At 44.8% G+C, this 72,089-nt stretch overlaps 2 protein-coding genes across 3 annotated transcripts; both read left to right on the top strand.

The window, feature by feature from the left end:
• The first annotated feature begins 28,707 nt into the window (after window positions 1–28,707).
• On the top strand, window positions 28,708–33,957 carry LOC123119229 (protein downstream neighbor of Son). Of its 2 annotated transcripts, none has more exons than XM_044538946.1 (14): window positions 28,708–29,070; window positions 29,614–29,687; window positions 29,785–29,902; window positions 30,021–30,103; window positions 30,191–30,353; window positions 30,432–30,625; window positions 31,004–31,191; window positions 31,290–31,385; window positions 31,633–31,748; window positions 32,355–32,456; window positions 32,547–32,656; window positions 32,749–32,836; window positions 33,110–33,324; window positions 33,428–33,957. In XM_044538946.1, the coding sequence occupies exons 1-14, from the start codon at window positions 28,969–28,971 to the stop codon at window positions 33,630–33,632; spliced, it is 1,854 nt and encodes a 617-aa protein (XP_044394881.1). In that variant the 5' UTR covers window positions 28,708–28,968; the 3' UTR covers window positions 33,633–33,957. The 2 variants fall into 2 exon arrangements, with proteins under 2 accessions (XP_044394881.1, XP_044394880.1); XM_044538945.1 differs by having other exon boundaries at window positions 28,710–29,070; window positions 30,188–30,353.
• A 1,284-nt stretch (window positions 33,958–35,241) lies between these two features.
• On the top strand, window positions 35,242–39,877 carry LOC123124180 (protein AMEIOTIC 1 homolog). Its single transcript, XM_044544846.1, has 6 exons — window positions 35,242–37,062; window positions 37,462–37,558; window positions 38,350–38,412; window positions 38,593–38,655; window positions 38,746–38,829; window positions 39,009–39,877. Exons 1-6 carry the CDS (start codon window positions 35,330–35,332, stop codon window positions 39,573–39,575), a joined length of 2,607 nt encoding a protein of 868 aa, XP_044400781.1. The 5' UTR covers window positions 35,242–35,329; the 3' UTR covers window positions 39,576–39,877.
• Window positions 39,878–72,089: the final 32,212 nt, after the last annotated feature.

Raw genomic sequence — 72,089 nt, 5'->3', positions numbered from 1 at the left:
TGGGTGGAGGGGAAATCCCAGTCCGCGGACGAAGTGAGGGAGAAACACCACCCTCTCCTGAGGCTCCGGGGTAGGGATGATTTGCCCTTCGGTAGGGAGCCGGTGCGCGATGTCTGCGGCCAAGTATCCGGCCTCCCGGAGCTTCTTGATGTCCTCCTCCTTGACGGTGGAGGCCATCCACTTGCCTCCCGCTCCGAACATGTTTGAATGGCTTTGCGGAAAAGGAGAAGGCTTGGGCGCTAGAGCTCGAGCGAGGGAAGATGGATGAGCAGAGGAAGAAGAAAGCGTGGGTGGAAAAAGGGTGAATCCTTATCTCTTTATAGAGGCGGTAGAAATCATGCGCCTCCCCACTTGCCCCGTAAAACTCGCTTGTTCCCCCAAGCATCGTGTTAACGGCGCAGTTGGGTTACCCACGCCCGTATTGATGAGAATCCCGTGATAAGGGGACACGATCTCTTCTTCGACAAGACGTGCCAATGAAACCGCCTCGCAAAATGTGCAGCAGCTGGTTGAGAAAAATGGTTCGAATAATGACCGGGCCGCGGCGTGATGTCACGCAATGAAATGTTGTCAGCAGATTAGATTTGTGAAATATATTCTCTCTACGGTGTTATGTGGAATTTGTTTTGCAGAGCCGGACACGATCCTCGTGTTCACAATCTTCTATGGAGTATTCGGAGAAGGAACCCGCCTTGCAATGCTAAAGACAATCTGCGCGTTGGACTCATCGTCATTGAAGCCTGGTTCAGGGGCTACTGAGGGAGTCCTGGATTAGGGGGTATCCGGACAGCCGGACTATATACTTTGGCCGGACTGTTGGACTATGAAGATACAAGATTGAAGACTTCGTCCCGTGTCCGGATGGGACTCTCCTTTGCGTGGAAGGCAAGCTTGGGTATTCGGATATGTAGATTTCCTTCTCTGTAACCGACTCTGTGTAACCCTAGCCCCCTCCGGTGTCTATATAAACCGGAGGGTTTAGTCCGTAGAACAACATCATCATCAACAATCATACCATAGGCTAGCTTCTAGGGTTTAGCCTCTACGATCTCGTGGTAGATCAACTCTTGTAATACTCATATCATCAAGATCAATCAAGCAAGAAGTAGGGTATTACCTCCATCGAGAGGGCCCGAACCTGGGTAAACATTGTGTCCCCCGCCTCCTGTTACCATTAGCCTTAGACGCACAGTTCGGGACCCCCTACCCGAGATCCGCGGGTTTTGACACCGACAGAAGGTGTACCCAACAGTTTCCTTTGGGTATCCTATGAAGACGCACTTCTCCGATTTGGGTTCGAGCTTATCACGTTGAAGCTTTTTCACATAAGCATCGCAGCCCCAAACATTAAGAAACGACAACTTTGGTTTCTTGCTAAACCACAGTTCATAAGGCGTCATCTCAACGGATTTTGATGGTGCCCTATTTAAAGTGAATGCAGCTGTCTCTAATGCATAACCCCAAAATGATAGCGGTAAATCAGTAAGAGACATCATAGATCGCACCATATCTAATAAAGTACGGTTACGATGTTCGGACACACCATTTCGCTGTGGTGTTCCAGGTGGCGTTAATTGTGAAACTAGCCCATGTTGTTTCAAATGAAGACCAAACTCGTAACTCAAATATTCTCCTCCACGATCAGATCGTAGAAACTTTATTTTCTTGTTACGATGATTTTCCACTTCACTCTGAAATTCTTTGAATTTTTCAAATGTTTCAGACTTATGCTTCATTAAGTAGATATAACCATATCTGCTCAAATCATCTGTGAAGGTAAGAAAATAACGATACCCACCACGAGCATCAATACTCATTGGACCGCATACATCGGTATGTATTATTTCCAACAAGTCAGTAGCTCGTTCCATTGTTCCCGAGAACGGAGTTTTAGTCATCTTGCCCATAAGGCACGGTTCGCAAGCACCAAGTGATTCCAAAAGTCCATCAGCATGGAGTTTCTTCATGCGTTTTATACCGATATGACCCAAACGGCAGTGCCACAAGTAAGTTGCATTATCATTATTAAACTTCAATCTTTTGGCTTCAACACTATGAATATGTGTATCACTACTATCGAGATTCAACAAAAATAGACCACTCAGCAGGGGTGCATGACCATAAAAGATATTACTCATATAAATAGAACAACCATTATTCTCTAATTTAAATGAATAACTGTCTCGCATCAAACAAGATTCAGATATAATGTTCATGCTCAACGATGGCACCAAATAACAATTATTCAGGTCTAAAACTAATCCCGAAGGTAGATGTAGAGGTAGCATGCTGACCGCGATCACATCGACTTTGTAACCATTTCCCATGCGCATCGTCACCTCGTCCTTAGCCAATCTTCGCTTAATTCGTAGCCCCTGTTTCGAGTTGCAAATATGAGCAATAGAACCAGTATCAAATACCCAGGCGCTACTGCGAGCATTAGTTAAGTACACATCAATAACATGTACTCCCTCCGTCCGGAAATACTCGTCGGAGGAATGGATGTATCTAGATGTATTTTAGTTCTAGATACATTCATTTTTATGCATTTCTCCGACAAGTATTTCCGGACGGAGGGAGTATATCAAATATACCTTTCACTTTGCCATCCTTCTTGTCCACCAAATACTTAGGGCAGTTCCGCTCCAGTGACCAGTCCCTTTGCAGTAGAAGCACTCAGTTTCAGGCTTAGGTCCAGACTTGGGTTTCTTCTCTTGAGCAGCAACCTTTTTGCCGTTCTTCTTGAAGTCCCTTTCTTCCCTTTGCCCTTTTTCTTGAAACTAGTGGTCTTATTGACCATCAACACTTGATGATCCTTTTTGATTTCTACCACCGCGGCCTTTAGCATCACGAAGAGCTCGGGAATAGTCTTGTCCATCCCTTGAATATTATAGTTCATCACGAAGCCTTTATAGCTTGGTGGCAGTGATTGAAGAACTCTGTCAATGACACAATCAACTGGAAGATCAACTCCCAACTGAGTCAAGTGATTATGATACCCAGACATTTTGAGTATGTGTTCACTGACAGAACTATTCTCCTCCATTTTGCAGCTGTAGAACTTGTTGGAGACTTCATATCTCTCAACTCGGGCATTTGCTTGAAATATTAACTTCAACTCTTGGAACATCGCATATGCTCCATGACGTTCAAAATGTCGTTGAAGTCCCGATTCTAAGCCGTAAAGCATGGCACACTGAACTATCGAGTAGTCATCAGCTTTGCTCTGCCAGACGTTCATAACGTCACCAGTAGCATCAGCAGCAGGCCTGGCACCTAGCGGTGCTTCCAGGACGTAATTCTTCTATGCAGCAATGAGGATAATCCTCAAGTTACGGACCCAGTCCGTGTAGTTGCTGCCATCATCTTTCAACTTAGCTTTCTCTAGGAACGCATTAAAATTCAAAGGAACGATAGCATGGGCTATTGATCTACAACAACATAGACATGCAAAATACTATCAGGTACTAAGTTCATGATAAATTAAAGTTCAATTAATCATATTACTTAAGAACTCCCACTTAGATAGACATCCCTCTAATCATCTAAGTGATCACGTGATACAAATCAACTAAACCATGTCCGATCATCACGTGAGATGGAGTAGTTTTCGATGGTGAACATCACTATGTTGATCATATCTACTCTATGATTCATGCTCGACCTTTCGGTCTCAGTGTTCCGAGGCCATATCTGCATATGCTAGGCTCGTCAAGTTTAACCCAAGTATTCTGCGTGTGCAAAACTAGCTTGCACCCGTTGTATGTGAACGTAGAGCTTGTCACACCCGATCATCACGTGGTGTCTCGGCACGACGAACTGTAGCAACGGTGCATACTCAGGGAGAACACTTGTACCTTGAAATTTAGTAAGGGATCATCTTATAATGCTACCGACATTCTAAGCAAAATAAGATGCATAAAGGATAAAAATCACATGCAATCAAAATATGTGACATGATATGGCCATCATCATCTTGTGCTCATGATCTCCATCACCGAAGCATCGTCATGATCTCCAACATCACTGGCGCGACACCTTGATCTCCATCGTAGCATCATTGTCGTTTCGCCACCTATTGTTACTACGACTATCGCTACCGCTTAGTGATAAAGTAAAACAATTACATGGCGATTGCATTGCATACAATAAAGCGACAACCATATGGCTCCTGCCAGTTGCCAATAACTTTGTTACAAAACATGATCATCTCATACAACAATTTATATCACATCATGCTTGACCATATCACATCACAACATGCCCTACAAAAACAAGTTAGACGTCCTCTACTTTGTTGTTGCAAGTTTTACGTTGCTGCTATGGGCTTCTAGCAAGAACCGTTCTTACCTACGCATCAAAACCACAACAATTTTTCGTCAAGTGTGCTGTTTTAACCTTCAACAAGGACTGGGTGTAGCCACACTCGATTCAACTAAAGTTGGAGAAACAGATACTCACCAGCCACCTATGTGCAAAGCACGTCGGTAGAACCAGTCTCGCGTAAGCGTACGCATAATGTTGGTTTGAGCCGCTTCATCCAACAATACCGCCGAATCAAAGTATGACATGCTGGTAAGCAGTATGACTATTATCGCCCACAACTCTTTGTGTTTTACTCGTGCATATAACATCTACGCATAAACCTGGCTCGGATGCCACTGTTGGGGAACGTAGTAATTTCAAAAAAAATCCTACGCACACGCAAGATCATGGTGATGCATAGCAACGAGAAGGGAGGCTGTGTCCACGTACCCTCGTAGACCGAAAGCTGAAGCGTTATGACAATGCGGTTGATGTAGTCGTACGTCTTCACGATCCAACCGATCTTAGCACCGAACGTACGGCACCTCCACGATCAGCACATGTTCAGCTCGGGGACGTCCCTCGTACTCTTGATCCAGTTGAGGCCGAGGGAGAGTTTCGTCAGCACGACGGCGTGGTGACGGTGGTGATGAAGTTACCGGCGCAGGGCTTTGCCTAAGCACTACGACGATATGACCGAGGTGTGTAACTGTGGAGGGGGGCACCGCACACGGCTAAACAATGTCAACTTGTGTGTTCTAGGGTGACCCTGCCCCCGTATATAAAGGAGCAAGGGGGGATGGCCGGCCGGCCCTTGGGGCGCGCCAAGGAGAGGAGGAGTACTCCTCCTAGTAGGAGTAGGACTCCTCCTTTCCTAGTCCAACTAGGAGGGGGAAGGGGGAAGGAAGGAGAGGGAGAGGGAGAGGAAAAGAGGGGTCGCGCCCCCCTCCCCTTGTCCAATTCGGACTCCCCTGGGGGGCGCCACCTCCTGGGTTGCTGCCCTCTCTCTCCCCTAAGGCCCACTAAGGCCCAATACTTCCCCGGGGGGTTCCGGTAACCCTTCCGGCACTCTGGTTTTCTCCGAAATCACCCGGAACACTTCCGGTGTCCGAATATAGCCGTCCAATATATCAATATTTATGTCTCGACCATTTCGAGACTCCTCGTCATGTCCGTGATCATATCCGGGACTCCGAACTATCTTCGGTACATCAAAACACATAAACTCATAATACCGATCGTCACCGAACTTTAAGCGTGCGGACCCTACGGGTTCGAGAACTATGTAGACATGACTGAGACATGTCTCCGGTCAATAACCAATAGCGGAACCTGGATGCTCATATTGGTTCCTACATATTCTACGAAGATCTTTATCGGTCAAACCGCATAACAACATACGTTGTTCCCTTTGTCATTGGTATGTTACTTGCCCGAGATTTGATCGTCGGTATCTCAATACCTAGTTCAATCTCGTTACCAGCAAGTCTCTTTACTCGTTCCGTAATACTTCATCCCGCAACTAACTCATTAGTCACAATGCTTGCAAGGCTTATAGTGATGAGTATTACCGAGAGGGCCCAAAGATACCTCTCCGAAACACGGAGTGACAAATCCTAATCTCGATCTATGCCAACCCAACAAACACCTTCGGAGACACCTGTAGAGCACCTTTATAATCACCCTTTTACGTTGTGACGTTTGGTAGCACACAAAGTGTTCCTCTGGTATTCAGGAGTTGCATAATCTCACACTACTAGGAAAACCCTTACCAGTAGCGTTGGTTTTTTGGCTATTAGTAGCGCGGGCAGGCGCGCTACTGCTACGGTGCTACAGCTATTTTTTAGTAGTAGCGCTTGTTTTAACCAGCGCTACTACTACCTATGTCTAGTAGTAGCGCGCCTCTGTCCATCGCTACTGCTAATACTAGTAGCGTGGCTCTACAACCAACGCTACTGGTAAGGCCGCGCTGCTACTACTCCAAAACCCCACGCTATTGCTAGTATTTTCTTTTTTATTTTGCTATATTCGTATTTTTACAGGTTTTATACAATTACAACATACACATACACTGAAACTATATGAAAAATGAATGTCTCATCATCATCATCGAAGTGGTACAACATAGTCTCATCATATCATCATTATCGAACACAAATGATGTCGATCTCATCATCATCTCGAAATAGCGATACAAGTTAATGATCACATGTCTCTTACATTGTCATAGTAGACACATGTTTCATCATCTACCTAAACTATGACATACGAGATAAGAGCGATCACGATGATCAAAAGCGGTATTATGTAGTAGTTTTTGCAATGGCGCTGGTTTCTGAATCCCATGTTGTGCTATGAATCTCAAGTAACTAGCTTCGGCTTCCGCTCTGCTATCAAACCCTTTCTGGCTTCCGCCGGAGAATCCAGCGACTTGGGCCTGACACTCTAGCCACTCATCATACACACCCGGAACATGCCCTACATACACGGCATACCACTTCCTCGCCATCGTTGATCTATATACCTGCCAGAGATGCGCACACACACACACACACACACACATATATATATATATATATCATGAAGCGAATTGAACGAAACAGTTATGAAATAGAAGCAACATATATAGTAAACATAGTTAACAAATTTCATCGTACCAAAAGTAATTAACTAGAGCGCAGCACCATACATCTAATAGTTTCGTCGTACTGAGACATTCGAAGTTTCTTCATACAGAAAGTAACAAGTAACTAAATAGAGACATTGTTTTTAAGCAGTGCACTCTTCCCATCTGTCCATATCCGGGAGGACGGACCCAATCTTAGTGAAAGGCGTCATGTCCTGACGTTGTAGGGCAATGCGGGTTCGGACGTCAGCTCGCGATATTTGGCCACCGTAGAACATCCCATTCTCTTCGAGGACATCTTTCATGATGATGGACGCAATTTCCTGCTGGATCCGGTAGAAATCATTTCGAAGTCGATTATCTGGCATGGCTCCAAAGGATTCGGCCCATCTCTGGATATGGGTATCGGATGAAGATTTCATGCAAAGTGATTGCACATCCCTTCTGTACTCCATCATTAGATGGATGACGTAGAATCCATCGTTCTCACTTCTTGCCGGTTGTTGAATGCAACAGAAGTCAGTCTTGTAGCCGAAACAGAGCCCGACCTTATTTGTTTTTTTGGATTGGATGTAGCCACCCCGCATGCTGAAGCCCAGCATAGCTCTGTCCAGAACATACTTTATGTGTGTGTAATCTTTCTTCTGTATGTTCTTCGACGGGTCCAAATATAGAGCGCGGGAGTAATGAGGATAAAGAACGATGAGAACGGCACGACACCCCCCGCTGCGCAAAATACATGATCAAGTTAGCCTCCATGTGTGCAAAGTAATTATTAAAATGCATGAAAGGATGTATGTGTTATAGTGCTATCCGCAGATGACTTACCTGGGATGATAAGGTAGGAGAATCGTTTCTTTGTCCTTATTGCTAACCAAGAATTCTTCGATGTACTGACTCACATATTGACGGTTGGCATCGTTGATTGACAAGAAACCCTCATGCATGTAGTATGGGTCCGCGACCACAAGACCGGTGACTTGCTCTCTCCTGACGATGTAGTTCATGTGCAGCGCATACAGGCGGACGAACGTAAAATCGATTGTCCTCATTTGACACATATGGAAGATGTAATCAAACCTCAGGAAGAAGAGGTCCGCGGGGCATGTTTGGACATACATCTTGCAACTGCTCGGCACATGAACCGTATAAAGTGGGTATCCTGGATCATCCGAGGCGAGGAGGCTTCTCTCTGTCGAAAGCACATGGTCATGGAGTCTCCTGAGATCCCCTGATATGCCAGCTAGTGCATTCGCCGGTACCATTGGCTCTTCCGCGACATGGATTAATGGCGCATGTTTCATCGGTACACTGTCAACCTTGGTCGAAGGCAGCTGGCTGCTAGAACCAACATTGCCAGCTTTATTGGATTTTCTCGTCGTCGGTCTCTTCCTCTGCTTCTTCTTGGTGGGCTGAGGTGCTAGTGGGTCTGTCAGACTCTCCCTGAGCACCACCCCTAGTGTTGTCGGGCTCAGCATTGGACGACTCTGGCTAATTAGTTGAGCTTGGGTGGAACCGGCATCTGGAGGCGTGTCCTGCGAGGATTGCATGAACAAAGACTTCTTGAACTCCTGAGGACTTCCGGCTCTGGTACATGCATCTCATATTCATATGGTTGACTCAGTGTTACTTCGTTGTCATAGCCGGTATTGATATACTGGAGAGGGTCCTCGGCCACCTCCATGTCATCATCCATATCCTCTTCCATGGGGCAGATGGCATCATCTGCCGGAACGGTTGGCCCTCCTTCCTTGTGTCTCTCGACCTCAGCAAGCAGCACAGATGATGGTTGTACTTGTGTAGGAGGGGTTGTGGTCATACCTTCCTAAGGTCCCGTTGGTGTGCTCCCGGCCACCTCGACACGAAGAAGATTTTTGGGCCACATGATCGACCAATTTTTGCATTGGCCAAGCTGCGTGGGGGTCTCGTCATCCTCTCCATCGGTTTGTATCGGGCGGGAAGTACATCTCTATCCCATTCAGTATGACAATGATCTCTTCCTGTAGCCTATGGAGTTGCTTCACACTGATCGACTTTCGAGAGATAGCATCAAAAAAGTGGCATAGGTCAATAACCGTCTCACGCACTTGTGTGTCCATAATCCCTCTAAGTGCAACCGGGAGTAACTGTGTCATCATCACATGACAGTCGTGAGACTTCATCCCACTGAACCTTTTTTTCTTAGTGTCCAGATATCTGCTTATCTTCCCACAGTATCTGGAACTAACTTTGATTCCGACAAGGCACTTGAACAATTGATCAACCTCCTTCGGATCTAAGGTGAAGCAAGAGGGGGGGCAATATTGTTCTACCTTCTTGTTTACTTTTTTGCCCCTATCTTCCGTCTCCGTCTCCGTCTCGGTCTCCTCTGACGACCTTTTACCGGGCATTTGGAGATCTTTCCTGATATTCAAAAATTCCAAGTCTTTTCTTGCCTTCGGCCCATCCTTGGTCCTCCCCGGCATGTTTATCAATGTTCCAAACAAACTCTCAAGGATATTTTTGTGATATGCATTTGATCAAGGCTATGAGGCGTGTCGAGTATGGGCCAGTATTCCAAGTCCCAAAAAACAGATCACGTCTTCCATACCTTCAGCAGGGGCTCTGGTGCCTTTTTCTTCGTCTTTCCCGGCGAGGGGAACTCTTCCCAGTTCTTCAATAACTCATATATTTCTGCACCGCTACGCTTACGTGGAGGACCTCGATGCTCAGCCTTACCATTGAATAGATCTTCTTGCTTTCTCCACGGGTCATCCTTCTCGAGCCATCTTCGATGCCCCATGTACACGATTTTCGAAGACCCGCCATCTTTCGATAGCTGCAGAGAAGTTGTATCATCCATGCACCACGTGCATCCGCAATATCTGTGGCACACCTGGCCGGAGAGATAGCCGTAACCGAGATAGTCCTGCACCGTCGTGATCAGCGCGACTCTCATGTAGAAATACTCTCCTTTGCTTGCATCCCATGTCTTGGCCGGCGTTTTCCATAAGGTATGTAGCTCCTCTTTCAGTAACCCGAGATATAGATTTATATCATTTCCCGGTTGTCTCGGCCCTTGAATAAGCATAGCCATGTGTATGTATTTTCCTTCATGCACAACCAGGGGGAGGTTGTACATCCATACAAACACGGGCCATGTGCTATGATTGGTGTTCTGGTTGCCAAATGGATTCATGCCATCACTACTAGCGCCAAACATGATGTTCCTTGGATCATTTGCGAAAAAATCAAATTCAGCATTTAATGCTCTCCACTGGCTAGCATCTGCGAGGTGTCTCAGCTTCGGCTCATCTCCGTCATCTGGCTTCACCCTCTCCGCGTGCCAGCGCATAAGCTTTGCTTCCTTAGGATCTACGAAATACCACTGTACACGCGGAGTGATCGGAAATTATCATACAACTTTCTGTGGAGCTTTCTTTCTGGCCTTTTTATATCGTGAAGCATTGCACTTTGGACAGATGGTTTTTTCCGCGTGCTCGTTCCGGTATATGATGCAATCATTGATGCATGTGTGATATCTAATGTGTGGCAGATCAAGAGGGCACACGATTTTCTTTGCCTCCTCGACACTAGTAGGACAAAGGCTTCCCGCGGGAAGAACCTTCTTTAGATACTTCAGAAGCTCATCCAGGCTTGCATCTGTCCATTTGTTTTTTGCCTTCGTCTTTAGAAGTTCTAGTGTGAAACTCAAGGGTCACCTCGGGATTGCAACCATCATACAAAGGAGTCGTCGAGTCTACCTCCAGTTGCGCCAGTTTGGCCTCCTCTCTAGAAGCAGCTCTGTCGCTAGTCATCTTCCTATGAAGCAGGTCTCGAACATGCGGGTCCTGCATGGCTGAACTTAGTAGCGACGAAGACGGCGACGTGTCCGCGTCTTCTCCGCCTTGAACTGCCTCTTTGAAGGAAATATGCCCTAGAGGCAATAATAAAGTTATTATTTATTTCCTTATATCATGATAAATGTATATTATTCATGCTAGATTGTATTAACCGGAAACATAATACTTGTGTGAATACATAGACAAACAGAGTGTCACTAGTATGCATCTACTTGACTAGCTCGTTAATCAAAGATGGTTATGTTTCCTAGTCATAGACATGAGTTGTCATTTGATTAACGGGATCACATCATTAGGAGAATGATGTGATTGACTTGACCCATTCTGTTAGTTTAGCACTCGATCGTTTAGTATTCTGCTATTGCTTTCTTCATGACTTATACATGTTCCTATGACTATGAGATTATGCAACTCCCGTTTACCGGAGGAACACTTTGTGTGCTACCAAACATCACAACGTAACTGGGTGATTATAAAGGTGCTCTACAGGTGTCTCCGAAGGTACTTGTTGGGTTGGCGTATTTCGAGATTAGGATTTGTCACTCCGATTGTCGGAGAGGTATCTCTGGGCCCACTCGGTAATGCACATCACTATAAGCCTTGCAAGCATAGCAACTAATGAGTTAGTTGCGGGATGATGTATTACGGAACGAGTAAAGAGACTTACCGGTAACGAGATTGAACTAGGTATTGAGATACCGACGATCGAATCTCGAGCAAGTAACATACCGATGACAAAGGGAACAACGTATGTTGTTATGCGGTTTGACCGATAAAGATCTTCGTAGAATATGTGGGAGCCAATATGAGCATCCAGGTTCCGCTATTGGTTATTGACCGGAGACGTGTCTCGGTCATGTCTACATAGTTCTCGAACCCGTATGGTCCGCACGCTTAAAGTTAGATGACGGTTATATTATGAGTTTATATGTTTTGATGTACCGAAGATAGTTCGGAGTCCCGGATGTGATCACGGACATGACGAGGAGTCTTGAAATGGTCGAGACATGAAGATTGATATATTGGACGACTATATTCGGACACCGGAATGGTTCCGGGGGTTATCGGATGTATACCGGAGTACCGGGGGGTTACCGGAACCCCCCGGGGGGTTAATGGGCCTCATGGGCCCAAAGTGGAGCAGAGGAGGGGCGGCCAGGGCAGGCCGCGCGCCCCCTCCCCCTCTAGTCCGAATAGGACAAGGAGGGGGGCGGCGCCCCCCTTTCCTTCCTCTCCTCTCTCCCCTTCCTTCCCCCTCTCCTACTTGGACAAGGAAAGGAGGGAGTCCTACTTCCGGTGGGAGTAGGACTCCTCCCTGGCGCGCCTCCTCCTGGCAGGCCACCCCCTTCCCCTTGCTCCTTTATATACGGGGGCAGGGGGCACCTCTAGACACAACAATTGATCATTGATCTCTTAGCCGTGTGCGGTGCCCCCTCCACCATATTCCACCTCGATAATATCGTAGCGGTGCTTAGGCGAAGCCCTGCGTCGGTAGAACATCATCATCGTCACCATGCCGTCGTGCTGACGGAACTCTCCCTCAAAGCTCGGCTGGATCGGAGTTCGAGGGACGTCATCGAGCTGAACGTGTGCTGAACTCGGAGGTGCCGTATGTTCGGTACTTGGATCGGTCGGATCGTGAAGACGTATGACTACATCAACCGCGTTGTGATAACGCTTCCGCTTTCGGTCTACGAGGGTACGTGGACACACTCTCCCCTCTCGTTGCTGTGCATCACCATGATCTTGCGTGTGCGTAGGAATTTTTTTGAAATTACTACATTCCCCAACACTCTTCGCCATCGACATTTCCGAGGTCGTCTTCTTCTTCGGGCACATAATCGGTCATCTCTTCATCTGGTGGCCCCATGTCGTTATTTCCTGCCCCGTCGACGTCCTCATCATCATCTTCACTTATCCATCGAGTATGGCCATGCATGAAACCATGCATGAGTAGGTGCGCCTTGAATGTACCACCCTCAAAGCGGTCGAGCCTGACTATTCCTTTGCATTTTCGACACGGACATAAAACATCCTTCAGTCTTTTTTCAGACATGTCATCCACAATGGATTGCCAGTATCTTTCCACCATCGTTCCATTGACCTTCATGATCACCTGCGCGCGGAGCAAATATTATAACCACGTATATATGCATGCATGGATCAAATTCATACAAAAATTCGGCATGACCTTCCCTAAACATAGGACATATTGAGTTTGCCCGAAATTCGCCGAAACGGAATTGAATCGACATTTCGGCAAAACATAGGCAACTCATGTCACTCACATGCCACACACAATTCGGTATATTCATATCGCACATAGTTTCGGTCCTAATCGCAAACACACATATTTCCATTCTTGCACAACTCTTTTTTTGCTCACCTATTTGTCGAGAGGGATATCGAGCACCTTCTTATAATTAGCTAGTAGCTCTAGATAGTGAGGTACCTACATAAATATAGCTCCAACTAGCTAGGGAGAGAGAGAGAGCTATGAGAGGGAGGAGGGAGGGCACTAATGGAGGGGGTGGTGGAGGGGAAAAGAAGAGAAGGGGAGAAGGGGCCAAAGAAAGGAAGAGGAAGGAGGGAGGCTATTAATGGAGGGGGTGGTGGAGGGGCAAAGAAGAGAATGGGAGGAGGGGCAAAAGAAAGGAAGAGGAAGGAGGGAGGGCATTAATGGAGGGGGTAGGAGGGGCAAATAAGAGGGGAAGCATTGAAGAACAAGCAAGTGCAAGAGGGAGGGGGAGAAAGAAAGGGGGAGGAAGAAGAGGGGGAAAAGGTGGCAGATATTTTGGCTGGCGACCATAGCAGTAGCGCGGGGCACCAAAGCGCGCTACTGCTATGGGTGCCAGCCAAAATATCTATTGGTAAGTAAAACTAGCTATAGTGCTTGTCCAAAACCCACGCTACTGGTAAAAGCTTACACATAGAAGAAGTAGCAGTAGCGCGTCTAGGTGGACAGGCGCTACTGCTATTTTCTTAACAGTAGCGCTGGTTAGAGTGCCAACGCTGCTACTATTTTTTGGCCGGGGGGTGTGGTGATGCTAACTTACCAATAGCGTGCCCACAGGAAACCCACGATAAGTAGCGTGGGGTCCTAAACACGCGCTACTGGTAAACTTCTATGTATAAGCCTTTTCCTAGTAGTGTCATAGTCTGAGGAACTTGTATAAGTCATGAAGAAAGCAGTAGCAATGAAACTAACACGATCATAATGATCAGCTAACGGATGGGTCATGTCCATCACATCATTCTCTTAATGATGTGATCTCGTTCATCAAATGACAACACATGTCTATGGTTAGGAAACTTAACCATCTTTGATTAACGAGCTAGTCTAGTAGAGGCATACTAGGGAATATAGGTTTTGTCTATATATTCACACATGTACTAAGTTTCCGGTTAATACAATTCTAGCATGAATAATAAACATTTATCATGAATTAAGGAAATAAATAATAACTTTATTATTGCCTCTAGGGCATATTTCCTTCAGAGGACTGTGCAACCAACCCAAATCAAACCGACAGGCGACTCGGGCGGTCGATTCGGACCCCACAAGTGCCCACAAGCGAGGCCCAACGGGGCTGACAAGGCGCTGGTAACAGAGGAGTTCGAGAGCATACGCCGACGCGACTATTTAAGCCGGTCAGTGCGCCCTTCCGTTGACGAGGTGGGACTAAATAAGCGCCGGCTGTGCATGCGGTCGACGCAACGCTGACGAGGCTCCATTTCTCCACCGTCGCCGCCTGGCCTAGGTCGGCCCAATACGAAAGGCCCAGCCTCGCCGCTCCCCGGCCCAGTCACCGTCACCTCGCGCGCCCGACGCAGCTGTTTAGTCCCACCTCAGAAGCTGGCGGGGGCGAGGACCGGCTTAAATATGCCGGCATGGTAGAGAGGTCGAACTCCTCTGCTAATACTGCCTGACCTCGCCGCCCTGTTGGACCCGGCTTCTGGGCCCTTGTTGGGCCCTATAGACCTCCCGAGTCGCCTCGTCGGCTTGATTTGGGTGGAATATATCCCAACTTGCGGTCCAGCAGCTGCCGGTCGGGCATGTTTTTTTTACCACATGTACAGTAACAAAATGGCAGTATATAAAAACTGTGAACTCTTTCACATAGCATTACAAAAAAGATGGCAATTCATTCAACAAATATGATGTGTCATATCACATATGTTCACATAAGTATTTTCATCACACATAAACAAATCGAGACTTATCAAGTTTTCTGGCACACACGTACGAATAAGAAACAACATAGGTTATTCAGACTAGTCTCGTGCGACCACTTTTATTCTTCCAACAAACCAAGCTGCTTCTCTACGCCCAATTCCTGAACAAAACATCAAGAAATGGGTGAGAAAATATAGTGGGTGAAAACAAATTTGCAAGATAACAAAAATAAGAAGGTAGCAGCTCACTTCTCGTTCAGAGAACATGTAGCCTTGTTATGACCTGGGAGACTGCACAGACTGCACAAAGGACCACTTTTCTTCTCTCTAATATCTTTTGGCCTACCATTCTTCGTAACGTCCCCCCCCCCTTTGACCGCCCCTTCTTAGGTGCACCCTTCGTTGAAACTTTCTCGGGATCACCAATACCAGGTTCAACTTGTTGCGCCTGGCTTGCCTCCTTCATAAGCATAGCATACCTTCTACTTCCTAGAAGTTCCTCCTCTGAAATCTTTTTATGCGCTATTATATTGTCCAGACACTTCATCAACTCATCAAACAAGAAGGGATCATTTGCTGCAACATGAGCAGCTTCTACGGTTTTTATGGTTATTTGACTATACCGTTCTCTCTCTAATGGCCCTAACCAACCCCATCCAAACATAACACTCTTCCGCTGCACATGCAACCCATCTCTCGCATTTTTGGACAATCGATGAAAGACACAACACTTTGGTATTTCAGTTATGCTCAGATGATGGAGAACAAAGAGAATGTGTTTGCATGGCTGCCCTTTCTGAACCATCCTAAGACAACTGCATGTTATAGTTTCTTCTGAGTTACCTGATTCATAAACAACATTGTACCTAAACTTGTGGTTATCCGTCCATGTCACCATAAATGTCCGACGCTTAATTCCCACAAGCGTCTCAAATATCTCCAGCTGACCCATCTTATGCAGTGGCGGAGCCAGCCAACTCAAGAAGCCGGGGCAAAGCCTGTATACAGTGGCGTTGTCCAAAATTTGCCCCTGTAATTAGTGATACTAATCATGCTTTATGTGTACTACTTAGTGGAGAATGGCCGGAGCAGCCCGGGCAGCTGCCCGGGGTCGCCAGGAGGTAGCTCCGCCCCTGATCTTATGCAAATCACCTTGCAGGATGTAGAAATTAGCAGGTGTGAATACTTTGGCAGCATGCTCCTCAAGGGCCTTATATTCAGTGACCAACGGTGGTTCTTTCTTATGTGCCTCGCAGTCATCGTACGCCTCGTTCTCACGGAGGCGAACTATACAGTTTTCATAGCACTACCAAATCAACTATCGTCATACCGTAGTCCAGGTGAAGGTGAAGGCAGGAGTTGAGGCTTTCGCTCCTCTAGTTACTTCGCATACCAAGAAAAAAAACCATCAGAAAGATATGAAGCTGCCCAAAGACTCCTCTTCATGTACATCCTATTAAGCCACTCTTCAATTTTATCCGTCATCCATTTATTATAGAAAGCGGTCCATCTCTGCTCAAAGTTGGCTTGAGAGGTGGCATAGTACAGGAGCGATCTGAACTCATCTAGTGACTTGTAATGCAGGTGCTTCTGCATATTTTTCTCGATATGCCACGAGCAAAGACGATGGAACACATCTGAAAGGACAATCTGAATAGCCTGAATCATTGCAGCGTCACCGTCTGTGATTATTGACTTTGGCTTCACCTGACAGTTTGCCTTCATAAGTGTCTGCAGCAGCCACACGTATGTCCCTTCGGTCTCATCAGAAACTATGGCACAACCAAACACTGTGGTGCACCAGTGGTTGTTAACCCCGACAAAGGGGATGAAGGGCATACCATATCTGTTCATCTTATAGGTGTTGTCAAACACGACCACATCCCCGTAGTCCTGATAGTCCCTCCGCGACTGTGCATCGCACCAGAACATACTCTTCAATCACCCTTCCTTATCAAGCACATACTCAAAAAAACTCAGGGTCCTTCTCCTTCCTGCTCCTCATAATGCCAACTGCCGTCTCAGCATCACCCTTAGCAATGAGCTTCATTTTCTCCCGGCAGCACAAATTGTAAATGTCCCGCCTGATAAGCCCGCACTTATCGTACGAACTGTATCTGCTGATGAAGTTGTCCATTATTATATGCTTTCTTATCCCGGCCGCTTCCACCGCCAATATCTCTGCCCTCGTGCCATATCCAATCCGTCTGTGTGACCACAAAAAGCAAACCTCGTCGGGCTGAGCCATCGTGTGGTTGTGATCATCCACGAATGACACGACGAACCAAATGCCACGTTCTCTGTCCAGCTTCACCACCATATGTGCACCGCAGTCGCAACGAGTCTCTGGTCTAAGCCTGCGCTTGCGGCCCTCCATGGTTATGAACTTGCTCTACCTTCTCCCTGCCCTGGAGCAAAGAAACCGCCGGTACCGTATCATTCCTGCAGCACCTCGTTTGATCTTCTCTTTCCTGATGTAAACCCGTGCTCTTTGGCATGATTGTTGTAGAATATGTATGCATCCCCTTGCGACCGAAAGGTCATAGCCATGACCTTCCAATGTGTCTCCAGCATGTGCTACTGCCTTCGAACCTCCTCAATGTTCATCTCTCCCTCATTGTGATCGCCGCTAGGACCATCTGACTCCTCCTACAAAAATCATATGAAAATATATATGTCAATTACTATCATTTAATTCATACTATTGATCAATGTACAACATCTATAAACGAACCTGGCTCAAGTTATCTGCGAATGATTCCTGCAAACTATTTTACACATTGTCAACATCCACATCTTCGTGCAAATTTGTATACATACATAAATAGTTAGCCATACAATACTTTGCAAATTTATTAATGAAATCAAAATATACGCCACTTACATTTTCACTGTTTGCGCCATGTTCATTATTGTCAAAATCCTCCGGAGGTAAGATATCATATGACAAAATGGAATCATTGCCGCTGCTATCATCATCTTCGTTAAAAATAGCGCTGTCACTCCGAGTCACCTTATCAGCACCATTCTCATCCCTCGTGAATGTGGTTTGTTCGTCCATGACAACACATCTAACTCACGAAACTGCATAACATTGAAAGTGATTTTATTATGCGGTCGTCCGTGGAGGCGGCACTGCAACGGCATGTTTACATGAACCCGAAACCCTAGATCACTATATCAACTCATCACTTCCAGCGTCTAGCATGCTAGGTTTAGATGACGAGGTTAGATGGCAAACCTTGGGCCTCGGTGTAGACGTCGCCGGCGTAGGACGACGGGCCTTCAGGCAGGGGTCTAGCCGGCGCCGACGTGCAAGACGAGGGTGAGATGCAAGACGGCGGCGACGTGCAAGATGAGGGCGGCGGTGTAGACGTCGCCGACGTGGGCCGGATCCGCAGCGGGGGCCGACAGCGCGGTCAGTCGCAACAGAGGCGCCGTCGGACGACGACGATCAGATGCACCGTCGGATGGGGTTCAGGCGGCGGCGATCGCACAGTTGGAGAATGGAACGTGACAAGCGTGATCGTCGGGTGGGCGAGAAGATCTTTTTTTTTCATGCGTAGAGGTATACGTCCGTCGGTCTATACAATACGATAGGAGGTGGGGATACGTTTCTTCCGTATAACCATTATGCCCTTCTACGTTGTGTGTGTGTGGAGGGGGGGTGTGTCTACCGAAGCGCTTCTCGCGCGTATATCTAGGTTGACAAATAGACAAACATAATACAAGTTATATATCACAAAAAATATTAGAAACTTCGAATCATATACTTTCTAATGGTATAATTTTTAGACTATACAAGTATAACTCATCTAATGTTGGTCAAATTATAGATCTAGAGATGCACGCATGCCTTATAAACCGGAAAGGAGGAAAGTAAAATAAATTACATTCATGTCCGTAGACCACCTAGCAACGACTACAAGTACTGATGCGAGCCAATGGCGCGTCGCGGTCATACACCTTCCTCATCAGGGCTGGGCAAAGGTAGTGCGATAGTCCTAGATAGATAGACGGTAAAACAACAAGGCCCTGCGGCGAGTTCAGGCTGAGCAGAGCTCAGGCGGAGGATAGGAGCCATACATCTCAAAATATGCCTGCGTGTATGCGTTATCGTTGGCTCGGGTGATCCTTTCCTCGTGGTCGTCGGGGACCTCAACGTAGCCCTTGTCATCCAGCTCCTTCTGGAGCCTCTGCTGGAAATCGACAAGATCATCATGCAACTCGTCAGTGGTCGCACCCTTTCGGTTGGCGGTGGGAGGCTTCTTCCAGCGGAGGATGTGGTCAACCCACTCGCTCGGCATCGTGTTCTTCGCCGGAGCCACCTTCGACTTGACATGGGCACCACAAGCCGCTGAGTTGAGTTGTACCTCCTCGTCCTTCTTGCAGGACCCTTTCTTCCCATCAAGACGCGCGGGCGCAGTCGCCATCTCTCGATCTAAGCGATTTGGGGATTTTTCGACCGATTTGGAACCCTAGCTTCCGACTCGAGGCGATTCAGATTTGGGGAGGGAAGGCACCGCGTCTTCCTTCTTCTTATATAGGGGCGGCGGAGCCCAGCCCTAGTCGGTGTCGTCTTGGTTGGCCCAGGGCTCCAACTCGGCCTCGAACACGGCCTTCCGCGTTAAGAAGATGAACGCAGACGTGGACCGGCCCAACCCGCGTCGCCCTCCTCGTCTACGATTTTCCGACCAAGCCTGTTTTTTTTTTCTTTTCCTTTGAGCTAACCAAGCCTATTGAATTTCTTCTTTTTTGGATATAACCTGTTCCACGCAAGCTATGTCTTGCACTTTTAATTAAAAACAAAAGCATGAGCAAAAGGAGATCGCGCGGGTTTCAATCCCAGTACCTCCAGGGAGAAGTTCGACGTTGCTAGCCACTCCGCCCGCTTCTCGTTCGTGTCTAGTGGTAGGGGGTGTCCTTATTGAGGGCTTGTTTTAGTTAATTAATCTCTCCTATAAGGGGATTGGGGAGGACTGAAAGGGATTGAGGTGGATTTTGACTTGTAGGGGGTTCAATCACTCTCAATCCCTTTCAAACTCCTGCAAATCTCAAGGAACCGAACAAGGACTCACGCAATTTCAACCGGTTTTATCAGGGTTTTTCTTATTATTATTTTCTATTCTTTTTTTCTCCACTTTTTTATTCCTTTTTGCGTTTGTTTCTATGATTTTATTTTATATTTTATTTTTCTCTTTGGTTTATTTTCATTTTTTTTTCTTTCGGTTTCATTCTACATTTTTTGTATATGTCAACAACAGTTTTGTACTACACATTTAACATTTTTAAATACAAATTTAACATTTCTTTAACATATGGCCAATATTTTTTCTATACATATTTCTAATATTTTTAAATGTTTGATTAACATTTTTTGAATACTTTGTCAACATTTTTATATACATTTTTTAAATGCTGGAATAACAATTTTCAAATGAAAAGTTTAACTTTTTTTAATACATTGTCAACATTTTTTCTATACACATTTAACATTTTCTAAATGCTTGACTATTAACATTTTTCAGCACTTGTTCAATATTTCTTCAAATGCTTGATTAAAATTTTTATATACATGATAAAAAATCATCATTTTTTAATACATTGTCAATATTTTTTATACACATTTAACATTTCCCAAAATTTTGATTGACATTGTGCAAATAATTGCTCAACATTCTTTTTTCAAATGCTTGATCAACATTTTTATATACATGATAAAAAAATCATCATTCTTTCAATGCATAATCAACAATTTTTCTATACATGTTCAACATTTTTCAAATGTTTTTTGTAGAGTGCTTTTGTAATATATTTTGAATATTTAAAATTATAAACAGAAGTACAAAAATAAAGCAAAAAATGAAAACAAAAAACGTAAAAAAAAGACTAAGAGGTCGTGGCCTCCCGCGCGTGTGGGCCGGCCCATCTTGCTCGCTCCTTCAGCGAGTTGGAAGCTAGACTCGCTGAAGCCGAGATGTAGGGGTGCCTCCTATTCTACCCTATTTCATCAAGCCTTTCCGGATCAATCGAGTTTCACTTTTGTCAAGCCTTTCTTGATCGATCAATCGCTAGCACATCGGCCCGGCCCTAGCGTTCTATCTTCACACTCCACATGAAGGCATCATCGTCATCCTCGGTCGATGCAGCACTCCTTAGTGTGGCAGGAGAGAATGGCGGGAAAGAAAATGGCGGGAGAAAATGGCGGGAAAGAAAATGGAGGGAAAAAGATTACGGGAAAGTATATATTTTTTTGTGTATAAAACGGCAATGGTTGTACAGGTTTTATAAGGAACTTTCAAAGATAAACTCCAATGAAGGTCAAAACAAGTTTTCTAGTAGGATAAAAGAAATAAAATACAAAAAAATACTAAAATAAAATAGCTACTGATAACTTAACAGAAACTAAAAGAATATGTCAAAAAACTAAACAAAACAATTTAAAGCAATTAAAACTAAAAGAAATAGCACAAAACCTATAAAATGCTAAAACAGAACTGTTTTCATAAAAACCTAATTTTAAATAATTATAAAATTCGCCAAATAATTACTACGGATAAACAAAGTCACAAAGAACCAGTAGCAAAAAGAATCATCTAAAAAATACTCCTAGCTCAAATTATAGGCAATCTAGTGATTTGAGCAAATTCATGAAAATTCAAATTCAAACTTTCAAATCTAGTCAAACTTGATATCTACAGAAACTTCATAAAATTTCTAATCTAATGCAAAAAGAATCAAATTAAAATACTAAAAATCCTAATTGATATGAATTTTCTAAAACAGGAGAGCAGGTGTTGGCCGAAGAGCACTTTTCGGCCTACCGTTGGCCGAAGAGGGACTCTTTGGCCAACGGTTGGCCGAAAAGTCCCTCTTCGGCCAGCAGGAGGCCGACGGGGTGATACTTTTGATTTTCCTGCATTAGGGTGTATAGTTTGCGAATTTGCTATAAAAACCATCATAGTTTCAAAAAAATCGTCGTCCACTACGTCCGTCACCCCTCCCCCAACTACTCAAGGGTTCTGTTTTTTACGTGGCTGACTTTCTCCCTCCACAACTCTTTAATGTATGTGTTATAAACAAAAGGGGAACACTTAAAATCGGTCGGCCGGCGGAACTCTTGGCCGGTCACTCTTGAGTGTTGCGCATGATGAGTGGGTCCTAAGCGCCGCTCAACTCATCCTATTTTTTCACTGCGCAAAACCTTATCTCTTCACAAACCACACATCCGTGAGCAATCTATAGGCCACCCATCCAAAAGCTTGCTCCATGTGAGAGAGAAGAGAGCACGCACGTCGATGCTCGGATCCTCATGGCCATCAGTGTCAAAACCAGCTGATCTCGAGTAGGGGGTCCCGAACTGTGGATCTTAGATCGATGGGTAACAGGAAACACATAGACACAATTTACCCAGGTTCGGGCCCTCTCGAGGAGGTAAAACACTACGTCCTGCTTGGCTGTATTGATGTATGTGTATGACAATTACAGAGTTGATCTACCAGGAGAGCAGATGAACTAAACCGTAAGTAGGTATGGTAGTAATAGTTCTCCCCCCACGGGTTAAACCCTCTGGTTTATATAGATACCAGGGGTACCTAGGGTTACACATGGTCGGTCATCATCAGAGGATAAACATGCCGATTTCGCTAACAAGACATGGATGATACGCCAAGTCTTCGAAGATCTCCTTCCATAGTACGGGGTCACCTACAATTCGGCCCTCCTTTGATGAATCAAGAGGGGCCCACCAGTCCGGCCCATGAGAGATAGGCCGGCAGCCCGAGGACCCCTTAGTCCAGGACACCCTTAGTAGCCCCCAAACTTGCCTCCAACGCTGAGGTTGAAATCTCCTTCCGCTCCATGCTTCTTAAAGTCTTCGGCTTGAGGAGCGAGTTCCTTCCTTCACCTATATTCGGCTGATGATTGCTTGGCCACCTCCAACACTTCGGTCAGCGAGGCATTGCGGAGCTCGTCGTATCGTTTCCTTCATCTAGTCTTAATGACACCACTCGATTTTCATGCGTCAGAGGAAAGCAAACGGTCTGACAGTCTTTTACACAAATGCCCCTTATGAGCCAAGGGAAGACGCCTATTTAACAGGCTAAGGGCGTGAAAGTTGTTGCACCCTGCTCCCAAATCACCAGAAAGCCAGATTCAGCAAGCGTTGAACAATGGTGAGCGCCCCAGGCTCCTCTTCGCGCCCTCACGGCCCCCTTGAAGGTGACTGGACGAGCTGCTTCATTCCCCGAATGGGATTGAGCAGCCTTGAGGCGTAGGGGTATCTACCTGCATCAGATCTCACATCCACCCGCCCCGAATTGACTTCTGCGAACGGCGAGGCCTTCGCGGAAAACTTCCCCGCCCCATGGGGGAGAGAGGGTATGCTTTCGCCCTTTCACTTATGAGGTTTAGGCTTCCCCCATCCATCTATTAGAATTCTATGGGATCCAACTCCACCATCTCGCCCCGGAGACCATTCTGCATATCCCGGGCTACGTTGCCCTCTGTGAGATGTTCCTGGGTTGTGAGGCCCACTTCGAGTTATGGAGGAAGTACTTCTGTCTTGTCCCTTTGTACCCGAGAAGGGGCAATTTACGAAGTCGGTAGAGCCAAAGTGTGGTGCATAGCCGGGACGGGGTATCCGGTAGGAACTCCCAAGAAGGATGCCGAGGAGGTGGACCTTGGAGTGGTTCTATATTGAGGACGCCCCCTGCTCGATCCAACTAGGAGGGGGAGGCCTGAATTCTCTCTTGCCCCTCCAAAGAAACGGTTCAATTGGTGACCGAAGAGCCCTTCCCAAAAGGAAAGTGGCGAAGTGTCGATTTGGAACCCTAGCTTCCGACTCGAGGTGATTGAGATTGGGGGAGGGGACGACACCGCGTCTTCCTTCTTCTTATAGGGGCGGCGAAGGCCAGCCCTAGTCGGTGTCGTCTTGGTTGGCCCAGACCTCCAATTTGGCCTCGGGCACGGGGTTCCGTTAAGAAGATGAGCGCAGACGTGGCACGACCCAACCCGCATCGCCCTCCTCGTCTACCATTTTCCGACCAAGCCTGTTGTTTTTCTTTTCAATTGTTTGGACTGTTTTCCACATTTGTCACACGCTTCCAACCAAGTCTATTATTTAAACAAGGAAACGAAATCATCACTCGTCACCAGTAGTTATAGAGGTGCTTGATTCTCAAAAATATATTTAAAGGTGTGTTCCTTCAAAAAACTAACACAATGCTTATACATACACTCACTCATATAAGCACCTTCGGGAGACTGGGCCGGCACATCATCTTGAGATTAACGGAGTCACCACAGACTCCTTTGTAGTCAACGGGAATGCCTCCGACCACTAAACGCACATCACTGGAAGGCCGAAAATAAATTCAGGAAAATATGAACACCAATGTCAAGACTAGAAGTTGAACTCTGGTGGGTTGGGAGTACCATTGTGCTCCTAACATTCAACCACAGGTTGGTTCGCGATGTTTTAATGATTTTGTTATGGATAATTAGATTTATGCCCCTAGTTGTGTCCCACTCGTCTGTTTTACCCCTAATTCCCAAAAGTCACCCAAGTCAATTTGCTCCTCTTATGCTTTTGCCCTTTGACCTGACCGTCAGTTTGAAAACTTCATAACTAATTCATACTAAATCAGAAAAATGCAAATAAGATACAAAAATGTTCGGAAAAAGATCACCTATATGTGAGTGTCATTTGCATTCATGAAAAAAGTGTTGGAAAGTGCCCGTCCGAGTTTTAGCTCTTATGCTACCACCATGAATAGTAAAATCTAAAAAAGTTCAAAAAATTCAAAAAAATTTGGTGGCAAAGAATGGCAAATGTTTTAAGTGCCTGCCAAGTTTCATCAGGGAATAACATTTGTGGGTGTCGTGGCAAAAAAACAATCAGCACTCCAAAATAGATTATTTTTTTGCCACGACTTCCACCAATATTGTTCCCTGATGGAACTTGGCAAGCACTTAGAACATTTGTCGTTCTTTGCCACCATTTATTTTTTTATTTTTTTAGAGTTTACTATTCATGGTGGTATCAAAAGAGCTAAAACTCGGATCTGCACTTTCCAACACTTTTTTCATGAATGCAAATGACACTGACATATAGGTGATGTTTTTCGAACATTTTGGTATCTTATTTGCATTTTTCTGATTTAGTATGAATTAGTTAAGAAGGTGAACGCAGGCGTGGCCCGTCCCAACCCGCGTCGCCCACCTCCTCTACGATTTTCTGACCAAGCCTATTGATTTTCTTCTTCTTTTTCTTTGAGCTAACCAAGCCTATTGAATTTCTATTTTTTTGGATATAAAGGTATTGATGCCAGTACGTCCAGGGAGAAGTCCGGCGTTGCTAGCCACTCCGCCTGCTTCTCGTCCGTGTCTAGTGGTAGGGGGTGTCCTTATTGAGGGCTTGTTTGGTTAATCTCTCCTATAAGGGGGTTGGGGAGGACTGAAGGGGATTGAGGTGGATTTTGACTTGTAGGGGGTTTAATCACTCTCAATCCCTTTCAAACTCCTTCAAATCTCAAGGAACCGAACAAGGACGCACGCAATAGCAACCGGTTTTATTAGGGTTTTTCTTATTTATTTTTTCTGTTTTTTCTCCGCTTTTTAATTCTTTTTGCGTTTGTTTCTATGAATTTATTTTCTATTTGGTTTATTTTCATTTTTTGGTTTCTTTTGTTTCTTTCGGTTCCATTCTACATTTTTTGTATATGTAAACAACAGTTTTGTAATACACATTTAACATTTCTTTAACATATGGCCAATATTTTTTCTATACATATTTCTAAATTTTTTGAATGTTTGATTAACATTTTTTGAATACTTGATCAACATTTTTATATACATTTATTAAATGCTGGAATAACAATTTCCAAATGAAAAGTTTAACTTTTGTTAATACATTGTCAACATTTTTTCTATACATATTTAACATTTTCTAAATGCTTGACTATTAAATTTTTTTAGCACTTGTTTGGTATTTCTTCAAATGCATGATTAAAATTTTTATATACATGATAAAAAAAATCATCATTTTTAATACATTGTCAACATTTTTTATACACATTTAACATTTCCCAAAATTTTGATTCACATTCTGCAAATAATTGTTCAACATTTTTTTTCAAATGCTTGATCAACATTTTTATATACATGATAAAAAAAATCATCATTCTTTCAATGCATAATCAACAAATTTTCTATACATGTTCAACATTTTTCAAATGTTTTTGTAGAGTGCTTTTGTAATATATTTTGAATATTTCAAATTATAAACAGAAGTACAAAAATGAAGCAAAAAATGAAAACAAAGAACATAAAAAAAATAGACAAAGAGGTCATGGCCTCCCGCGCGTGTGGGCCGGCTCATCTTGCTCGCTCCTTCAGCGAGTCAGAAGCTGGACTCGCTGAAGCCGAGATATAGGGGTGCCCCCTGTTCTACCCTATTTCATCAAGCCTTTCCAGATCAATCGAGTTTCACTTTTGTCAAGCCTTTCTAGATCGATCAATCACTAGCACATGGGCCAGGCCCTAGCGTTTGATCTTTTTATTTTCTTCTCAAGCACATGGGTCGTCCACCGCGTCCGCCACCCCTCCCCCAACTACTCAAAGGTTCTGTTTTTTTTACGTGGTCGACTTTCTCCATCCACAACTCTTTAGTGTATGTGTTATAAAAAAGGGGAACACTTAAAATCGGTCGGCCGACGGAACGCTCGGCCGGTCGCTCTTGAGTGTTGCGCATGACGAGTCGGTCCTAAGCGCCGCTCAGCTCATCCTCTTTTTTACTGCGCAAGACCTTATCTCTTCACAAACCACACATCTGTGAGCAATCTATAGGCCACCCATCCAAAACGGCTTGCTCCATGTGAGAGAGAAGATAACACGCACGTCGATGCTCGGATCCTCATGGACATCAGTGTCAAAACCAGCTAATCTCGAGTAGGGGGTCCTGAACTGTGGATCTTGGATCGATGGGTAACAGGAAACACATAGACACAATTTACCCAGGTTTGGGCCCTCTCGAGGAGGTAAAACCCTACGTCCTGCTTTGTTGTATTGTTTTATGTGTATGAAAATTACAGAGTTGATCTACCACGAGATCGGATGAACTAAACTGTAGGTGGGTATGGTAGTAATAGTTCTTCCCGCACAGGTTAAATCCTCTGATTTATATAGACACCAGGGGTACCTAGGGTTACACATGGTCGGTCATCATTGGAGGATAAACATGCCGATTTCGCTAACAAGACTCTGATGATACGCCAAGTCTTCGGAGATCTCCTTCCATAGTCCGGGGCCGCCTACAATCCGGCCCTCCTTTGATGAATCAAGAGGGGCCCACCAGTCCGGCCCATGAGAGATAGGCCGGTAGCCCGAGGACCCCTTAGTCCAGGACACCCTCAGCAGCCCCCGAACTTGCCTCCAACGTCGAGGTTGAAATCTCCTTCCGCTCCATGCTTCTTAAAGTCTTCGGCTTGAGGGGCGAGTTCCTTCCTTCATCTATATTCGGCTGATGATTGCTCGGCCACCTCCAACACTTCGGTCAGCGAGACATTGCGGAGCTCATCGTATCGTTTCCTTCATCTAGTCTTAATGACACCGCCCGATTTTCGTGCGTAGGAGGAAAGCAAACGGTCCGACCGTCTTTTACAGAAATGCCCCTTATGAGCCAAGGGAAGACGCCTATTTAACAGGCTAAGGGCGTGAAAGTTGTTGCACCCCGCTCCCAAATCACTAAAAAGCCAGATTCAACAAGTGTTGAACAATGGTGAGCGCCCCAGGCTCCTCTTCGCGCCCTCACGCCCCCCTTGAAGGTGACTGGGCGAGTTGTTTCATTTCCCGAATGGGATTGAGCAGCCTTGAGGCGCAGGGGTATCTACCTGCATCAGATCTCACATCCACCCGCCCCGGATTGACTTCTGTGAATGGGAGGCCTTCGCGGAAAACTTCCCCGCACCACGGGAGGGGGGGGGGGGAAGAGAGGGTATGCTTTGCGCCCTTTCTCTTACGAGGTTTAGGCTTCCCCCATCCATCCCTTCCCGAGGGGTTTATTAGAATTCTATGGGATCCAACTCCACCATGTCACCCCGGGGGCCATTCTGCATATCCCGGGCTACGTTGCCCTCTGTGAGATGTTCCTGGGTTGTGAGGCTCACTTCAAGTTATGGAGGAAGTACTTCTGTCTTGTCCCTCGTACCCGAGAAGGGGCAATTTACAACACTTTTGATTTTTACAGGAGTAGTAGATAGATAGACCGTAGATTTTTGAGGTGTGTTTTAGTGAACTTGCTACTTGCTTGTTGGATGGGTCCCACAAAGAAGAGGAAATACGAACCAATATGTGGTTGGATGGTTAGGAGGACAGTGATATCCCAATCCCACCAGAGTTTAAGTCTTAAACTTGACATTGGTGCTCGCATTATTGCTGGATTTATTTCAGGCTTCCCGCTTTGTTCATTCAGTGTGAGGATACGATCCCGTCGACTGCAAGGCGCCTTTGGTGACTTGGTAAAATCTCAGGATGCTATGCCGGCTCAATCTCTGGGAGGTACTCACAGGGGTAGCGTGTGCGCGCGTGCGTCATAGGGGTAGTGTATGCTCGTGTATGTGAGTGGTTTCGATTGTACCGCGTTGAAAAAAGGAAATTGTTTTTTAGGGGTAGAAGAGGAATTTGTTTTTGAGACAATTGGTGCGGGCATGGGCGTGGGAGGGATGCAGCGCGGGCTGGGCCGAAATTCCCCCGAAACTTTCGGCTTCTCTCTACTCGTTTCTCCCTCCCGTCGCCCGGTGGGGAAAATCTTTCCCTCCCCTCTCCGCCGCCCGCCCGCTCCCGCTTCCGCTTCCGCTTCGCTCCGCCGTCTCCAATCAATCCCGCCTCCGCGGCCTACCCAAAAGAAACCCTCCTCCGCGTCCCCCGTCTCCCGCCTCCGCCGCCGCGTCCGGGACGGTGCGAAAGTGAGGCCGGGCCAGGCGTGGCCTGGGAGGGGTTTCGGATGCTGGCGGCAGTCTAATGGCGCAGGCTGCCGTCGAGCCCGCGGCGAGCGGCGGCGCGTTCATCGGGAGGCCGGCCGAGGCCCCGAGGATGAAGCGGAAGACCCCCTCCGAGCTGCGAGTAATGCCCCAATCCTCCCCACCCCACCCCCCCCCCCCCCCCCCCCCCGCCCTTTTTTTTACATAATACCTCCAATCCATGCTTAGTTCCTTGTCGCTACAATCCAGAGATGCAGCGCTGCAGTTATTTTGAAAGAAAGGGGTTTATTACCCATATCCAACCGTTTACGCCGCTTAGGTTTCAGCCAGAGAGTAGCTGCACTGCACCAGAATTTAGCCAAGCGTTTGATGCAGTGAAGCATTGTAATCTACTAATTGGTATACATACATATGTATAGTTAAGTGCGCTGCAAATTAACCGCACTGTCAGTTTTCCACTTATGAATCCGTTATGAAGAACCATAGGCTCCGTATTTCATCGATTTTAGGAGAGTGATTTGATCTTATGAAGGGGAAATATGAGGCCTGAGCCCTGCTAGAGCTTCGTCTCCACTTCACACTGCCACATTACACACTAAAAATGTAGCAAATCCTGCTGCAAGCATTATATTCTACAAGGTCGCAGATGAACACTGAAACTTGTTCCATTGATTGATTCCTGCAGGAAGAGCAGTTGAAGCGACGCATGTCTGAAAAGGTTGCCAATGATCAGTCACTCCCTTCCGCGGCGTTTGATAGGTATAAAGTGTTCTGTTGATCATGTATCGTGATGTTCCTCTCCCCTTGTGTTTGCTTTGTTGGGAAATTTGATGCCTGATTAATCTTGTGGGTATAGGCCAAGCAATGCGCCTCGGAACCCAGAGCAGCAGAAAATATCCAAATACATCAGCACTCGTGTCACAGAGGTGTTCCCAGTTAAAAAATCCAGAAACGCCGGGAAGGAAAATTGTAAGGTTAGACGTTGTTCATTTTGCCAGCCATAATGCTGCTCCTTGCTCTGCAAGTATTTGACAGCATCGTGTTGCACTTGTTTTGTTATATAAGCAACTTGTTATAATGTCTTGAAAGCAGGATGCTTTACTGAACAATGAGAAGGCTCCCAAGTCTGCTGATGCTGTAACGGCTTCACAGTCTGCAGAATCTCCGTTTTCACGGTAATTATTTTATCAGAGACAGTTGATCTTGTTTCATGCCATGTCCATGCTCTTATTTGGATTGTTTTTCCCCCCAAAATTCAGCAGCAATGGCGACTCTGCCCAGTTGGACTCTTCTGTTCCATCGCTCGCGGAAGCAGCAAAACCAGGTTTTAGGAAAGCTGAAAAATGCAGCAAGAATGCTTTGCGGAGTGTATCAGAGCTTCACATTGGCGATGAGAAGCAGGCTGGCTCTAGCAAATTTGACATGGTTAGGAGCATCCACCTAGTGCACTACAGTATATGTATTTATTAACTCATCCTCTAATATTTCTAGTGCTCTGTGTAGGACAAAGTGATGAAAGGGTTCGGAGCTCGTGGTGCTTCTGGAGCTTCCAGTGGCACTAACATACAGGCTGGTGATGTTCCTTTGAAGTCTTCAGAGGTGTGCCCTTCCAAGATCACAATACCAGGAAAAAGAGCTCCTTTGGATCTCACCTTGAAGACAACCCTGCAGTTTGTTTCATCATCTTCTGTGAAGTGGTGCGTATGCATTAGCTTCTTTCTTGTTTTCATTTAGAAAATGCACCGTTCCCAGAGAAAGTTCATGAGTATCTTGATTGACCCGGTGACATGTCTTAGATTGACACTCTGAAAATTAGATATGTAATGGTATGTGTCTCTTGGTTATTTAGTCTCATTGTATGGTTACTACACCTGTAAGTTTTAGCCAGAAATTTGAATGAAGTATTGGTGTCTGTATGATCCAGTGCTCCAAGTGATATCATGTCTAGTACAGCATGCGGTTGCTAGGGAAATTAATTGAAACGTACTTGCAAATTGAACCCTGTCGTTTTCGTTTAGTTTTGTTTAGATTTCTGCCTCAAAGGTCCAAAGTATAATAACTCTTGCCTGCAACAGGTGTCACAATTTGAGTACAAGTTGTAGGGGCACTGTTGCTGGAGGTAGGTCTCAAAGTTCAGGACGCACGAGGCAAGAGAGCAACAAGGAATTCTTGTTCTCGAAGGCACTGCAGTCATGGGTATACCCACAATCCATGTTACCTGCTCCCATTGTATCTGCTATGCTCTCATCAACTGCACGAGGAGGTAATTACTAGACCTGATCTATTGTGTGCTTTTCAAGATAAAATATCCCCGTACTTTTGTGGATGTATCTCTTTACCTTTTCTCCTTGTGGCATGTAGAAAAAGATTTCATTCACAAAAGGTATCAGGATTGGGAAGATTCTTTTCAGAATCTTTACTACATGTTCCGGAAGAATCTGCTGAATATCTTCTATGGTATCTTCTTGCTCCTCAGACCTCAATCCTTCATAATAATTTGATAAGTCATATATATGGAAAATTTAACTGTTTTTGTACATAATGAATTCTGAACATGTTAAGATTCCACATTTGTCTCAAGATCACCTTCACTTGCAGTTATATTTCATTTTCCTTGCAAGTATTGAATCTTTAGGTTCTACTAGACTGTTACTCTATGGCTCACCCTCATTCATCTTACTGAACATTACTTTTGCTATTGTAGTTTGTACGGCACAATTTGTTGCTCTATTTATCAGCGGAAACTGTTTGGAGAAGCAGTCCTGTAATGCCTACCTATCACAATCTACACGTGGCATGAGGTCACTACTACGAAAACAGGTCAGTCCTTCATTTTGTTTTTCCGACCTCACCATCGTTTCACATTTCTTTTTAAAATCCCTATTACAGTGCCATATTTCTGTTACAGACCTACCATTATGTACATTACTGCTTCCAACTTCTAAATGTTTCTTCACTCAAGTAGATCGACTTATTGGTTGGCAAGTCTATTCTAGATTTCTTCATTTCCACTTTCATTTTTTTTGGGGACTTGCGACATATGAGTTTCAACATGATACTAGTTCCACATGTGAATAAAGATTTAAGACTTTTGTGATTAAACCCAATGCTTCTTCTGTTTGCCCATTTTACTGAAAGAAACATCTTTTTGGTTGTTGAAGTCAATTTTCTACACTTATTTGGTATTTCTCTGTTAACTAATATAAGACGTTTTAGGTCACTACTTTAGTGATCTAAAATGTCTTATATTAGTTTAGAAGGGAGTACCATAATAGGAATAAAATATTAACTTGGTATGTTGGTCTCTAGGGCATCGAATTGCTCCAGGCCAATCTAGGACGTGTTGATTTCAAGCTTTGTACTGGGTTAAAACATCATTGTCACTTATGATCATAATTGTGTGACCATATGACTGCATTGTTGCAGGGTGTTTCCTTTTCTATGCCCCTTTGCAAGGCCGAAATGGAGCAGGCTACCGAAGACGACCTGATCGAATTCTCAAAAATCCGAACACTCAACCTGGGCCAGGTTCTATTTGATTCTTCAACTTGCCTTTATTTGCTCTGGTAAGGCTGCAGCTAGTAACTGACGGTGATTGTTTTCTTTTTGAATGGGCAGACACTTCATATAGATGCTTTATCCGAGGTGGACAACACCACGCAGTCACTCCTTTCATTTACTGGCAATAAGAGCGTTCATGGCTTATATGATGTCTTGTTGAACTACAAGTAGGGCGCTTAATCTGTAATAATCACTCTGTTCCTTTTAACCCCCTGGTTTTTCATGTTGTGTAATCTAATCTTGTGATTTCTTTTTCCAGGTCCTTTCTGAATTCATTATCTGCCACAGACGTCCCAGTGCTATATTCACCGGTGCCATTTCGAAATGGTTCCCTCCATATTCCGGAGGTAGTTTCATTTCCATCGACTTTGTTTTTCTTCCAAAATGTTTTTGCCTACCCACATTTACGTCCAGTTATTAACCATGTGGTTCTACAACTATCATTAGTGTCAAGTATTTTGTTTGCTGGATTCGCTGTTAATAAGTCGCAGAACACTCGGTCTAGAAGCACCTTATCCATCCACTCAAATTTGGACCAGCCACACTATATGTTTTATAACGCTTTGTTTGTGCAAAAACTTGGAAAATCTCATACCCTCCCTGAATACATTGTCTTGCAGGTAATATGCAGGGAGATGAGGAAAGCCGACAGCGGCCTGGCCTCGTCTAGCGTTTTGGATGATGCAGGAGAACCTGGATCAGCAGCGTCTGATCCTCCTCTTGCGGCGGGCAGCGTGTGCTACAGCATGGAGATAAAGGACGCGGCTCTCCCGCCGTGGGTCGTCTCGGGCGTCTGCGCCGCGATGACCTCAGACACGGACCGCTTTGATCTGACGTAAGCACCGCGATTCCTCCTCGCCGTCATCCATCGCCTGTCGAAACCCCTTTTTTGCATGTGCTGAAAATAGCGTCCCCCGTGCTTCTTTTGTTTGTTGCAGGATCGCGACGGAGCCCTCCTCCTTGGGCCTGAACGCCGCCTTGGCATCCCTAGGCGGCGGCGCCCAGTCGAAGACGACGCCACCGGAAGGCGGCTGTGAGGCCTTGGTTGTCCCTGGCGCCGTCCTGGTCCCCTTGCTGCGCTCGGCGGCGCTCCGGGGACTAAGGTACGAACGCGGCGAGTACCTCGCGCGCACGACCGCGTGAGCTCCCCCCGGCCGGCGCCTCGGGGCTCAGAGAGGGCGGTGCGTGTGCTTGTGTGGACCCGCCATTTTTTGTTGTTCCGGTGTGGGCAGAAGTAGAAGGCCTCCACGCCATGATGTTGATCTAGAGTAGAAGTAGAAGCCTGATCGATGAAAGAGAGAGGCTTGTAGGAGGAGGTATATCCAGTTCCAGCTGCTCAGCTTTTGCGCTCCGGGTAGGGTAGTGGTAATGGAGGACTGTAACTTTTGGGCCTGTGTTATTTACCCTTTACTGACTGGTAATTAATCTGCTAATTGATGGGAAAAGGAAGTTTCTACATTTGCTCCGTCTGTCTGTTTTTTTTTTCTATTTTCTTTTTTCCTTGGCTTCCTTTCTTGTTTTGGCGGGAGAGCAGTGCACTGGCGCTCGCTTTTGACCAGAGCAGAGCCGCTTCTTTTTTCCTTGTGAGGGTTTCTTTTGGTTGGTTGGTCAGGTACGTGCTCAGGTTTGTCGTGTCGCGCTGTTTGGTTTGCTTGATCCTCCTTAATTAATTTATAGTACTGTAGTAAGTAGTCTACCGGTTTAATTCCTTTGACGGTACGAAACATGATAAAAAAACGAAACCCAGCTCTGGAGTTGCACTGCCAATATAGTTAGCAGCCTGATGAGGCCCCTTGTTGACAAGACAAGCATCTAGTACTTGATGAGCAGAAACACTTTGTTTAAATTCCATCACACATGGGCTTATGGTGTCCAGGATCACCACAACTGCATCAGTAGCAGGCTGGCCCCCATGATGAGTAGAGCATGAAGAGGCAGTATATGTTGTTTCTTTGGTTCTTCTCTTTCTGCTACAGTTGATTTTGTTGCTTCCCCTGTCCCTGTGTTGGTCTAGGTCTAGGTTTTACTGTTGTTGATCAGGTGCTTGCAATTGACCTCCTGAATCCCCTTGCCGGGGGGACATGGGATAGCCTCCAGCAAACCGACGAACAGGCTATGCAAAGCAGAGGCAGGAGAGGGCAATCAGCCTGCCAGTAATTGTCGGCGTGATCCTCCTTAATTACCACACCAGTTTACTTTACTTACTTTGACGGTGGGTGTTTGGTTAGTTTAGCCCTCACACACACTCTGGCCTGTCGTTTTGCACCATTTGGTTCTTTGGCGGGAAGAGAGCCATTGGGACGACGCGCTGCTTGTTTCTTCCGGTTTTGAATTTTGGCGGGAACCGAGCAGAGATAAAGCAAGCACACCACGTACGTACGTACGTATCTCTCATCTCCTCTGTCTCTCTGCTGTGCAGTGCTTTTCTGCTTTCCTTGATCCGAGACGATCCCTTTTCAGGTTCCTTTCCGGCGAATCTCCTCTCTCTCCCATCCCCCAACACAACAGAGGAGACATGGGGAGGGATAGGATCAAGCCCAAGACCTCTCTCGTCTCGTGTTCCTCCTCGTCTCGCAAAGCAAAGCTGCCACCCAACAACCATCCTTCCCATTCCCCTTCGTCTCTGACCGGACCGGAGCGGACCTGCCACCCCGCCTGCAGCACACCACCCACCCTTCTCTTGGCCTCGCCGCCTTTGTCTTCTTCTTATACCCACCCCTCCTCCCCTCCCTTGCACCACCGGCCTCTTCGCTTTCTTGCAACGCAATCCCCCCTCCGCTCCTGCTCGCCTCCATCCACCATTCTCCTCCCCTTCGCGACCTGCTCTGCCTGCCCACGCGATGAGCGCCACGGCCATCCACGCCTCCGCCGTCCTGCGCCGCCGCGCCATCGCCGACGACCTCGGCCTCGACGCCGACGACGCATACTGGGCCGCCGCGCCCCGCCTCTACGACTTCTCCAAGCACCACCTCTTCAAGCACGAGGACGACCACCACGACGACCTCAACCTCAAGCCGGAGCACGAGGCCCACGACATCAACCCCAAGCCGGAGCACGACGGCCACGGCATCAACCTCAAGCCGGAGCACGAGCGCGACCTCCCCAAGCCGGAGCAGGAGCAGGAGCAGGAGCAGGAGCGCGACCCGGCGCCGCGCCCGGACCCGCTACCGCCAGCGCCGTCCCCGCGAGCGCCTTCGCCTGCGCCGCTGCCGAGGAAGCCCAGCGCCCACCTCTGCCTGCTCGCGCTCCAGGGCACCGGCCTCGGCTGGGGCGTGCGGAAGCGGGTCCACTACGTCTCCCGCCACCGCGCCCCGCGCCACGACGATCGCCGCGCACGCCCTCTGCCCGCGCCGCCCGCCGTCGTCGCCGAGACCGCGCACGATCGCCGTCCCGCGCCCGCCGCCGGCGTCCACCAGAGCGCGAACGCGGACGAGGGGAGCTCCAGCAACGTCAAGACCAAGGACCTGCTCGGGCTGCTCGGGGAGACGCGGGCGGACGAGGAGGAGGGAGGAGAGAGCGGCCGCCAGGAGGAGGAGGAGCGCGAGGCGCCGGCCGTGGCGGAGGAGAAGACGACGAGGAAGCGGAGGAGGAGGAAGCCCGGCCGCGTCCACAGCTTCAGCCTCCCCAAGAGGAGGGTCCGAAAGCCCGCTCCCGCTCCAAAGGTCGAGGTTTTCGAGGACGCCGACGCCGACGCGGGGCCGGAAGCAGAGAGCGAGCGCAAGGTGGTGGCCAGGGCGGACAGGGCCAAGAGGAAGAGGAACGACGTTCGTCGCCGTGGCCGTGGCGTCGCCAAGCGCGCCAAGAAGGCGACCCCGCCGGTGCCAGAGGAGGAGCGCAAGGTGGTCAAGAAGGAGAAGAAGACGAACCTGCCGGAGGAGAAGGAGGGCGGCGGCCGGGACGAGCGCACCGCGGTCAAGACGGAGAGGAAGAGGGGCCTGCCGGAGGAGGAGCGCACCGCGGTCAAGGCGGAGAAGAAGAGAGGCCTGCCGGAGGAGGAGCGCACGGCGGTGGTGCTGGTGGCCGTCAAGAGGGAGAGGAAGAGCAAGGCTCCTCTCTGCGGCCGCGCCGTCACCGTCACGGAGGAGCCGGAGACGAAGCCCCCACGCGCAGTCAAGGCCGAGGAGGCCACCGCCGCCGCCTTGGCCGTGCCGCGCGGCATGGTCGACCGGTGGACGGCCACGCGCTACGCGGCCGCCGAGGCGTCCCTGCTCGGCGTCCTGCGCCGCTTCGGCGCGCGCGCCGGCAAGACCGTCCCCCGCGGCGAGCTGCGGCAGGCGGCGCGCAAGCACGTCGGCGACACGGGCCTCCTCGACCACCTCCTCAAGCACACCGCCGACAAGGTGCCGCGCGGCAGCGCCGAGCGCATCCGCCGCCGCCACACCGCCGACGGCGCCATGGAGTACTGGCTCGAGCCGGCCGAGCTCGCCGCCCTGCGCCGGGAGGTCGGCGTCGACCCGTACTGGGTGCCGCCGCCAGGGTGGAAGCGCGGGGACCCCGTGTCCGCCGACGGCTACGCGCTCAAGGCAAAGATGCAGGTGGAGGAGCTCACCAAGGAGCTCGCCGGAGTAAAAAGGTCTCCTTTTTCCTGTTCTCCTGCCATCTTCTCTTGCAATTTCTTCTTCATCTTCTTGGATTGGTCTAACTGTAGAATGCAGTGCAATGCTGATACGATCTTCCATTGATTCTTCCATGTGAGGAAGAAATGTTTGTGCTAAAGTTGATCATTTGTGCAGAATTGCTACTATACTGTTAAGATTCTTGCCTAGAGTAGGTAGCAAATTAACTAGCAATGCCAGTGTTGTGTTAACACTGAATTTTGTTACAATTTGTGTATGAAGGCACTTGTGCTGCATAGAGCAATGCTAATTTGTGCTGCAGTTGATTACTTGTGCTGAATTGTCAACATTTTTGCATTGCTCTATTCAGTTTTGTGTTGGCACTGAATTCTGTTGCTCTGAATTTGTGTATGAAGGCACATGCAGCAGCTGGTGAAGGCACATCAAGGCACAATGAACAATGAAAAGAAACCCGAGGCAGTCAAAGCCTGCATTTCTCATGAGCCTTATCAGGTGACCACACTTATCTGTCCTGAGACATGCATCTCTTTGCTTTGCACCTCTCTGTTTGCATCATGTATATTTGCTGTCAAAATTACATCTCCCTGTTCTGCATCATGTACATTTGTTGTAATAAAAAATATGGGAGAATGGGGTATGCATGCATAGCCCATCCTTTCAGTTTATGATGCACACTCTTTGCCTTGAGCTCCATCTTCTGTGAAAACTTTGGTGTTGTTGGAGTTTCAGTTAAAGAAAGAACTTTGACATTTGAGTTTGCTTGGATTGGAAGTGGAAAGTCTTTGGTTTTGGTTTTGTGATAGACTTGTTTTTGGAGTTTCAATCACAGAAAGAAAGAAATTTTGACATTTGAGTTGCTTCCATGAGGCAAGTCTTGGTTTTGGTTGCCTCATGGTACTACACTGCAGTACTGCATCAGAAATTTGTGAGATGCAGGAGCAGGTTTGCCTTTCCAAAGCATGGTACACTTGTACTAGCTCTCAATTTGTCTCCTCTGGGAAGGCATTGCAGAGACACCTGCAGTACACACCACTCTTTCTTAGCTTTGCTTCTCACATTTTTTACACCGAGGTTTAGGCAAAGCTCCTTTTTATTTCCATTGATGATCTGCAGATATACTGCAAAGTACACTTGACAGTACACTTGACATAGGTAGTTTTAATCATCAGAATGCATCTCTCTTTCCACTAGTGCTGTAAGAATTGCAAAGTTTACTTTCTTTTTGTTTGTTCCATGGAGTATTTCCTTAGCTGATCTTGAACTCATGATGATCTTATTTGCAGGACAAGTATGAGTGTGTGATGAAGGCCAATGGCAATCTGGAAAAGCAAGTCCTGTCCTTGGAGGTACACTTCACTAACTGCTGCAACTCCTCAGCTTAAAATTCATCATACTTATCTAGTTAGCTATCTTGCAAGAAATGCCTGCCAAGTTAAACCTGAATAATGAGATTCTACTTTCCTGGTTGAATTGTTGTCTCCACATTGTTGATCATGCTGAAGCCATTGCTGTGTATCTGTTTTCAGGAGAAGTACACCAGCGCGACACGGGCGAATGGCAAGCTGGAGGAGGAGGTTCTGTTCCTCAAGGTACATCTGAATTCTAACCAATCTTGCACAGTGCTACTATGCATCTGCATTTCATGATGAGTTAATCATGTGCCTGAATGTGTTGTGTAGGAGAAGTATGAGGCTGTGCTTGAGAAGAACACCAGGCTGGAGCAGCAGGTGGCTGCTCTGTCCACTTCTTTCCTGTCTCTCAAGGTACACACACTTGACTTGATTGCCAGTACCTTACTGAAGTTGCAAGATGAGTAATGAACAATGTTTCTGGTTTCTTGTTATGATAGCATTTGCTCCAAGATTCTGTGCCTGATGATTACAAATTAGCATCAGATTTGAGGAATGATTTGGTAATTTTAATTTACTGTGTGTGTGAACAGGAGGGCATGCAGTTTCTGAATGATGGGGAGCAGCAGCAGCTGCGGATCACGGGACCAGAGCCGCGTCTTCTTCTGTGCGCCAAGGAGTGCCGCCAAGCTGACAGGCAGGAGAGCAATGGCGCAGGCGACCAGCTCGCCGACGTCGACGGCGACGGCGGGAAGTGCAGGGAGTGGCCGGACGAGGCGCAACCCTCGTCGCCGCGGACCCCGACGGCGGCGAGAGACGACGACGAGTGCGCGATGGACGGCAGTCTCGAGCTCCCGCCCACGCCGCCGTCGGCCTCCTCCACCAACGCCGCCTCCTCCGCCAAGCTCCTGCTCCTCCCCGCCCCAGGCTCGCCGGTCCAGCCACCGGCCACCAGCAGCAGCCCCAGGGTTGACGTCTGCCTCCAGGAGCCAGCGCAGCCCCACTCCGGCGGCCTGGACCTGCAGCTCCGGCACACGGCGCAGGACGCGTCGTCGCTGCCGTTCCCGTGCGGAGCCGCCGTCGGCCTGCCGGAAAGCGGGAAGACGACGACCGGCGGCAGAGTGGGCACCGAGCTGGCCCTCGCCACCCCCTCCTACTGACCGAGCTTCCAAGTTTTTTCCCCCATCGCCATTGACGAGACAGATCGTAGCAAGCCACCACCACTGCACAGGGAACAGGATAGAAGAAGGAAGAGGATGAAGAAAGACAATACTCTGCATCGCTACTGCTGCTGATCTCCAATCTCCATTGCGAACCTCAATTTTCATCTTGTTTGTAGCAGTATGTTCGTCGTCGTCATGGATCAGACTTTGATTTTGAGACCCCATCTTTCTGTGCGTTGCTGTTAAATCTGCTCGCCCACTGCAGAAATCGGAGACAGCTTAACTAGTTTTTCTGATCCTCGATTAGTCTTGTCATCAGTTGCAATGTGTTCGATACGTGTCCTCAAGATGATCATGGCAAAGTACAGAGACACATGGCTCACTGGCTCACGTTTGCATATCTCAGAGTACGCCGAGTAAACATCTCACATTTGATCTGTAAACGCCTAAAACTTCTTGCTTCATGAGATGCAATGTTTTCCACCATATTTCCCAAAACTGAAGATGAGAACAGAAACACGCGGATTTAGTAGAGAACAGAGCCGAGTCACCTCGATGACCGCCCGTCCGATCTGGATCGACGTAAGGCCCCTCCATGTACGTACGGGTGCTAAGGGTATTTCTAACCGATCCCTTATAACCGTTAGAGAAATAAAATTTCTATTTACCTAGACGATCCCTTATCCATTGTAAGGGAGTAACATTTTACTTCTCTCCCCAATCCTCTCTCTAAATTTACTCCGCCGATTGGTGGTTGAGTAAAAGCCGAGCCGCTCCCTTGCGTGCACCCCCCTCCTTGGCGCCCACACTTTTGCCGGCGCGACCCCCCGCCGGCCCCGCTATCGCCTCGTTGCCTCCCCTACCAGACGTCCAGCCCTTTCGGTCCCCGTCCCCGTTACCGGAATCAGGTGAACCGTCGCCGTCGCCGCCGTCGCCATTGTTGTTGATTCGTTGGATTACTTCCCTCTCGTCGTCGCCGGCCTGTTTGGCCAGAACGACACCGACCGGCCAGTGCACCACCACCGCACCGCAAGTGTTCGCCGAATTGACTAGGTGAGTTTTTTGATCGTTTGTTTGTGAACCGAGCCGTTTGGATTGAACCAAGCCATTTGAATTGTACATGAAGAGGTTGAGGGAGATGGCTTTGGAGGACTCGTCGTCATCCGAAGAGGAAGAAGACGATGATGACTATGACACTGTTTTAGGCATGATTTTCAATGATGATGTTCGGCAGCCGAGGAGAGGATCACAGTTTGGCCGCATACACATCAACCGTGATAGATCAGAGGTCATGCGAAGATCATGAGAGACTACTTTGCCACAAAGCCAACATATCCGGAGAAGTACTTTTGCCGGCGCTTTCGGATGCACACAAGTCTTTTTCTCACCATTGCAAGAAGTCGTTGAGAGATATGATGAGCAAGAAGTCGTTGAGAGATATGATGATTGGTTCAAGCTTCAGAGAAATGCATGTGGAGAGATAAGTGCAAGCCCTATGATGAAATGCATTGCTGCTGTCCGAGTCTTGGCATATGGGCGGCTGTTTGAGTCTTGGCATATGGGTGTTCGGCCGATGCAATCGATGACTATGTCCACATTGGTGAAGACACAATCTTGGAGTCTGTTCGAAGATTCACTAAAGTAGTGATCGATGTCTTTGGCTCGAATTAATCTGCTGAATCTGCAATGTGTTTATTTTTCATCAACATATTTTACTGATAGTATGCCAACCCTCACTTAACCTGATCAATAACTACCTTATATGTGTTGCAAGGAAACATGGGAGGCACTGAGATCTACCATCGAGGTTTGCACATGCATGGTCCTTTGTCTAATAACACATTATTGCGTAATTACAGGAACCATTCTAATATTTAGATTTTTAACAATTTGGTCTTGCACATCTAGGTCATGCTGTTAGAAATTTTGACCCACTATTCGACCCATTTTTTGCATTGGGGAAATGAGATGTCCATGAATATCAGTCAAGTTAAGAAACTGAGAAAAATTGTTAGGATAAAAAAGCTAGCAACACAAAACAACAAGATCTTTGCCTGCACAATGAAGAAGACATTAGTGAACTACATGATGGTAACTCTTATACCTTGTTTTTTTATTCCTTTGTGCCATTTCAAATTTTAGAGAAGGTATTTATGCATATCTTTGTTTCCAGGCCTTTCCAAAGCAGTTCACTGATGATTACCTCTCAAACTACCTGTATGGTCAAGAGGCGAGGAAGGTGTTCATACAACACCCACGGTACAATATAGAAGTCTTCCTCAAGAGGATGAAAGATGGGCGTCCAATGATCCACAGTCACTGGCCTAAAGTTGCAAGGACCTTCAACATCACTGAAGGCTCAATATTCGCCTTCCGCTTCAGCAGTTTTCCAGATGAGATTCATCTGTCTATCTACCATCTATGATGCTATTTTCCAAAGGTTTTAGATGTTGCATGTGAAACTTGGTGCTGTTGTGTAATGGGGTAGCTAGCTATATAGCTATATGGTGTAACTGACTGCTGAAGCTATATGATGTTGTACTCTTATGTATTTCAATTATGAAATCCTGGTTTCGTATTACAAAAATGAAATATATGGTGTGCTTAATATGAAATGTAAATTTGATTACTAAATGGATTAAAAATAATAGGCCAGTTAGCCTGCTAATTGGGTTTTTCTATTGCAACGGTTACTGAGACAACATCGTGGGCGATGACTTTAGACAACCCACAGAGTTTCTAGGAAGTAAACATGTTGGATCAATGAACAATCACACATGACTTCCTCTAGACAACTATTTGCGTTAGGCCGCAAAAGTTTTCCACATAAAAAGTGTGTGTGATGGACAGCCTATGCCACACAGTTTCTTGTAGGCACCATGCGTGATGCATTCAATACGCAAACAATAAAATTATTAATATCGTCTGCAATGGCAACACTATCATAGATGATGTGATGGGGAAAATTGTCAAGTGATGTACCTACGAACGAAAACGTTTGTCTGGGATTCACTGTGTGGGATGTATAAACGAACGAAAACATTTTTCTTGGATTCACTGTGTGGGATGTATATACAAACGGAAACGATTGGGCCTGTATAATTGTGTGCGATGGCTCGCCCGATCGCACACGAGCTCTTTTTGCCCCGCGTGTGTGACCGGAGGGCCTATCACGACGGTTTCTGGGTCGTGTGTGAAGGACCCCCCTATCACACACACAGGCAAGGCGATGGTTTAAAACTCCATCGCGGAAAGGGGGTAAAAACCGTTTGTATAGCAGTCGCCTGCACTAGTGAAAGCAAGTAAAAGCAAAGTGTTGGAACAAACCAACACGAGTGTTTTGAAGCTCCTCAAGCTTAAATACAACCTCATTATAAATTGTTCAAATACCACCACATCTTGATGTAGAAGTGCTGATAACCTCCCCCAAGCTTAGGCTTTTACAAGCCCAAACAGGCGAGACCATTGCGACGGTTGGTCAGGAGCCTACTCCTGGCTCCAGTTGAAGAAGCTCATGTTCATGTAGGCAGACGTGCCTCGAAGAGACTCCGCGAGGTTGCTCATATCTGTTGGGGAACGTAGTAATTTCAAAATTTTCCTACGCACACACAAGATCATGGTGATGCAAAGCAACGAGAGGGGAGAGTGTTGTCCACGTACCCTCGTAGACCGAAAGCGGAAGCGTTAGCACAACGCGGTTGATGTAGTCGTACGTCTTCACGACCCGACCGATCCAAGTACCGAACGTACGGCACCTCCGAGTTCAGCACACGTTCAGCTCGATGACGTCCCGCGAACTTCGATCCAGCAGAGCTTCATAAGAGAGTTCCGTCAGCATGATGGCGTGATGACGGTGATGTTGTTGCTACCGATGCAGGGCTTCGCCTAAGCACCGCTACGATATGACCGAGGTGGAATATGGTGGAGGGGGCACCGCACACGGCTGGGAGAGATCAACAGATCAACTTGTCTGTCTAGAGGTGCCCCCTGCCCCCGTATATGAAGGAGCAAGGGGGAGAGGCGGCCGGCCAAGGAGGGCGCGCCAAGGGGGGAGTCCTACTCCCACCGGGAGTAGGACTCCTCCTTTCCTTGTTGGAGTAGGAGAAGGGAAGGAAGGGAGAGAGGAGGAGAAGGAAAAAGGGGGGCGCTGCCCCCTCCTTGTCCAATTCCGACTAGAGGGGGAGGGGGCGCGCGGCTGCCCTGGCCGCCCCTCCTCTTCTCCCACTAAGGCCATTACGCCCAATATACTCCCCGGGGGGTTCCGGTAACCCCCCGGTACTCCGGTAAATGTCCGAAACCTCCCGAAACACTTCCGGTGTCCGAACATAGTCATCCAATATATCGATCTTTATGTCTCGACCATTTCGAGACTCGTTGTCATGTCCGTGATCATATCCGGGACTCCGAACTACCATCGGTACATCGAAACACAAAAACTCATAATACCGATCGTCACCAAACTTTAAGCGTGCGGACCCTATGGGTTCGAGAACTATGTAGACATGACCGAGACACGTCTCCGGTTAATAACCAATAGCGGAACTTGGATGCTCATATTGGCTCCCACATATTCTATGAAGATCTTTATCGGTCAAACCGCATAACAACATACGTTGTTCCCTTTGTCATCGGTATGTTACTTGCCCAAGATTCGATCGTCGGTATCTCAATACCTAGTTCAATCTCGTTACCGGCAAGTATCTTTACTAGTTCCGTAATACATCATCCCGCAACTAACTCATTAGTTACAATGCTTGCAAGGCTCATAGTGATGTGTATTATCGAGTGGGCCCAGATATACCTCGCCGACAATCGGAGTGACAAATCCTAATCTCGATATACGCCAACTCAACAAGTACCTTCGGAGACACCTGTAGAGCACCTTTATAATCACCCAGTTACGTTGTGACGTTTGGTAGCACACAATATGTTCCTCTGGTAAACGGGAGTTGCATAATCTCATAGTCATAGGAACATGTATAAGTCATGAAGAAAGCAATAGCAACATACTAAACGATCAAGTGCTAAGCTAACGGAATGGGTCAAGTCAATCACATCATTCTCCTAATGATGTGATCCCGTTAATCAAATGACAACTCATGTCCATGGCTAGGAAACTCAACCATCTTCGATTAATACAATTCTAGCATGAATAATAAACATTTCTCATGATATGAGGAAATAAATAATAACTTTATTATTGCCTCTAGGGCATATTTCCTTCAGTCTCCCACTTGCACTAGAGTCAATAATCTAGATTACACAATAATGATTCTAACACCCTTGGAGTTTTGGTGCTGATCTGTTTTGCTCGTGGAAGAGGCTTATTCAACGGGTCTGCAACATTCAGATCCGTATGTATCTTGCAAATCTCTATGTCTCCCACCTGGACTTGGTCCCAGATGGAATTGAAGCGTCTCTTGATGTGGTTGGTTCTCTTGTGAAATCTGGATTCCTTTACCAAGGCAATTGCACCAGTATTGTCACAAAAGATTTTCATTGGACCCGATGCACTAGGTATGACACCTAGATTGGATATGAACTCCTTCATCCAGACTCCTTCATTTGCTGTTTCCGAAGCAGCTATGTACTCCGCTTCACACGTAGATCCCACCACGACGCTTTGTTTAGAACTGCACCAACTGACAGCTCCACCGTTCAATGTAAACACGTATCCGGTTTGCGATTTAGAATCGTCCGGATCAGTGTCAAAGCTTGCATCGACGTAACCATTTACGACTAGCTCTTTGTCACCTCCATAAATGAGAAACATATAGTCCTTTTCAGGTATTTCAGGATGTTCTTGACCGCTGTCCAGTGATCCACTCCCGGATTACTTTGGTACCTCACTGCTAAGCTAATAGCAAGGCACACATCAGGTCTGGTACACAACATTGCATACATGATAGAGCCTATGGCTGAAGCATAGGGAACATCTTTCATTTTCTCTCTATCTTCTGCAGTGGTCGGGCATTGAGTCTGACTCAACTTCACACCTTGTAACATAGGCAAGAACCCTTTCTTTGCTTGATCCATTTTGAACTTTTTCAAAACTTTGTCAAGGTATGTGCTTTGTGAAAGTCCTATCAAGCGTCTTGATCTATCTCTATAGATCTTGATGCCCAATATGTAAGCAGCTTCACCGAGGTCTTTCATTGAAAAACTCTTATTCAAGTATCCTTTTATGCTATCCAGAAATTCTATATGTCCAATCAGTAATATGTCATCCACATATAATATTAGAAATGCTACAGAGCTCCCACTCACTTTATTGTAAATACAGGCTTCTCCAAAAGTCTGTATAAAACCATATGCTTTGATCACACTATCAAAACGTTTATTCCAACTCCGAGAGGCTTGCACCAGTCCATAAATGGATCGCTGGAGCTTGCACACTTTCTTAGATCCCTTTGGATCGACAAAACCTTCTGGTTGCATCATATACAACTCTTCTTCCAGAAATCCATTCAGGAATGCAGTTTTGACATCCATTTTCCAAATTTCATAATCATAAAATGCGGTAATTGCTAACATGATTCGGACAGACTTAAGCATCGCTACGGGTGAGAAAGTCTCATCGTAGTCAACTCCTTGAACTTGTCGAAAACCTTTTGCAACAAGTCGAGCTTTGTAGACAGTAACATTATTGTCAGCGCCAGTCTTCTTCTTGAAGATCCATTTATTCTCTATTGCTTGCCGATCATTGGGCAAGTCAACCAAAGTCCACACTTTGTTCTCATACATGGATCCCATCTCAGATTTCATGGCCTCAAGCCATTTTGCGGAATCTGGGCTCACCATCGCTTCTTCATAGTTCGTAGGTTCGCCTTGGTCAAGTAACATGACCTCTAGAATAGGATTACCGTACCACTCTGGTGTGGATCTTACTCTGGTTGACCTACGAGGTTCGGTAGTAACTTGATCTGAAGTTATATGATCATCATCATTAGCTTCCTCAATAATTGGTGTAGGAGTCACAAAAACAGATTTCTGTGATGAACTACTTTCCAATAAGGGAGCAGGTATAGTTACCTCATCAAGTTCTACTTTCCTCCCACTCACTTCTTTCGAGAGAAACTTCTTCTCTAGAAAGGATCCATTCTTAGCAACGAATGTCTTGCCTTCGGATTTGTGATAGAAGGTGTACCCAACAGTTTCCTTTGGGTATCCTATGAAGACATATTTCTCCGATTTGGGTTCGAGCTTATCAAGTTGAAGCTTTTTCACATAAGCATCGCAACCCCAAACTTTAAGAAACGACAACTTTGGTTTCTTGCCAAACCACAGTTCATAAGGCGTCGTCTCAACGGATTTCGATGGTGCCCTATTTAACGTGAATGTAGCCGTCTCTAAAGCATAACCCCAAAACGATAGCGGTAAATCAGTAAGAGACATCATAGATCGCACCATATCTAGTAAAGTACGATTACGACGTTCGGACGCACCATTACGCTGTGGTGTTCCGGGTGGCGTGAGTTGCGAAACTATTCCGCATTGTTTCAAATGTAGACGAAACTCGTAACTCAAATATTCTCCTCCACGATCAAATCGTAGAAACTTTATTTTCTTGTTACGATGATTTTCCACTTCACTCTGAAATTCTTTGAACTTTTCAAATGTTTCAGACTTATATTTCATTAAGTAGATATACCCATATCTGCTCAAATCATCTGTGAAGGTGAGAAAATAACGATACCCGCCGCGAGCCTCAATATTCATCGGACCACATACATCAGTATGTATGATCTGCAACAAATCTGTTGCTCACTCCATGTTCCGGAGAACGGTGTTTTAGTCATCTTACCCATAAGGCATGGTTCGCAAGTACCAAGTGATTCATAATCAAGTGATTCCAAAAGTCCATCAGTATGGAGTTTCTTCATGCGCTTTACACCAATATGACCCAAACGGCAGTGCCACAAATAAGTTGCACTATCATTATCAACTCTGCATCTTTTGGCTTCAACATTATGAATATGTGTATCACTACTATCGAGATTCAACAAAAATAGACCACTCTTCAAGGGTGCATGACCATAAAAGATATTACTCATATAAATAGAAAAACCATTATTCTCAGATTTAAATGAATAACCGTCTCGCATCAAACAAGATCCAGATATAATGTTCATGCTTAACGCTGGCACCAAATAACAATTATTCAGGTCTAAAACTAATCCCGAAGGTAGATGTAGAGGTAGCGTGCCAACGGCGATCACATCGACTTTGGAACCATTTCCCACGTGCATTGTCACCTCGTCCTTAGCCAGTCTTCGCTTAATCCGTAGTCCCTGTTTCGAGTTGCAAATATTAGCAACAGAACCAGTATCAAATACCCAGGTGCTACTGTGAGCTCTAGTAAGGTACACATCAATAACATGTATATCACATATACCTTTGTTCACCTTGCCATCCTTCTTATCCGCCAAATACTTGGGGTAGTTCCGCTTCCAGTGACCAGTCTGCTTGCAGTAGAAGCACTCAGTCTCAGGCTTAGGTCCAGACTTGGGTTTCTTCTCTTGAGCAGCAACTTGTTTGCCATTATTCTTGAAGTTCCCCTTCTTCTTCCCTTTACCCTTTTTCGTGAAACTGGTGGTCTTGTTGACCATCAACACTTGATGCTCCTTCTTGATTTCTACCTCCGCAGCCTTTAGCATTGCGAAGAGCTCGGGAATTGTCTTATCCATCCCTTGCATATTATAGTTCATCATGAAGCTCTTGTAGCTTGGTGGCGTGATTGAAGAATTCTGTCAATGAAACTATCATCCGGAAGATTAACTCCCAGTTGAATCAAGTGATTGTTATACCCAGACATTTTGAGTATATATTCACTGACAGAACTATTCTCCTCCATCTTGCAGCTGTAGAACTTATTGGAGACTTCATATCTCTCAATCCGGGCATTTGCTTGAAATATTAACTTCAACTCCTGGAACATCTCATATGCTCCATGACGTTCAAAACGTCATTGAAGTCCCGGTTCTAAGCCGTAAAGCATGGAACACTGAACTATCGAGTAGTCATCAGCTTTGCTCTGCCAGACGTTCTTAACGTCGTCAGTTGCATCTGCAGCAGGCCTGGCACCCAGCGGTGCTTCCAGGACGTAATTCTTCTGTGCAGCAATGAGGATAATCCTCAAGTTACGGACCCAATCCGTGTAATTGCTACCATCATCTTTCAACTTTGCTTTCTCAAGGAACGCATTGAAATTCAACGGAACAACAGCACGGGCCATCTATCTACAACAACATAGACAAGAAAAATACTATCAGGTACTAAGTTCATGATAAATTTAAATTCAATTAATCATATTACTTAAGAACTCCCACTTAGATAGACATCCCTCTAATCATCTAAGTGATCACGTGATCCAAATCAACTAAACCATGTCCAATCATCATGTGAGATGGAGTAGTTTTCAATGGTGAACATCACTATGTTGATCATATCTACTATATGATTCACGCTCGACCTTTCGGTCTCAGTGTTCCGAGGCCATATCTGCATATGCTAGGCTCATCAAGTTTAACCCGTGTATTCTGCGTGTGCAAAACTGGCTTGCACCCGTTGTAGATGAACGTAGAGCTTATCACACCCGATCATCACGTGGTGTCTCGGCACGACGAACTTTGGCAACGGTGCATACTCAGGGAGAACACTTTGATCTTGAAATTTAGTGAGAGATCATCTTATTGCTACCATCAATCAAAGCAAAATAAGATGCATAAAAGATAAACATCACATGCAATCAATATAAGTGATATGATATGGCCATCATCATCTTGTGCTTGTGATCTCCATCTCCGAAGCACTGTCATAATCACCATTGTCACCGGCGCGACACCTTGATCTCCATCGTAGCATCGTTGTCGTCTCGCCGACTATTGCTTCTACGACTATCGCTACCTCTTAGTGATAAAGTAAAGCAATTACAGGGCGATTGCATTGCGTACAATAAAGCGACAACCATATGGCTCCTGCCAGTTGCCGATAACTCGGTTACAAAACATGATCATCTCATACAATAAAATATAGCATCATGCCTTGACCATATCACATCACAACATGCTGTGCAAAAACAAGTTAGACGTCCTCTACTTTGTTGTTGCAAGTTTTACGTGGCTGCTACGGGCTGAGCAAGAACCGTTCTTACCTACACATCAAAACCACAACGATATTTCGTCAAGTTAGTGCTGTTTTAACCTTCACACGGACTGGGCGTAGCCACACTCGGTTCAACTAAAGTTGGAGAAACAGACACCCGCCAGCCACCTGTGTGCAAAGCACGTCGGTAGAACTAGTCTCGCGTAAGCGTACACGTAATGTCGGTCCGGGCTGCTTCATCCAACAATACCGCCGAACCAAAGTATGACATGTTGGTAAGCAGTATGACTTGTATCGCCCACAACTCACTTGTGTTCTACTCGTGCATATAACATCTACGCATAAACCTGGCTCGGATGCCACTGTTGGGGAACGTAGTAATTTCAAAATTTTCCTACGCACACGCAAGATCATGGTGATGCAAAGCAACAAGAGGGGAGAGTGTTGTCCACGTACCCTCGTAGACCGAAAGCGGAAGCGTTAGCACAACGCGGTTGATGTAGTCGTACGTCTTCACGATCTGACCGATCCAAGTACCGAACGTACCGCACCTCCGAGTTCAGCACACGTTCAGCTCGATGACATCCCGCGAACTCCGATCCTGCAGAGCTTCACAGGAGAGTTCCGTCAGCACGACGGCGTGATGATGGTGATGATGTTGCTACCGACGCAGGGCTTCGCCTAAGCACCGCTATGATATGACCGAGGTGGAATATGGTGGAGGGGGCACCGCACACGGCTGGGAGAGATCAACAGATCAACTTGTCTGTCTAGAGGTGCCCCCTGCCCCGTATATAAAGGAGCAAGGGGGGAGTCCTACTCCCACCGGGAGTAGGACTCCTCCTTTCTCTATTGGAGTAGGAGAAGGGAAGGAAGGGAGAGAGGAGGAGAAGGAAAAAGGGGGGCGCCGCCCCCTCCTTGTCCAATTCGGACAAGAGGGGAGGGGGCGCGCGGCTGCCCTGGCCGCCCCTCCTCTTCTCCCACTAAGGCCCATTAGGCCCAATATACTCCCCGAGGGGTTCCGGTAACCCCCCCGGCACTCCGGTAAATGTCCGAAACCTCCCGAAACACTTCCGGTGTCCGAACATAGTCATCCAATATATCGATCTTTACGTCTCGACCATTTTGAGACTCGTCGTCATGTCCGTGATCATATCCGGGACTCCGAACTACCTTTGGTACATCAAAAAACAAAAACTCATAATACCGATCGTCACCAAACTTTAAGCGTGCGGACCCTACGGGTTCGAGAACTATGTAGACATGACCGAGACACGTCTCCGGTCAATAACCAATAGCGGAACCTGGATGCTCATATTGGCTCCCACATATTCTACGAAGATCTTTATCGGTCAAACCGCATAACAACATACATTGTTCCCTTTGTCATCGGTATGTTACTTGCCCGAGATTCGATCGTCGGTATCTCAATACCTAGTTCAATCTCGTTACCGGCAAGTCTCTTTACTCGTTCCGTAATACATCATCCCGCAACTAACTCATTAGTTACAATTCTTGCAAGGCTTACAGTGATGTGTATTACCGAGTGGGCCCAGAGATACCTCTCCGACAATCGGAGTGACAAATCCTAATCTCGATATACGCCAACTCAACAAGTACCTTCGGAGACACCTGTAGAGCACCTTTATAATCACCCAGTTACGTTGTGACGTTTGGTAGCACACAAAGTGTTCCTCTGGTAAGCGGGAGTTGCATAATCTCATAGTCATAGGAACATGTATAAGTCATGAAGAAAGCAATAGCAACATACTAAACGATCAAGTGCTAAGCTAACGGAATGGGTCAAGTCAATCACATCATTATCCTAATGATGTGATCCCGTTAATCAAATGACAACTCATGTCCATGGCTAGGAAACTCAACCATCTTCGATTAACGAGCTAGTCAAGTAGAGGCATACTAGTGACACTATGTTTGTCTATGTATTCACACATGTATTATGTTTCTGGTTAATACAATTCTAGCATGAATAATAAACATTTATCATGATATGAGGAAATAAATAATAACTTTATTATTGCCTCTAGGGCATATTTCCTTCAATATCTTGGATAGAGCCCTGGAGGCTGTTGAGGTCTGCCTAGGTGGTGTAGTCTTCTTGTTGTGGCCGCTCCTCTTCTTGTCGGTGGCAAGTTCTTCTTCATGTACTTGTTCTGGTTCTGGGCCTTCTTAGTCAAAAGCTGCATCTCCTTCCTATGCAACATAATACAGTTGTGCATGCTCGATGGAGAAACGGTTAGGCATAGGAGTAGGAACAAGTGTGCCACTCCAAAAATTCTAATGCAATGATGACCATTACGAACTACTACCATTCCAGTGCTAGTAAGAACACGAATATTAACAAGGATGTTACCGATAGTGGGGCAAAGGTGATGGTGTCCCCCATGTGTGGTTTTGGTAATTGATGACATTCTCTATGGACTAATGGTTGCCTTGAGTTATGTTCTAAGGGTTTGTCCATAGGCATTTCTTGAAGTCCATTTGTTGGTTTCAAGGAGATTATGTGATGACCAAGGTGCTACTCAAGGAATTATCCAAAGGTTGGTCATAGAGAAGACATGATACAAGGTTGATCAAGACTAAGTCAAAGAGTGAATCAAGTTTATCAACACACAAGCATACAAGATGTACCGAGAGGGATCAAGTGATCCCATGGTATGATAAGCATTGTCCATTACGCTTTGTGTACTAACCCATGGTCTACATGAGAGTTCTATGTGGGGTTAGGTATGCTTCCATGGGCTTGCGTCAAGAGGAAGATCTCATACAACCCATGGAGGATGACATCAAGTGGTGATCATCATCAAGATTGCGGTGTTTAAGTCAAGTGGAGCATCACGAGGAGATCATGCTTGAAGCTTTCCCTCCATTGTGGTGATAATGGACTTGTGAAGATGTGCCGAAGAGTGGCTCACCCATAGTGGAGTATGGGGGAGCAATCTACGTGTCTTCATCGAGCCAACGCAATCAAGAAAGGTGGTCCAACTTGAGGAAGTCAATATCATCATCATCTAGCTCAAGTGGACTATATGGAAGGCAAATGTTTTCCCTTGATAGGTTTTCTATTTTACCGGTCACATGGTGGTAGTCAGGAGACCGGGTTATAGGATCGATTGCCTACTATCAAGGTGGGCCCTCAAGTAAGTAGCTTGATCATATCATTCGTAGAGAGCTCAAACCATTGCATCCTTGCATCATCTTTCTTGGTTCTTGTTTGGTGTTTTTCTTTGTGAGTTTTAGAGCTTATGGTCATCTTCATGACAAGCTCAAGTTCACCGAAAATGGAGTTCATATGCATCTTCTATGATGTTTTCGATGTTGGAGTTTTTCCCGGTTCTTGATTCATAGAGGTTTCACATCTCTATATCATTGGCATTTTTCTACCGCCAATTCTTACTATAAGACTAAGTTTTGCTAGCCAAAATTTCGTACTAAGTAGAAATACTACTTCTCCATCCAAAAACCCTTTAACCCAGTTTCTTGCCATGAGAGTCCACCATATCTACCTGTGGATTGAATAAGATCCTTCAAGTAAGTTTTCATCGGTGCAAAAAGCAATAAAAGTTGCTCCAAAATATATATGATCTTTTATTGCAAGGGAAAATAAACTATTTAAAAAAACAAGAGCAGATGAGCTCAAGTAGAAGGATTACAATCCAGGGTCAACAGAAATCTTAATCTATCAGGAACTCCCACAATGATAAGCAAGTCATTTTTTTGCTTTGCTTCAGCTGCCTTCTCATGGGCCAAAACATTGTAGTCTCTCCCAGTACATGATAAGCTATGTTATGAAAACAAAGCAAGAGCATCTCGGATGTCACAGATCACTCCATAGCACGTGGACAGGCTGGGGCCATTAATACTGAGCTTCTTAATCATAGTTTTGCAGTCCATTTCAAGCTTCACTGGGCCTCTGAAGACAGCGGCCAAAGCATGCAAGCCAAACAGTGCCGCACGGGCTTCCGCTTCCTCGACGTTGCTCGATCTTGGCAACTGATTGCCTAGCGACAGGAGGACCTATCCTCTATAATCCCTGGCAACACCTCCCGCCCAGCTATTCCCACTGTCGACTGAGAAGGCAGCGTCACTATTAAGCTTGACCGTTCCTTGCGAAGGCGGGATCCACTTTCTGTTGTAGTTGGTCGGTTGTTTGACTGCAGAACTGGCCAACACCCTTGTTTCTTTTCCATAAACAGAGGAAGGGCTCATAGAAGCATTTTTCAGCTCCTCATCATACTAAAGTAGGAAGGCAATAGAATGACTGATTGATTCTTTACCATTTCCATGCACACAATCCTCCCGTAAGTGCCAGCATCTCCAGAGTGGCATCAAAATTTTCGCTCGAATATCCTTCGTTTCCGTAATAAGAAGCAACTGAAACCAATTAGGCCTAGTGTGTCGGAATGAGCATTCTGGGGAGTTCCCATTCATCACGCATTGCTCCTCTCAGGGCTCTACTCTTGGTACATTCGATGACTGCATGAAATTCATCTTCTTCACTATTCCCACAGATAATGCAAGTGGAATCGACCTCAATGGTCCTTCTGAACTTGTTCTTCTTTGTAGCCAAAGAGTTTGTTGCAACTTTCCAGCCATGTATTTTGACTTTAGGTGGGACAATAGCCTTCCAAATGATGTCCCAGATACTTCGGTTCTGTGTCCCACTTGCAGAGCTCGATGCCATGTGCAGGGTTTGGCCTTGGATGGAGGACGCAAGTTTGTATGTGCTCTTGACAGTAAAAGCCCCATTCTTTTCATAATGCCACACCCTCTGCATCCGACCTAGGGATGTTGATTTTGCATATTTCTTCCGCGTCAAAGCCATGGAAAATTTGTTTTATTAGATCAGTATTCCATTCTTTACTGTCCGGTAGCATAAGTTGGTTGACCCACCGTAGGCTCGATCTCCTGATGAAACCCGCTGATTTGAGACCATCTGACCTCGGGATCCATTGATCCCTTTGTATCTGAATACGTTTTCCATTCCCTACATGCCATATTATCCCTTTCTTGAGAAGCTCAAGGCCAGCCTCAATACCCCTTCAGATCGGGGATGCATCAGATGCTAACACTGTATGCAAAAAGTTGCCGTGAGGATAATATTTGGACTTGATTACTCTCGGACACAGGCTATCTGGCTTCTGAAGAAGTCTCCAACCTTGCTTGGCAAGTAACACAATGATGAAGAGGTGCATATCTCTGAAACCAATACCACCAGCACATTTCGGTTTAGTCATATGCTCCCAAGACATCCAATGAACTTTCCTGTGTCCCTCCTCGTCGCCCCACCAGAAGTCCCTAATCAACTTTTCATATTTATCACAAAAACCTTTGGACAACAGAAAGACTCCCATAGTATAACAGGGCAGAGCCTGGACAACCGATTTGACATGCACTTCTTTCGCGACGTATGACATGAATTTTTTGGACCAGTCATTGCATCGTTTGCTAAACTTCTCCATAATTGGTTGGAAACATTCATTCTTCATCATGTCGTCCGGAGTGGGTATACCCAAATACTTAGTTTCAAAGGAGGTGGATACTACTCCCAGTAGTCCCTTAATAGTCTCTCTGGTCTCCACCAGACAAAGTTCGCTGAAAAGAAGAGAACACTTGCTCTCACTTAATAATTGCCCCGTACACATCTAGAAGGTAGTTAGCACTCTTTTGATTGCCTCAGCTTGTCCAGCCGTGGCCTTAAAAAATAACAAACTGTCATCAGCAAATAGAAGGTTTGAGATACCAGGATTGTTCCTAGCAACTTTGAGGGGGGTCAGGTTCCTACCATCAATCTGTTTATTAATCAAACTGACAAGGCCATCTACCACACAGAGGAAGAGGTATGGACTCAGCGGGTCTCCTTGTCATAGTACCCTCTCAGGGGAGAACAGAGCTAATACTCTATTAAATCTGATGGAGTATCTGACTGAACTGACACATTGCGTCACCCAATCAGTCCACTTATGATTAAAACCAGTTTTCAGTAAGACCCCTTTCAAGAATGCCCAGTCCACTCTATCATACGCCTTAGCCAAGTCCAGTTTGTATGCACGATGGGTGTTATGTTTGTTCTTAGAGTACTGAATCTTGTGGAAACATTTGAAGGCAATGGTGGCATTGTCCGTGATCAAGCGTCCCGGAATAAACACACTCTATGTCTCAGAAATGATTTCATCCAAAAACGGCTGCAATCTGTTAACCAGACATTTTGATATCACCTTGTATATGACATTGCATAAACTGATGGGACGGTAATCTTTCAGCGATTGAGGGTTCTTTCCTTTAGGGATGAGTACTATCATAGTGTCATTTATTCCTTCTGGAAGGATGCCATCCTCAAAGAAACATAGAACACCTTTCACCACCTCATCCTTCAGCACATCCCAGTTTCTTTGGAAAATAGTGCAGGAAATCCGTCGGGTCCTGGGGCCTTGAGGGGACCAATTTAGAATAACGAGTCACTAATCTCCTCGACCGAGAAAGGCTTGGTCAGTGCTCTATTCATGTCAGTAGTAACTTTGGTTTTAACAAGCTCTAGAATTTTATTAGGGTTCTGATGTCGCTTGAACTACATCTGTATTTCCCGAAAGAGGAATGGATGATGCAGCACAACTTCGGTAGGTATTTCTCTCAGCTATGAAACCAAGGTTATCGAACCAGTAGGAGAACCAAGCAACACTATGTAAACGGTACCTGTACACAAAGAACAAATACTTGCAACCCGACGTGTAAAAGGGGTTATCAATCCCTTTCGGGTAACGGTGCCAGAAATTGTCAAGTTGACGGGATACAAATTGTGATAGATTGATAGATGCAAATAACGGCAAATAAAACTCAGCGAGGTATTTTTGGGTTTTTGATAATATATATATGAAAATAAAAGATGAAAATAAAAGAAAAGGCAAATAGCAATGTAGATCTGCAAATATATGATGGAAAATATACCCGGGGGCCGTAGATTTCACTAGTGGCTTCTCTCAAGAAATAGCACACGGTGGGTAAACAAATTACTATCGGGAAATTGATAGAACCTCAAATAATTATGACGATATCCAGGCAATGATCATTATACAGGCATCATGTCCAAGATTAGTAGACCGAGTCCTGCCTGCATCTACTACTATTACTCCACACATCGACCGCTATCCAGCATGCATCTAGTGTATTAAGTTCATGGAAAAACGGAGTAATGCAATAAGAATGATGACATGATGTAGACAATATCTATTCACGTAGGAATAGACCCCATCTTGTTATCCTTAATGGGAACGATCAATACGTGTCTTGCTGCCCCTTCTGTCACTGGGAAAGAACACTACTGCAGGATGCTGCTAACGCGACACTACGATCAGAGACCCTTTGACGAAACTGCGTGCGATACATTAATCGCAAACGGGGATGTAAAAAACCATCAAAAAAGATGCAAAACGTTTGCGACGGTGGAGACATCAAACACGGTTCAGATTTTAGTTACGTGTGCGATGTGGGGCATACGGTTGATCCATACAAACTGTTTGCGATTAGATAGAACAACAGAAATGGGCAGCCATGTCAATGTGTGTGCGATATACGGCATACAGTTCGCTTCGATGAACTGTTTGCTATTAGGGAATGCAATAGAAATGGTCAGCCAGATCAAGCTGTGTGTGATATACGGCATACGGTTCACTGGACGAACTGTTTTTGACTAGGGAACACAGCAGAAATGGTTCAACTTAACAAGATGTGTGTGATATGCGGCAGACAGTTCACATAGATGAACTGTTTGCGATGAGCCAAAAAACACAAATGATTCGTGTAAACAAGATGTGTGTGATTGCTACCTCTTGAGCACTGCTGTGGTTTTCCCTTGAAGAGGAAAGGGTGATGCAGCAAAGTAGCGTAAGTATTTCCCTCATTTTTTGAGAACCAAGGTATCAATCCAGTAGGAGGCTACGCGCGAGTCCCTCGTACCTACACAAAACAAATAAATCCTCGCAACCAACGCGATAAGGGGTTGTCAATCCCTACATGGTCACTTACGAGAGTGAGAACAGATAGATATGATAGGATAATATTTTTGGTATTTTTATGATAAAGATGCAAAGTAAAATAAAAGCAAAGTAAAAAGCAAAGGAAATAACTAAGTGTTGGAAGATTAATATGATGAAGATAGATCCGGGGGCCATAGGTTTCACTAGTGGCTTCTCTCAAGAGCATAAGTATTTTACGGTGGGTGAACAAATTACTGTTGAGCAATTGACAGAATTGAGCATAGTTATGAGAATATCTAGGTATGATCATGTATATAGGCATCACGTCCGAGACAAGTAGACCGACTCCTGCCTGCATCTACTACTATTACTCCACACATCGACCGCTATCCAGCATGCATCTAGAGTATTAAGTTCATAAGAACAGAGTAACGCCTTAAGCAAGATGACATGATGTAGAGGGATAAATTCATGCAATATGATAAAAACCCCATCTTGTTATCCTCGATGGCAACAATACTATACGTGCCTTGCTGCCCCTACTGTCACTGGGAAAGGACACCGCAAGATTGAACCCAAAGCTAAGCACTTCTCCCATTGCAAGAAAGATCAATCTAGTAGGCCAAACCAAACTGATAATTCGAAGAGACTTGCAAAGATAACCAATCATACATAAAAGAATTCAGAAGATTCAAATATTGTTCATAGATAAACTTGATCATAAACCCACAATTCATCGGTCTCAACAAACACACCGCAAAAGAAGATTACATCGAATAGATCTCCACGAGAGCGAGAGGGGGAGAACATTGTATTGAGATCCAAAAAGAGAGAGAAAGCCATCGAGCTACTAACTATGGACCCGAAGGTCTGAGGTAAACTACTCACACTTCATCGGAGAGGCTATGGTGTTGATGTAGAAGCCCTCCGTGATCGATGCCCCCTCCGGCGGAGCTCCGGAACAGGCCCCAAGATGGGATCTCGTGGGTACAGAAGGTTGTGGCGGTGGAATTAGGTTTTTGGCTCCGTATCTGATCGTTTGGGGGTACGTAGGTATATATAGGAGGAAGAAGTACGTCGGTGGAGCAACAGGGGGCCCACGAGGGTGGAGGGCGCGCCCTGGGGGGTAGGCGCGCCCCCTACCTCGTGGCTTCCCTGTTGGTTGCTTGACGTAGGGTCCAAGTCTCCTGGATCATGTTCGTTCCGAAAATCACGTTCCCGAAGGTTTCATTCCGTTTGGACTCCGTTTGATATTCTTTTTCTGCGAAACTCTGAAATAGGCAAAAAACAGCAATTCTGGGCTGGGCCTCCGGTTAATAGGTTAGTCCCAAAAATAATATAAAAGTGAATAATAAAGCCCAATAATGTCCAAAACAGAAGATAATATAGCATGGAGCAATCAAAAATTATAGATACGTTGGAGACGTATCAAGCATCCCCAAGCTTAATTCCTGCTCGTCCTCGAGTAGGTAAATGATAAAAACAGAATTTTTGATGCGGAGTGCTACTTGGCATAATTTCAATGTAATTCTTCTTAATTGTGGTATGAATATTCAGATCCGAAAGATTCAAGATAAAAGTTCATATTGACATAAAAATAATAATACTTCAAGCATACTAACTAAGCAATTATGTCCTCTCAAAATAACATGGCCAAAGAAAGTTCATCCCTACAAAATCATATAGTTTAGTCATGCTCCATCTTCGTCACACAAGAATGCTCTCATCATGCACAACCCCGATGACAAGCCAAGCAATTGTTTCATACTTTAGTAATCTCAAACTTATAAACCTTCACGCAATACATGAGCGCGAGCCATGGACATAGCACTATGGGTGGAATAGAATATGATGATGGGGGTTATGTGGAGAAGACAAAAAAGGAGAAAGTCTCACATCAACGAGGCTAATCAATGAGCTATGGAGATGCCCATCGATTGATGTTAATGCAAGGAGTAGGGATTGCCATGCAACGGATGCACTAGAGCTATAAATATATGAAAGCTCAACAAAAGAAACTAAGTGGGTGTGCATCCAACTTGCTTGCTCACGAAGACCTAGGGCACTTGAGGAGGCCCATTGTTGGAATATACAAGCCAAGTTCTATAATGAAAAATTCCCACTAGTATATGAAAGTGACAAAACAAGAGACTCTCTATCATGAAGATTATGGTGCTACTTTGAAGCACAAGTGTGGTAAAAGGATAGTAACATTGTCCCTTCTCTCTTTTTCTCTCATTTTTTGGGCCTTCTCTTTTTTATGGCCTTTCTCTCTTTTTTTATTCCTCACTTGGGACAATGCTCTAGAAAATGATGATCATCACACTTATATTTATTTACAACTCAATGATTACAACTCGATACTAGAACAAAGTATGACTCTATATGAATGCCTCCGGCGGTGTACCGGGATATGCAATGAACCAAGAGTGACATGTATGAAAGAATTATGAACGGTGGCTTTGCCACGAATACTATGTCAACTACGTGATCATGCAAAGCAATATGACAATGATGAACGTGTCATGATAAACTGGATGGTGGAAAGTTGCATGGCAATATATCTCGGAATGGCTATGGAAATGCCATAATAGGTAGGTATGGTGGATGTTTTGAGGAAGATATAAGGAGGTTTATGTGTGAAAGAGCGTATCATATCACGGGGTTTGGATGCACCGGCGAAGTTTGCACCAACTCTCAATGTGAGAAAGGGCAATGCACGGTACCGAAGAGGCTAGCAATGGTGGAAAGGTGAGAGTGCGTATAATCCATGGACTCAACATTAGTCATAAAGAACTCACATACTTATTGCAAAAATCTACAAGTCATCAAAAACCAAGCACTACGCGCATGCTCCTAGGGGGATAGATTGGTAGGAAAAGACCATCGCTCGTCCCCGACCGCCACTCATAAGGAGGACAATCAAAGAACACCTCATGTTTCAAATTTGTTACATAACGTTTACCATACGTGCATGCTACGGGACTTGCAAACTTCAACACAAGTATTTCTCAAATTCACAACTACTCAACTAGCACGACTTTAATATCACTACCTCCATGTCTCAAAACAATCATCAAGCATCAAACTTCTCTTAGTATTCAAAACACTCATAAGAAAGTTTTTACTAATCTTGAATACCTAGCATATTAGGATTATTAAGCAAATTACCATGCTATTTAAGACTCTCAAAATAATCTAAGTGAAGCATGAGAGATCAATAGTTTCTATAAAACAAATCCACCACCGTGCTCTAAAAGATATAAGTGAAGTACTAGAGCAAAAACTATATAACTCAAAAGATATAAGTGAAGCACATAGAGTATTCTAATAATTTCCGAATCATGTGTGTCTCTCTCAAAAGGTGTGTACAGCAAGGATGATTGTGGTAAACTAAAAAGCAAAGACTCAAATCATACAAGACGCTCCAAGCAAAACACATATCATGTGGTGAATAAAAATATAGCTCCAAGTAAAGTTACCGATGGAAGTAGACGAAAGAGGGGATGCCTTCCGGGGCATCCCCAAGCTTTGGCTTTTTGGTGTCCTTAGATTATCTTGGGGGTGCCATGGGCATCCCCAAGCTTAGGCTCTTGCCACTCCTTGTTCCATAATCCATCAAATCTTTCACCCAAAACTTGAAAACTTCACAACACAAAACTTAGCAGAAAATCTCGTGAGCTCCGTTAGCGAAAGAAAACAAAAGACCACTTCAAGGTACTGTAATGAACTCATTCTTTATTTATATTGGTGTTAAACCTACTGTATTCCAACTTCTCTATGGTTTATAAACTATTTTACTAGCCATAGATTCATCAAAATAAGCAAACAACACACGAAAAACAGAATCTGTCAAAAACAGAACAGTCTGTAGTAATCTGTAACTAACGCAAACTTCTGGAACTCCAAAAAAATCAGCAAAAATAGGAAGACCTATACAATTTGTTTGTTGATCATAAGCAATTGGAATCAATATTTTATCACGCTCTGGTGATTTTTAACAATTATTTTGTGAACAGAAAGTTTCTGGAAATTACAGCAAGATCAAATAACTATCATCCAAGAAGATCCTATAGGTTTAACTTGGCACAAACACTAATTAAAACATAAAAACACATCTAACCAGAGGCTAGAACAAATATTTATTCCTAAACAGAAGCAAAAAGCAAAAAACTAAAAATAAAATTGGGTTGCCTCCCAACAAGCGCTATCGTTTAACGCCCCTAGCTAGGCATAAAAGTAAGGATAGATCTAGGTATTGCCATCTTTGGTAGGCAATCCATAAGTGGCTCTCATAATAGATTCATATGGTAGTTTTATTTTCTTCCTAGGGAAGTGTTCCATGCCTTTCTTTAATGGAAATTGGAATCTAATATTCCCTTCCTTCATATCAATAATTGCACCAATCGTTCTAAGGAAAGGTCTACCAAGAATAATAGGACATGAAGGATTGCAATCTATGTCAAGAACGATAAAATCTACGGGCACATAGTTCCTATTTGCAACAATAAGAACATCATTAATTCTTCCCATAGGTTTCTTAATAGTGGAATCCGCAAGGTGCAAGTTTAAAGAGCAATCATCAAAATCATGGAAACCTAGCAAATCACACAAAGTTTTTGGAATCGTGGAAACACTAGCACCCAAATCACACAAAGCATAGCATTCATGATCTTTAATCTTAATTTTAATAGTAGTTTCCCACTCATCATAAAGTTTTCTAGGGATAGAAACTTCCAACTCAAGTTTTTCTTCATAAGATTGCATCAAAGCATCAACGATATGTTTGGTAAAAGCTTTATTTTGACTATAAGCATGAGGAGAATTTAGCACGGATTGCAACAAGGAAATACAATCTATCAAAGAGCAATTATCATAATTAAATTCCTTGAAATCCAAAATAGTGGGTTTATTAATATCTAGGGTTTTGTTCTCTTCAATCCCATTTTTATCAAATTTAGCATCAAGATCTAAAAACTCTGAATTTTTGGAACGCCTTCTAGGTAAAGGTGGATCATATTCAGTCCCATCATTATCAAGATTCATATTGCAAAACAAGATTTAATAGGGGACACATCAATAACTTTTAGATCTTCATCTTTATTTTCATAGAAATTTGAAGAACACGCTTTTATAAAGCAATCTTTCTTAGCACGCATCCTAGCGGTTCTTTCTTTGCACTCATCAATGGAAATTCTCATGGCTTTGAGAGACTCATTGATATCATGCTTAGGAGGAATAGATCTCAGTTTCAAAGAATCAACATCAAGAGAAATTCTATCAACGTTCCTAGCCAATTCATCAACTTTAAGCAATTTTTCTTCAAGCAAAGCATTGAAATTCTTTTGCGAATTCATAAACTCCTTAACACTAGTCTCAAATTCAGAGGGCATCTTATTAAAATTTCCATAAGAGTTTTTGTAGGAATTACCATAACTATTAGAGGAATTACTAGGATAAGGCCTAGGATTAAAGTTTCCTCTATACGCGTTGTTACCAAAATTATTCCTACCAACAAAATTCACATCCATAGATTCATTATTATTCTCAATCAAAGTAGACAAAGGCATATCATTAGGATCAGAAGAAACACTCTTAGTAGCAAATAATTTCATAAGTTCATCCATCTTTCCACTCAAAACATTAATTTCTTCTATCGCATGCACTTTTTATTAGTAGATCTTTCAGTGTGCCATTGAGAATAATTAACCATAATATTATCTAGGAGTTTAGTAGCTTCTCCTGAAGTGATTTCCATAAAAGTGCCTCCCGCGGCCGAATCTAAAAGATTTCTAGAAACAAAATTCAATCCGGCATAAAAATTTTGTATAATCATCCACAAATTCAAACCATGCGTAGGGCAATTACGTATCATTAATTTCATCCTCTCCCAAGCTTGTGCAACATGTTCATGATCAAGTTGCTTAAAATTCATAATATCGTTTCTAAGAGAGATGATCTTAGCGGGAGGAAAATACTTAGAGATAAAAGCATCTTTGCACTTATTCCAAGAATCAATACTATTTTTAGGCAAAGACGAAAACCAAGCTTTAGCACGATCTCTAAGCGAAAAAGGAAATAGCTTCAATTTAACACTATCATTATCAACATCTTTCTTCTTTTGCATATCACACAAATCAACGAAGCTATTTAGATGAGTAGCGGCATCTTCGCTAGGAAGGCCGGCGAATTGATCTTTCATGACAAGATTCAACAAAGCAGCATTGATTTCACAAGATTCAGTATCGGTAAGAGGAGCAATCGGAGTGCTAAGGAAATCATTATTGTTGGTATTGGTAAAGTCACACAATTTGGTATTATCTTGAGCCATCGTGACAAACAAGCAATCCAACACACGAGCAAACAAGAGACGGGCAAAAAGAGGCAACGGAAAAGAGAGGGCGAATAAAACGGCAAGGGTGAAGTGGGGGAGAGGAAAACGAGAGGCAAATGGCAAATAATGTAATGCGGGAGATAAGGGTTTGTGAAGGGTACTTGGTATGTTGACTTTTGCGTAGACCTCCCCGGCAACGGCGCCAGAAATCCTTCTTGCTACCTCTTGAGCACTGCGTTGGTTTTCCCTTGAAGAGGAAAGGGTGATGCAGCAAAGTAGCGTAAGTATTTCCCTCAGTTTTTGAGAACCAAGGTATCAATCCAGTAGGAGGCTACGCGCGAGTCCCTCGTACCTACACAAAACAAATAAATCCTCGCAACCAACGCGATAAGGGGTTGTCAATCCCTACACGGTCACTTACGAGAGTGAGATCTGATAGATATGATAGGATAATATTTTTGGTATTTTTATGATAAAGATGCAAAGTAAAATAAAAGCAAAGTAAAAAGCAACGGAAATAACTAAGTGTTGGAAGATTAATATGATGAAGATAGACCCGGGGGCCATAGGTTTCACTAGTGGCTTCTCTCAAGAGCATAAGTATTTTACGGTGGGTGAACAAATTACTGTTGAGCAATTGACAGAATTGAGCATAGTTATGAGAATATCTAGGTATGATCATGTATATAGGCATCACGTCCGAGACAAGTAGACCGACTCCTGCCTGCATCTACTACTATTACTCCACACATCGACCGCTATCCAGCATGCATCTAGAGTATTAAGTTCATAAGAACAGAGTAACGCCTTAAGCAAGATGACATGATGTAGAGGGATAAATTCATGCAATATGATAAAAAACCCATCTTGTTATCCTCGATGGCAACAATACAATACGTGCCTTGCTGCCCCTACTGTCACTGGGAGAGGACACCGCAAGATTGAACCCAAAGCTAAGCACTTCTCCTATTGCAAGAAAGATCAATCTAGTAGGCCAAACCAAACTGATAATTCGAAGAGACTTGCAAAGATAACCAATCATACATAAAAGAATTCAGAAGATTCAAATATTGTTCATAGATAAACTTGATCATAAACCCACAATTCATCGGTCTCAACAAACACACCGCAAAAGAGATTACATCGAATAGATCTCCACGAGAGAGGGGGAGAACATTGTATTGAGATCGAAAAAGAGAGAGAAAGCCATCTAGCTACTAACTATGGACCCGAAGGTCTGAGGTAAAATACTCACACTTCATCGGAGAGGCTATGGTGTTGATGTAGAAGCCCTCCGTGATGGATGCCCCCTCCGGCGGAGCTCCGGAACAGGCCCCAAGATGGGATCTCGTGGGTACAGAAGGTTGCGGCGGTGGAATTAGGTTTTTGGCTCCGTATCTGATCGTTTGGGGGTACGTAGGTATATATAGGAGGAAGAAGTACGTCGGTGGAGCAACAGGGGGCCAACAAGGGTGGAGGGCGCGCCCGCCTACCTCGTGGCTTCCCTGTTGGTTGCTTGACGTAGGGTCCAAGTCTCCTGGATCATGTTCGTTCCGAAAATCACGTTCCCGAAGGTTTCATTCCGTTTGGACTCCGTTTGATATTCTTTTTCTGCGAAACTCTGAAATAGGCAAAAAATAGCAATTCTGGGCTGGGCCTCCGGTTAATAGGTTAGTACCAAAAATAATATAAAGTGAATAATAAAGCCCAATAATGTCCAAAACAGAAGATAATATAGCATGGAGCAATCAAAAATTATAGATACGTTGGAGACGTATCAGTGATACACGGCAAACAACCCACTCGAATGAACTGTTTGCGATGAGAAAATATAACACACACGGGTACTAGAGTTAATCCGTGTGCGATTCTGTGTGTACTAAAAACTTTGAAAATGCATACTAGTTGCTTGCGATGGCTTGGAGTATCGCACACGATGCGTGTGCGAGTACTCGTGTGCGATGATTAGTAAGTTACACATACGTTTCCTTATGTTAACACATGCCCGGTAACACGTGACACCGCATATGGTTGTCGGGTTGTGTGCTCAAGTCTTCCCGTGCTCCAGTGAAGGCTTCCCGCGCTCTAGCGAAGGCTTCCCGCGCTCCATAGGGGTGAATTGTAAAATACCCAATCCCCTAGCCAGCTGCTAGCTATAAATAACCACAGCAATGGCCGGCGGCGGCGACTCTCTACTGATCCAATTGCTAGCTAGTTACCCACACATACCGGCATACCCCCAACGGCCGATGACAGGATGGAGTTGCGCAACGGGAACGGGTGCCAGAGATCATAATTTAGGTTAATTAATTATACCTCTAGAACCGGGTGATTCTGGCTCTGGAGGTATAATTAATTAACATAATCTAAGATCAAATAACTAAAGCTTCCCCAACGTGATCGTGCGCCGGCCCCAACCGCTGGCAGAGCGCGCGCGGAGGGACGATGCAACCTGAGTGAGACTTGGCGCCTAAACGGCGAGCAGAGCGCGCATAGGGACGCGGCCCGAGGGCGCCTAAACGGCGAGTAGAGCGCGCGGAGGCACACGATCAGAGCACGCAGCGGCCGCCTAAATGGCGAGCAAACACATGCATAATTATTGCATATAGTAGATGAACATAGCCGGGAATAGCCTTCCAACAATATTATTTTCGATGACATGCATTAATATATTCTTAGTTAAATATGAGGTCAAAGTTTGGTACTACAAAATATGAAGGGGGTCAATAAAGAATAAACCACAACAGAGGTAGTACCTATACGAACACAGACGCCCAGTATGAAAGAAAATGTGGGTCAAACCCTTGTTGAAAAGGGAAACAATGTCTAACTCCAGCTTATAAAAGGTACAAAAGCACGAGGATTAATTGTTCATTAGGAACTCAACCAAAGTTTTTGGCAGTCACAATCAAATGGATCGGTCCGATCCATAAAATCAAGATCCCGGTACAAAAGATCTACTGGTCCATGATGACGACAAGTTGTTGTAAATATAAGCCGGTGATACGTCTCCAACGTATCTATAATTTTGATTGCTCCATGCTATATTATCTTCTGTTTTGGACATTATTTGGCTTTATTATTCACTTTTATATTATTTTTGGGACTAACCTACTAACCGGAGGCCCAACCCAGAATTGCTGGTTTTTTTGCCTATTTCAGAGTTTCGCAGAAAAAGAATATCAAACGGAGTCCAAACGGAACGAAACCTTCGGGAACGTGATTTTCGGAACGAACATGATCCAGAGGACTTGGACCCTACGCCAAGAAACAAAGCAGGAAGCCACGAGGTAGGGGGCGCGCCCTCCACCCTTGTGGGCCCCACGTTGCTCCACCGACGTACTCCTTCCTCCTATATATACCTACGTACCCCCAAACGATCAGATACTGAGCCAAAAACCTAATTCCACCGCCGCAACCTTCTGTACCCATGAGATCCCATCTTGGGGCCTGTTTCGGAGGTCCGCCGGAGGGGGCATCCATCACGGAGGGCTTCTACATCAACACCATAGCCTCTCCGATGAAGTGTGAGTACTTTACCTCAGACCTTTGGGTCCATAGTTATTAGCTAGATGGCTTCTTCTCTCTTTTTGGATCTCAATACAAAGTTCTCCTCGATCTTCTTGGAGATCTATTTGATGTAATTCTTCTTGCAGTGTGTTTGTCGAGATCCGATGAATTGTGGGTTTTTGATCAAGATTATCTATGAACAATATTTGAATCTCATCTGAATTCTTTTATGTATGATTTGTTATCTTTGCAAGTATCTTTGAATTATCAGTTTGGTTTGGCCTACTAGATTGATCTTTCTTGCAATGGGAGAAGTGCTTAGCTTTGGGTTCAATCTTGCGGTGTCCTTTCCCAGTGACAGTAGGGGCAGCAAGGCACGTATTGTATTGTATTGTTGCCATCGAGGATAACAAGATGGGGTTTTTATCATATTGCATGAATTTATCCCTCCACATCATGTCATCTTGCTTAAGGCGTTACTCTGTTCTTATGAACTTAATACTCTAGATGCATGCTAGATAGCGGTCGATGTGTGGAGTAATAGTAGTAGATGCAGGCAGGAGTCGGTCTACTTGTCTCGGACGTGATGCCTATATACATGATCATACCTAGATATTCTCATAACTATGCTCAATTCTGTCAATTGCTCAACAGTAATTTGTTCACCCACCGTAAAATACTTATGCTCTTGAGAGAAGCCACTAGTGAAACCTATGGCCCCCGGGTCTATCTTCATCATATTAATCTTCCAACACTTAGTTATTTCCGTTGCTTTTTTACTTTTCTTTTATTTTACTTTGCATCTTTATCATAAAAATACGAAAAATATTATCCTATCATATCTACCAGATCTCACTCTCGTTAGTGACTGTGTAGGGATTGACAACCCCTTATCGCATTGGTTGCGAGGATTTATTTGTTTGTGTAGGTGCGAGGGACTTGCGTGTAGCCTCCTACTGGATTGATACGTTGGTTCTCAAAAACTGAGGGAAATACTTACACTACTTTTTCTGCATCACCCTTTCCTCTTCAAGGGAAAACCAACGCAGTGCTCAAGAGGTAGCAAGAAGGATTTCTGGCGCCGTTGCCGGGGAGGTCTACGCAAAAGTCAACATACCAAGTACCCATCACAAACCCTTATCTCCCGCATTACATTATTTGCCATTTGCCTCTCGTTTTCCTCTCCCCCACTTCACCCTTGCCGTTTTATTCGCCCTCTCTTTTCCGTTTGCCTCTTTTTCGCTTGCTTTTTGTTTGCTCGTGTGTTGGATTTCTTGTTTGTCATGATGGCTCTACCTATATTTGGTGATCTTCACCTTAAAAGGTTAGAAGAGATCGAAAGCAACGTCAGGAGTTTTATGGTTTTGCAATTTGAGCATAATAATTTCTTCAGAAATGAGCTTAAGGAACAAAAAAGCTTTATGAGTTATATGAATAAAGAGCTCGATGACATGTCTAAAGAATTTGATGGTTTGAGATCCCAAATTCCTCGTCTTGAAAAGTTGATAGCTGAAATATCGGATAAACAGGCTACCTTAGTTAATAAGATGGCCGCTAAACCGGATTTCTATGAAAATAAAGATGAAGATCTAAAAGTTATTGATGTGTCCCCTATTAAATCTTTGTTTTGCAATATGAATCTTGATAATGATGGGACCGAATATGATCCACCTTTACCTAGAAGGCGTTCCAAAAATTCAGAGTGTTTAGATCTTGATGCTAAAATTGATAAAAGTGGGATTGAAGAGAACAAAACCCTGGATATTAATAAACCCACTATTTTGGATTTCAAGGAATTTAATTATGATAATTGCTCTTTGATAGATTGTATTTCCTTGTTGCAATCCGTGCTAAATTCCCCTCATGCTTATAGTCAAAATAAAGCTGTTACCAAACATATTGTTGATGCTTTGATGCAATCTTATGAAGAAAAACTTGAGTTGGAAGTTTCTATCCCTAGAAAACTTTATGATGAGTGGGAACCTACTATTAAAATTAAGATTAAAGATCATGAATACTATGCTTTGTGTGATTTGGGTGCTAGTGTTTCCACGATTCCAAAAACTTTGTGCGATTTGCGAGGTTTCCTTGATTTTGATGATTGCTCTTTAAACTTGCACCTTGCGGATTCCACTATTTAGAAACCTATGGGAAGAATTAATGATGTTCTTATTGTTGCAAATAGGAACTATGTGCCCATAGATTTTATCGTTCTTGATATAGATTGCAATCCTTCATGTCCTATTATTCTTGGTAGACCTTTCCTTAGAACGATTGGTGCAATTATTGATATGAAGGAAGGGAATATTAGATTCCAATTTCCATTAAAGAAAGGCATGGAACACTTCCCTAGGAAGAAATAAATTTACCATATGAATCTATCATGAGAGCTACTTATGGATTGCCTACCAAAGATGGCAATACCTAGATCTATCCTTGCTTTTATGCCTAGCTAGGGGCGTTAAACGATAGCGCTTGTTGGGAGGCAACCCAATTCTATTTTTAGTTTTTTTTATCTTTTTGCTTCTGTTTAGGAATAAATATTTGATCTAGCCTCTGGTTATATGTGTTTTTATGTTTTAATTAGTGTTTGTGCCAAGTTAAACCTATAGGATCTTCTTGGATGATAGTTATTTGATCTTGCAGAAAATTCCAGAAACTTTCTGTTCACGAAAGCAATTGTTAAAAATCACCAGAACGTGGTAAAATATTGATTCCAATTGATTCTGATAAATAAACAAATTTCCTAGGCCTTCCTATTTTGGCTGATATTTTGGAGTTCCATAAGTTTGCGTTAGTTACAGAATACTACAGACTGTTCTGTTTTTGACAGATTCTGTTTTTCGTGTGTTGTTTGCTTATTTTGATGAATCTATGGCTAGTAAAATAGTTTATAAACCATAGAGAAGTTGGAATACAGTAGGTTTAACACCAATATAAATAAAGAATGAGTTCATTACAGTACCTTGAAGTGGTCGTTTGTTTTCTTTCGCTAACGGAGCTCACGAGATTTTCTGTTAAGTTTTGTGTTGTGAAGTTTTCAAGTTTTGGGTGAAAGATTCGATGGATTATGGAACAAGGAGTGGCAAGAGCCTAAGCTTGGGGATGCCCATGGCACCCCCAAGATAATCTAAGGACACCAAAAAGCCAAAGCTTGGGGATGCCCCGGAAGGCATCCCCTCTTTCGTCTACTTCCATCGGTAACTTTACTTGGAGCTATATTTTTATTCACCACATGATATGTGTTTTGCTTGGAGCGTCTTGTATTATTTGAGTCTTTATTTTTTAGTTTACCACAATCATCCTTGCTCTACACACCTTTTGAGAGAGACACACATGATACGGAAATTATTAGAATACTCTATGTGCTTCACTTATATCTTTTGAGTTATATAGTTTTGCTCTAGTACTTCACTTATATCTTTTAGAGCACGGTGGTGGATTTGTTTTATAGAAACTATTGATCTCTCATGCTTCACTTAGATTATTTTGAGAGTCTTAAATAGCATGGTAATTTGCTTAAATAATCCTAATATGCTAGGTATTCAAGATTAGTAAAAACTTTCTTATGAGTGTGTTGAATACTAAGAGAAGTTTGATGCTTGATGATTGTTTTGAGACATGGAGGTAGTGATATTAAAGTCGTGCTAGTTGAGTAGTTGTGAATTTGATAAATACTTGTGTTGAAGTTTGCAAGTCCCGTAGCATGCACGTATGGTGAACGTTATGTAAATTTTTTGAAACATGAGGTGTTCTTTGATTGTCCTCCTTATGAGTGGTGGTCGGGGACGAGCGATGGTCTTTTCCTACCAATCTATCCCCCTAGGAGCATGCGCGTAGTGCTTGGTTTTTGATTACTTGTAGATTTTTGCAATAAGTATGTGAGTTCTTTATGACTAATGTTGAGTCAATGGATTATACGCACTCTCACCTTTCCATCATTGCTAGCCTCTTCGGTACCGTGCATTGCCCTTTCTCACATTGAGAGTGGTGCAAACTTCACCGGTGCATCCAAACCCTGTGATATGATACACTCTTTCACACATAAACCTCCTTATATCTTCCTCAAAACAGCCACCATACTTACCTATTATGGCATTTCCATAGCCATTCTGAGATATATTGCCATGCAACTTTCCACCATTTCGTTTATCATGACACGTTCATCATTGTCATATTGCTTTGCATGTTCATGTAGTTAACATAGTATTTGTGGCAAAGCCACCGTTCATAATTCTTTCATACATGTCACTCTTGGTTCATTGCATATCCCGGTACACCGCCGGAGGCATTCATATAGAGTCATACTTTGTTCTAGTATCGAGTTGTAATCATTGAGTTGTAAATAAATAGAAGTGTGATGATCATCATTTTCTAGAGCATTGTCCCAAGTGAGGAATAAAAAAAAGAGAGAGAAAGGCCATAAAAAAAGAGAAGGCCCAAAAAAATGAGAGAAAAAGAGAGAAGGGACAATGGTACTATCCTTTTACCACACTTGTGCTTCAAAGTAGCACCATAATCTTCATGATAGAGAGTCTCTTGTTTTGTCACTTTCATATACTAGTGGGA

The sequence above is a fragment of the Triticum aestivum genome, chromosome 5D, assembly GCF_018294505.1.
Source record: "Triticum aestivum cultivar Chinese Spring chromosome 5D, IWGSC CS RefSeq v2.1, whole genome shotgun sequence".
Lineage (NCBI taxonomy): Eukaryota > Viridiplantae > Streptophyta > Magnoliopsida > Poales > Poaceae > Triticum > Triticum aestivum.
The sequence above is the reverse complement of the archived record's forward strand: the minus strand, read 5'-3'. Positions and strand labels throughout refer to the sequence as shown.

What these genes read in the sequence shown, in the direction of transcription:
- LOC123124180 (XM_044544846.1), top strand. Translation starts at nt 35,330, where the DNA reads ATGAGCGCCACGGCCATCCACGCCTCCGCCGTCCTGCGCCGCCGCGCC. An exon ending in AGCAAGTCCTGTCCTTGGAG is followed by an intron (nt 38,413 to 38,592) that starts GTACACTTCACT and finishes ATCTGTTTTCAG; the next exon opens with GAGAAGTACACCAGCGCGAC. An exon ending in CTTCTTTCCTGTCTCTCAAG is followed by an intron (nt 38,830 to 39,008) that starts GTACACACACTT and finishes GTGTGTGAACAG; the next exon opens with GAGGGCATGCAGTTTCTGAA.
- LOC123119229 (XM_044538945.1), top strand. Translation starts at nt 28,969, where the DNA reads ATGGCGCAGGCTGCCGTCGAGCCCGCGGCGAGCGGCGGCGCGTTCATC. An exon ending in CCTTCCGCGGCGTTTGATAG is followed by an intron (nt 29,688 to 29,784) that starts GTATAAAGTGTT and finishes TTGTGGGTATAG; the next exon opens with GCCAAGCAATGCGCCTCGGA. An exon ending in TCTGCTGAATATCTTCTATG is followed by an intron (nt 31,386 to 31,632) that starts GTATCTTCTTGC and finishes TTGCTATTGTAG; the next exon opens with TTTGTACGGCACAATTTGTT.